General features: G+C 38.2%; 4 protein-coding genes across 7 annotated transcripts in view; 1 reads left to right on the forward strand and 3 right to left on the reverse strand.

The window, feature by feature from the left end:
• Window positions 1-365: 365 nt before the first annotated feature.
• On the forward strand, window positions 366-20,328 carry LOC145778228 (lysine-specific demethylase RAD23A-like). 4 transcript variants are annotated; one of them, XR_014290425.1, is made up of 11 exons: window positions 366-585; window positions 5,388-5,469; window positions 5,560-5,639; window positions 14,425-14,567; window positions 14,882-14,952; window positions 16,535-16,708; window positions 17,302-17,352; window positions 17,451-17,581; window positions 17,961-18,089; window positions 18,993-19,739; window positions 19,837-20,328. XR_014290425.1 is itself a non-coding variant. In XM_082589688.1 (10 exons), the coding sequence occupies exons 2-10, from the start codon at window positions 5,464-5,466 to the stop codon at window positions 19,095-19,097; spliced, it is 903 nt and encodes a 300-aa protein (XP_082445814.1). In that variant the 5' UTR covers window positions 366-585; window positions 5,329-5,463; the 3' UTR covers window positions 19,098-20,328. The 4 variants fall into 4 exon arrangements, 3 of the variants coding, with proteins under 3 accessions (XP_082445814.1, XP_082445812.1, XP_082445813.1); XM_082589688.1 differs by having other exon boundaries at window positions 5,329-5,469; window positions 5,560-5,652; window positions 18,993-20,328; XM_082589686.1 differs by having other exon boundaries at window positions 18,993-20,328.
• Window positions 20,329-31,215: 10,887 nt separating this feature from the next.
• Window positions 31,216-38,009, reverse strand: LOC145777975 (V-type proton ATPase 21 kDa proteolipid subunit c''-like). Its single transcript, XM_082589352.1, has 6 exons — window positions 34,850-38,009; window positions 34,177-34,309; window positions 33,744-33,816; window positions 32,609-32,738; window positions 32,314-32,438; window positions 31,216-31,960 (listed from the first exon to the last, which is right to left on the reverse strand). The coding sequence occupies exons 1-6, from the start codon at window positions 34,920-34,922 to the stop codon at window positions 31,871-31,873; spliced, it is 624 nt and encodes a 207-aa protein (XP_082445478.1). The 5' UTR covers window positions 34,923-38,009; the 3' UTR covers window positions 31,216-31,870.
• A 157-nt stretch (window positions 38,010-38,166) lies between these two features.
• LOC145778949 (solute carrier family 12 member 1-like) lies at window positions 38,167-42,731 on the reverse strand. Its single transcript, XM_082590537.1, has one exon. It carries the CDS (start codon window positions 42,729-42,731, stop codon window positions 39,105-39,107), a length of 3,627 nt encoding a protein of 1,208 aa, XP_082446663.1. The 3' UTR covers window positions 38,167-39,104.
• A 19,949-nt stretch (window positions 42,732-62,680) lies between these two features.
• The window catches only part of LOC145778743 (ceramide glucosyltransferase-like), a 16,015-nt gene continuing 6,606 nt past the window's right edge, over window positions 62,681-72,089 (reverse strand). Inside the window, exons 7-8 of the mRNA XM_082590306.1 lie at window positions 66,270-66,459; window positions 62,681-66,000 (exon numbers count right to left, since the gene is read on the reverse strand). Coding sequence (XP_082446432.1) covers window positions 65,830-66,000; window positions 66,270-66,459 — 361 coding nt within the window. The 3' untranslated portion in view covers window positions 62,681-65,829. The remainder of the gene's footprint in view (window positions 66,001-66,269; window positions 66,460-72,089) is intronic.

Below are 72,089 nucleotides of genomic sequence, written 5' to 3' on the forward strand. Positions count from 1 at the left end.
TACGGTAATTATTTTTTCTTTTACTGGCTTATGAATTATATATGTATAGGCGAAACTTTTCGCTTTATTTTATTTTGTGTTATAATGTTAAATGTTTTATTGTTGCTGAGCTATGTCTGTTTATAGTTGAAAAATATAGGATGCAACCTAATTCGTACCCTGAAAGAATCAGGATAAAAAATAAAAAGCCAAAATAGCACACGGATCGGAGTTTCCGCTTAACCCTAACGTTAAAATTTTTGCTAAAACTCCGATTAGCGACTTCAACTTTGTTGCGATCAGCGACTTCGGCATTGTGCTATTTTTTCTCTCGATCTTTTCAGGGTACGAAGTGAGAGTACGAATTGTTCAGGGTACGAATTAGGTTGCACCCAAAAATGTAACCTTTCAACCCAAGAAATATATCTGATAAAAAGTGTCAAAGCTAATATTAACACAATTGTTAATATTATATAATCAGAAAAAGAAAGTTGACGTAATAATTTTTTGTTTATTGTTTATTACCCAAAACCAGCCAAGATGCAGATCACAGTAAAAACTCTGCAGCAACAAATTTTTAAAGTGGAAGTTGATTCTGCTGACACAGTAAGTGCATAACTAAGTTTTCCATTCACCACTTATGTATTTATTGTATATACACTACAGTAGGCTACTGGACAATTTATTATGGATTTGATTTTTTTTGAACATCATCAACAGTATCATAGCCGATGCGGCGTTTGATGAACTAGATGCTCAGTTCGTAAATTTTTCCAGTGTTCCCTTTGTCGCGCAATGTCCCAAAGTGTTCTTGGTTGTCTGATTGATGTATTGAAATTGGATATAATGTTGTTCTTTGTCTGCCACGAGCACGTTTCCCGAGAAGGCGGCCGCTTAGACAGAGATTTTCGAAATCTTCTTTTCTGATAATGTGACCGAGAAATTTGAGTTGTCTTTGAGTTATGTAGTTCCGAGTTATGTTGTTTTTTGGACAATTTTACAGCAAATTTCAATTTTTTTTTTGATAACTAAGAGCACTACAATAAATGTAATGGTGGTTCAAAGCAAAGAAGCTGCAATTCACCAGTGGCGTAGCTAGGGAATGTGCAGCCCGGGGCGGATTCAGATTTTGCCGCCCCTTCAAGAAAAAGCATGTGAAAATGAAATGCGTTTTTTTATCAGATTATATAATCAAAATCAATAACCATAGTCTGAAAGTGCCGCCCCAGACATGCCCCCCTCCCCCTAGCTACACCACTGCAATTCACCAACATCGGTATTCAACATCATGTAATAATGCCGGATTGTGACGTTATAATGGCGCAAGTCTCTACTACAATGCCTGCAGTTCAGTTGAGCCTTTGTGACGTCCATTATGACGTCACATGTGGCACTGTTGAATGCCGATTGTGTAGAATTGCAGCATCTTTGCTTTGGGCCACCATTCCAATTATTTCCGAGCTCTCAGTTATCAAAAAAACAAAAAAAATTGAGATTTGCTGTAAAATTGTCCAAAAAAAATCCATAATAAATTGTCCAGTACGGTACTATATATATATACCTATATACTATATACTATATATATACTATATATTATATATATACTAGGGTGTGACAGCCGCCCCATGATTTTTAAAACTTGGTTTCACAGAGCCTACCTTTTTTTTGGTGGTGAGGTTTTACCTGTATAACATTCCTGTAAAGTTTCAAAAAAATTGGTCAAGGTTTAGAGGTGGCCCGTGGCCACTAAAATTTTTGGGGGGTGCGCGATACATTTTTAGGGGTGTTTTTGCTATATCTCAGCTCGTAGACATGATAGAAGGTCATGCTATAGCTCAATCGATGCAGAATAAGCAAGTTTATATCAGACTTGTGAACAAATGTTCAGTCTAAAATGTGTAGTTTTTGAGTTATTTGAGAAAAACCCGTTTTTTTGCATATTTGTGAGAAAAATGTTTAAGCACCTTTTCTTCTTGGGTTAAAACATATGGAAAATCAATGAAATGATGAATTCACATGTTTACTTAATGTTAAACGAAATTACAAAATACATTTGAGAGCGAGGAACAGCGATAATAAAAATCACAATGTAAGAAACCAACACCGAGATGGATGTAACTTTTGTTTACGCTGATTGGGCATAGAATTTCTGCTGTTCTCAAATACTTGAAGAATATTTTGAAATGAAACTTCTGTCTTAGTAGTGTCAATAAAGTCTTGGCACAGTTTGACACCCCTTTCTGCTGCATCATTAACAACACAAAGATTTGAAACCCGTTTCCTTGCTTCATAGTTGCTGCCGTTCTGGCACCAACACTTAAAAAGGTCGTATCAATCCTCAAGATTCTGAAGAAGCTCCAAGAATTTTCTCCAACAAAGGAACTCAAGTCATCTGTTGGTTTTGTAGGAACGGAAGGAAAGGAGGGTTTGCCAAAATCACTTCCTCTTTTCAAAGAATGTCCAGGATCTTCAAAGCTTGTCAGTTTTTGAACAATTTTTGCTTTGTCTTGTCAGACACGCTGCTATCGAAAAGGGGTATAGGTTTTTCACTAAGATACCACATGTGCCCCTTTAGAGCTTTAAGAGCTGCTTTGGCCATACTGCTTTCGATTTCTTCATACTCAAGAAGGTTGTTGATAAGTTCTAGGTTGTTGCAAGGAGCAGAAGTTGACACAGAAGCGGTTAGCCACCATGGCACATAGGAATATACAACAAGCTGAATGAGGAGACCACGATTCTTTTATCTTTGAAGCTATCGTAACCACTGACTGCAACTTGTACCTTTGAAGCAAGATAACAGATGTAGTGAATGAAGTCATTTATTAACAAACACTACAATTAAATGCATTGTTAACTTGCCTACCTGTGAGCTGTTCTGTAGCTGAGATTAACTTTGGAAACATCACCTCCTGTAGCGGTAATGTAAGTGCTGCTAAAGATGTAGGGCTGATGTGGTTACGTACAGCTGCTTCCACTACTGTGGAAGAATTGAGGATATCATGTGGCCAGAATGCTGATGTACCAGTCTTCACAGTCCTTTTGTGTGGCCTGTTGGAGCAGTGAGCTATCTCTTCAGAATCATCTTGATCCTCAATGTCTACATCATCCTCAACAATATGAAATGACTTTTCAGCTGCTTCTCGTCTTAAACATTCCTTTCTTCTCCGTTTTTTCTCCGACTCCTTCCTTCTATTGACCTTCCTTTCTGTGGTAGTGAGAACCAAATCAACACTGCCCATACTTGCAACCCTGTCTGTCATCATACTCAGTAAAAATGCTTTATCTTCTTCATTACTCATGTTCTTTAACACATTCCTTGGCCATAACTTTATTGTGGAGTTTAGTTTCTCTTTGTAATCCTCAATTCTATGTTGCTGTAAATCGTCCATCCTGTACCGGGTTTCTCTTTTTAGGAGAGCCTTCATTTCACTAAACAGCTTAAATCACTTCCTCTGCCATCTTTGAGATTGCAAGTGAGGTATTCTTGCATCATTTGCATGTTTGTAAAAGGGTAGTATGCTTTAACAGCTTCGTTAGCAGCATTTCTCAAGGTATTTGTTGTAGTGGAATGATGAGCAAGAAAGCACAGCAGGACCTGACGACAAGTAGGGAGTCGTGAACCAGTAATGACTTTATTTTCTTTACCAGGAATTGTGTCAAGCAAATAATACCTTGGATCTTTAAACTTTGACATAGCATGTAATTTAAATTAGCACTTACCACCATAAAAATTGCCTAAACAGTAAACACCATGTTAGTGTTCAGTTTCTATGCTTCTAACAAAGCAAAACATGAGGTAACTTAGGTTTAAACTTTGAAGAGGTACAGCTTCTGTACTTCTCCAGGTGTTCCTAAGAAGAAAAAAAGTGAAAATGGTAAAACATTCAATTCATATGTAACAATTTTTCACTATTTTTTACAAAAAACGCGTTTTTCTCAAATAACTTGCAAACTACACATTTTAGGCAAATAGTTTCTTCACAAGTCTAATACAAATTTGCTTATTCTGCATCGATTGAGCTATAGCACGACCTTCTATCATGTCTAGGAGCCGAGATATAGCAAAGGCACCCCTAAAAATGCATCGCGCACCCCCAAAAACTTTAGTGGCCGCGGGCTACCTTTAAACCTTGACCAATTTTTTTGAAACTTTACAGGAATGTTATACAGGTAAAACCTCACCACCAAAAAAAAGGTAGGCAAATTCTGAAAAGGTCGGGGCGGCTGTCACACCCTAATATATACTATATATATATATATATATATATATATACCGTACTATATATATATACTATATATAGTACGGTACTATATATATGGTAATGTTTAATTTTGACTGGATGCTGGGATGGACATTAATTAGTGTACCATCCATTCGCCAAAATTATTTTTAAAAAAGTCTTACGACATAGGACACCGTATACAATTTTTGTGAATGTTGTACAATGTACAGTATACCGGGACCCGGTCATTTGGTCGACAGGACGTTAGGTCGACAGAACGATTTATTTTAGGGTTAGGGTTAGTTAACTAACCATAACCCTAATCTAACCCTGACTCTAACCCTAACCCAAAAATGAATCGTTCTGTCGACCTAACGTCCTGTCGACCAAACGTCCTGTCGACCAAACGTCCTGTCGACCAAACGTCCTGTCGACCAAATGTCTGTCGACCAAACGACCGTGCACCCAGTATACCCACCGCTAACAAATTCAGTTGAGTGTTCAAACATCTCTATGCGTTTATATTGATTTAATTTTTTGTTGTTTTTTAGTGGCAACTGTAAATGCCATGGCCTTTATATATGTATATGCAACATTTGTTGAAACCAGGGATTGGTTGAAACATGCCAAAGAAGTTGCATCTTTTATTTCGTTAACAAAGATTTTGTTTGACAACAATAAAAGATTCTGTTTTACTCAATACCTTGGACCTGGGTTGGATCATCAGCAATTCTAAATTCCTACTATATTTAACATTCTTGTAATTCATAAATGTGGAAACACACGTACTTGTGTTTTTGATCACTGTCTTGGACTATCATGCCACAAAATTTCATTACTTTTGTTTGCAAACTGTCTTTGAAGTAATTTTTTAATGTGCTCACTGGAGTTGATTTCTTGTTTTAGATTGTTAGTACGGTAGTCTATATGTAAAGGTTATACACTACAGACCGTTCACCGTTCAATGTTCATTGCAAATCATCATTTTTCTTTGAATTTTTGAACAACTTCCGTTAGCTGTATTAAGCTCATAATTTAAGTGGATGTTCAAATCAAATTAACTAAAATTATGGTAGTTTTTTTAAATTTATATTGTTTTCGCTATTAAAATTGTTTGCAATGACAGGAGTGACCTTGATAAGCAGAATCTCTGCTGGACTTACTGTTTACCTATTACAACTTCAGATCAAAAAGTTAAAAGAGAAAATTGAGAGCAACAAAGGTAAAGACAGCTTTCCTGTTGGCAGCCAAAAGCTTGTTTATGCTGGTAGGTGCTGTTTTAATCAGTTCCAATCTTTGAAGTTTACTTTTGTGTTGTGTTTTTACATACCAGTACCAAACTCTTTTGTTGTTTTAGGCAAAATTCTGGAAGACAATAAAACTGTGGATGAATACAAAATCGAAGAATCTGAATTCATTGTTGCAATGGTCACAAAGGTCTGTTCACAAGGTCATTGACAACTAAACTTTTTTTTCTGGCATCAAAATTCTTTCGACTTCCATATTGAAATAATTTTATTGATACTTTTCTCCGGAATGGCCCGTTTCGGCTAGTCCGATTGGGCTAGTCCGATTCGGCTATTACCCTATTCAGCTACATCCCGATTCGGCTACAGCCCGATTCGGCTAGTCCGATTGGGCTAGTTCCCTATTTGGCTACAGTCTTTATCAGTTAGTTCCCTATTCTGCAATTTTTTGAAAATTCAACGATAATCCTTCTGTAATCCAACAAAATCCTTCTGTAAATCCAACGACGCCTTCTGTTTATTTAGAGAATTTTGTATTTTATTCCACAATAGGCTATCGTTTCTTTTGCATTCTTGCATTTTATCCAGTATTTACTTTTGAGTGGCTTCCCAAACGGCAAAATCCGTCATTTTTTTTGTCTGGGTTCGTTCAAAATATGTGTTTTACATCAAAACAACATTTTTTATGATTAACAATACAGGTTAATGAGATAAACAGAAGTGTTTTGTTAGTTGTTAGAGTGTGTTATTGTTCAAAATCATAGGCGCCTAACTATTTTTTTGGCCGTGGGGGCGAAAGCGTGTTTCATCAGCAACAACGTAAATTCAGCAAATGTCACGCAGATGGATGACGTAATTATGCCGTCACACTAGGATTGCTTTTATCGCTACGTTCGACCTACCGTTAATTATTATACACAAAACTCGACCACTTCGGTTAAGCAAACACATGACATGCGCCTGCGTTAGCTAGCGGTTGATGGACTGCGACTCTTTAAGCTAAGCACAACATAAAGTTTAGCAACGAACTAGATTTATTAGCATGAAACAAGAAACGAAAAGGTTTAGTAAAAGGTACACTGTAAATGGAATGAAAATGTTTTGAAAATGGAATGCAAATACTAACTTGATCATACGCTTGAAAATATACCTGTGGAAAGTAAAATCATTCATGTTAACATCAATTCAGCAGCACGTCACCTTGAATCAATTTAAAAGTTGCTGACATCCGTAAGCACTAAGCAGCCCTTGAAAAATGGTTACGGAGAGACGTTTGATTAAGTTTTCGACTTGACATTGCTCCCTTTTCACTACAATATCGCAACTTATGACTGACCGCTGTAAAACGCCCGTTTTCGCGTTGCAGATGAAACAAAAGATGCGCATATTCCGCCTTTGATCGGGTTTCTGTGGCAACGGTCGTGTGTGCGCCGTTCAGTTTGCGTGAGTGCGTTACTTCGTTGATTATGCGGCGTGTGCGCAATGCGGTTTGTACCAGCCCTTGTTGCGTTGGTTAGTGGTTACCTCGGGCTGAGACTTCAAGTTCATTTTCACAGCGAGCGATTCACTGGGCACCGCGCAATTCACTGCAGTGCAGAGGTTTCGACTTTCGAAAGCGACATCAAGTCTGTTTGCAAGCTCATAAAGCTAAACGCACGCTCCGTCTACGTAGCAAATTATGTTTTTCTTTTGGGTGCATTCAACATCTGATGACATTGAATCGACACAAAATGGTAGATTTTTGGTATGTCCCAGGCAGCAAAATCAATCATATTTACATTCGTCTGCAGACGTTAAATCAATGTAAAAATGACAGATTTTGTTGTCTGGTGTGGGATTGTAGCATCGCTACTCGTTCTAGTGATTATTTATTGCAAAGCTGTTGCGGTTTGCATTCAAAAAATGTTTTCCTGCTGCCGATCGCTAGTTCATCTATTGTTTTATGTATCAATACAGCATAAAAAGTTGCCCCCACGGCTTAGGCGCCTATGTTCAAAATACATGTAAAAACTTACATACGAGTTATTAATTACGGAGATAGCATAAATTTGATGCTCTAAAACAGCGTTTCTCAAAGTGGGCGAAATCGCCCCCCTGGGGGCAAAAAAAGCAAAAGGGGCGATCGGGGGGCGAAAACACTCAAAGGGAGCGAATTTCTCAAACCACCAGTAACAGTCCAACGCGCAAACCATTTACTGCAAATAGATGAATCCACCTTGACTGACAATGTATCGCTGCTGCTTGGATATGTGCGTTTTGTTCATACGGAATGGCCCGATTCGGTGAGTTCCCTATTCGGTGAGAGCCTTTTTCGGTGAGAGCCCTATTCGGTGAGTTTTTTTTTTAAATTATTGCGCGCCGTAACCTAATTATCATTGCCGTTGTAGGGTTAGGGGTTGGGGGTTTTTGGGGTTGGGGTTTGCGGTTTTGGGGGTGGGGGTTTTTGGGGGTTGGGGTTTGCGGTTTTGGGGGTTTTGAGGGTTTTTGGGGTTTGGGGGTTTTTAGGGTTTGGGTTTTTTTGGGGGGGTTGGGGTTTGCGGTTTTGGGGGATTTTGGGGTTTTGGGTTTTTTTGTTTTTAGGGGTTGGGGTTTTTGGGGGTTCGGGTTTTTAAGGGTTTTTGGGTTTTTTGGGAACTTTGGGGGTTTGGGTTTTTGGGGTTGGGGTTTTTGGGGGTGAGGGTTTTGGGGGTTTTTGGTTTTTTTTGGGAGTTTTGAGGTTTTTTGGGGGTTTGGGTTTTTGGGGGTTGGGGTTAGGGGGTTTGGGGTTTTGGGGTTAGAGGTTTTAACCCTTATCAGCACATGCGTTGACATTTTGTCAACATCGACTTTTTTGTGTGAGATTGCTCTCGCCCCTTGTGCACTAGCTCAACAAAATTCATTGACGAAGGAGAACTTCTGAGTAGCTTACTGCTGTAGCGATTTCAAAACGTTAAATTGTTTCCACAATGAGTTATTTGCGTTTTAACTTAATCGGCACATCTGTTGACAAAATGTCAACAGTCAGAAACTATAGGAGTTTGGAATTTAAAGCCACTGTGCAGTAGCTAGGTATTATCACAAAGTGACAACTGGCAACGTACAGGAAAGTTGCACGTGTATTTAGTGAATAGCTGTCTGAGTAGGTCCTACTCAGACTGGAGTTAGACTGCCAGTAGGAGTTAGACGGCCAGTTGATATAACTCAGAAGAAAAATACTGCCTAAGCAGTTGTGTTGGAAACGTTTGCCTTAGCTCTAACTAGCTCTTATAAGACTTTACATGTGCATTAGCTCTTACATGAGATGCTAACTATTTGAAATTCAAAGGTTGTTTCGGTTAATTACAGTAAGGTGCAAATTTACTGATAGACAGACAGAGAAGATTTTCATATCAAGAGGCCCTAAGACAATTGCAAATAACTTCTGATGATGTTGATGGCGACTCTAATGCTGAGGCTAAAAGTAGTGGTGAGTGTGAGTTCATACCAGATGTTGATGAACTGCCTTTGGAAGAAGAGGAACTGTCCGATATACTGTAGATGTCTTTGAGGAAGAAAGTGAAGATGACGAGACTGGTAGTGAAGCAGATCAAGAATCTAATGATGGTTCCTCAGAAGATGAAGATCAAGTAACAATAACAGCTGGCAATGCAACCTATTATGCAAATCCTTTTCCAGGCAAGGTCAGAAGAAGAAATATATTGACGCAACAGCCTCGGATTGATGCTGCTCCTGAACTTGAATTGGATGCCTTCAAATTACTGTATTTTATCGGCCTGAAATTATACTTCAGATAGAACGTGAGACGAACAAAAAAGCAAGGGCCGTGAGACACGAATGTAAGATGTTGCCTAATTCTAAACACAAGAACTTCACAAGAAGTTGAGGCAGGTCTTGCAATTATGATACTTGCTGGCTTGGACAGAGATAACTTCACCGATTTACGTCGATTGTGGGATCCTCTTGATAGTAGGCCATTTTGTGGAGTGGCTATGGCACTAAATTGATTGAAATTTCTGCTACAATGCATGCGCTTTGATAACTATCGCAATCGACCAAAAAGACAAAGGGACGACAGTTTAGCTGCCATTCGAGAGGTGTGGGAAGCATTCTACAGCAATTTGCGCAACGTCTACTTCCCTAAGGAAGCATTGACTGTGGATGAACAACTGGTCTGATATCGAGGTAAAAATCCTAGAAGAACATACATGCAATTGAAACCAAGGAAATATGGTGTAAAGTTCTTTTGGCTGTGTGAAGCCACATCAGGTTTTGCTCTAAGTGGCATTATTAATTCCGGAAGAGAACCTGACTCGGCTCCTCACAGAAATCTTGCAGATGATATAGTTAGGAACCTGTGTTCTGTTTACTTTGGTTCTGGTCGGATTTATATATACGCTGTCAGATGTTTTACATCTCATAGTTTGGTTTGCAATCATTTGCTTTAAAATCTTACACTGGTAGGAACAGTAATGGCTAGTCGCCGTGAAGTTCCACCGCAGCTCAAATCAGCAAGAGAAGAGAGGTAGAAAGTACTGAAGTGTTGTATGACCATTTGAACAAGATACTGCTATTGTCATATACATCAAAACGAAACAGGAATGTCCTTATGATGTCTTCTTCACACTCTTCTGTTTCCATCACTGACTCTTACGAGAAACCTACAGTTATCATGCATTATAACAAGCATAATGGTGGTGTTGACACTCTTGATGAAACCTGTGAAGAATTCAATTACTTGAGGAAAACAAATCGTTGGCCAATGATTATAAATTACAATTTGATAAATGTTGTCGGTAACAACGCATTTTTCATAATGAGGGGCAATAGGAAAAGCAGCAAAAAAACGGATTTTCTCAAACAACTTGGCTTTCAGCTTGCTCAACCGTATGTCAACAAAAAAAAATTGGCTGGAAAAACTAAACTACTTGCCGAAAAGTTGGGGTTCATCGATGCTGCTACTTCAAGCCCTTTCAATCGCACAGTTCAAAGTATCAAACGGGGAAGATGCTACAGATCTGCCAAGCATACTCGATCTGCATGTGTCACTTGTAGCCGCGGGTTTCCCCACGACACAAAAAACTTCAGACAAACCAATATTGCTTGGAATGCTGAACGATTTGTTGTAGTGCTCCACGTTTCTTCGTTTTTGTGTTTGAAATATAGGTGGCAAAAGTTCGCTTGTTAAAATTTCTTTGCATTTTATCTGAGAGCTAGTAAGCTAAAACTACGTCCTGGGTAGGAAGCAGGCCTCCCAATTAGGATTAATGATTGTTTTCTTAAGGTTTTATTAACATCAAATCATCTAAAATAATAACTTCACTTTGAAACCAGCGCATATGTATCGAAAAACACAAGGAAATGCCATGTTGACAATTTGTCAACATCTGTGCCGATTAAGCTAGCTAAAATCCCTGTGCTAATAAGGGTTAATTAGGCTAGGGTACCCGATAATTTTCAAAAAAAAATTCAAAAAAATCACCGAATAGGGCTCTCACCGAAAAAGCTCTCACCGAATCGGACTCACCGAATAGTAGCAGACCCTTGTTCATAATATGAGAACAAGAAGAAATGATTTTTGCGCTCAGTCTTCCTACACATATTCGGGCATCACAAGCATCTTTAATGCAGTGAAAAACTTCTACGAAGAGAATGGGATTCCACTGAAGAATATTCTACAATGCGCAAGCGCAACTGATGATGCTCCGGCAATGGTTGAATAGCATCGAGGGTTCATTGCACTGATGAAAAGATAAATTCCTGACATTGTGCAATTCACCGTCAGCATTTTGGTTGCCCGTAATCTCAGTCCTGAACTGAATGAATCACTGAATATTGTGATAAAATGCGTCAACAAGATAAAAGCGCATGCTCTCAACGACAGATTATTTTGTTCACTTTGTTGCCAAAATGAAGAACAATTTGAATGTCTTTTATTGCATACCGCGGTAAGATGGCTTCAAAAGATGCTTGTATGAGCCGGTTTTATGCCCTTTTTGTTTCAGTTGTCGAATTCCTATCAAGCACTGACGCGAGATTAGCTGAAGATGTGATACCCTTAAAGAATGACATCGCATATTTGGCAGACATTTGCAGTGCCATAAACGAAGTAAACAAAAGGCTTCAGGGAGAAATGCTAACTCTCATCAAGTGCAAACGCGTGATTCCCTCATTCATTGCAAAGCTATGTTTATTCAAACAAAGTTTGGGTCAAAATGTCTTAAATCAGTTTCCCAGTTTGAGCGAGTATGTTATTACAGAAGAACAAGTTCGGCAAAAATACTGCTCACATTTACGCATGCTTCATAAAGACATGAAACTTCGCTTTGCAGATCTCGTGGACCTCAATGTTTCAAACTGGATGGTACAACCATTTTTTACCGAACCCACAGGCATAGAAGTGGAACTTCGAGAGCAGTTCATTGATTTGCAAACAGATGATGAGTCAAGACAAGAGTGAAATTCAGAAATGATCGATATGATTTGTTTTGGTGCCAGGTTGCTGGCAAATGTTAGCTTCTCTGGAAAAAAGCTAGAATGTGGATTTTGTCGTTTCCTACTTCATATATGGTTGAAAGGGGGGTTTCGGCTGTGACATTGATGCTTTCAAAGCAAAGAAATCACTTGTTAGTTCATAAACGGGGTGATCTTCGACTCTATGTTACAAAGATGTCGCCAAACATTTCAAAACTTTGTAAAAGTCGCCAAGTTCATCCATCCCATTGAACATTATCATGTTACTGTCAATTTCGTTGATTAAATTCCCAAAACTAAATTTGCCTATCACACTATTATCAATGTTTATTTTACTTGATAGAATTAGGGGGGCAAAATTTTATTTCAATAACGAAAAGGGGGCGATGGACTAAAAAAGTTTGAGAAACACTACTCTAAAACAAAGTCATATATTATCATATGCTGTATAGTCAAAGTGGCAAATGCGCGGACGGACAGTTTTTACAATAATGCACGGCCATCAATTTAGAGAATTAAGCGGCGGTAAGTACCGGCGATTCAATTCGATAATATCAAACCTCCATCTTTACACTCTGACTACAAAAAAAAAATTGGGCCTATCACGTGAAAGTTACGAGTAATTAACCATTGATTTCAACGACCTAATTTTTTGGCAAAATCAACTTTACGACCGGTTTTGCGAACTTTGATCTTCCGCTTTGCAAGGCAACTTGATAGTGACTTTGAACTTTAGTCCAACGTAGAGTGCAGGGATGCCAGCGACAGATTTCCAATAAACTTAGATTGTGTGCTGAAAAAAACCCAGATGAGGTAAAAAAAACCCAGGTCCAGAAAATATGTAGTAAAGCGGTTAAAAAAGCCTGATGTGCTTTTAGCACCACTTGCGTTTCATTATTTCATATCTATTTTTTGCAATCGCACTATCAGGAAATGCTTTCCTATAAACATCAACAAGATGATTAATGTGAGTGAATGGTACATGATGCTCAGAAAAATAACCTGCAAGCAATGCTTCTGCTTTAGCAATTTGATCTGACTGGGTGTTAAAAAGGTACCGTATTGATTTTCACATGAGACTTAACAGCACTGTAGTTTTGTTTGTGTTTTTCAGTCTTGCTGTGAGCTAACAACATTGATTTATTAGCATTTTTCAGTATAGCTTTGCAATATTTACAATATATAACTGTTGTTTTTATTGGAAGCATCTTCTTTCATTTGCAACCAATCTTTGAATTCAGGAACTTTTAGCCAGTCCTTTTCGAATGATTGTCCATACCACAATTTTTGCTTCGTTTTGGGTTTTTTATTTTTATCACTCGTTTTTGTAAGAATACCGTTACTGTAGAAGAGTTCAGTTAAGTTTATAACATTAGATCTACACTAACAGTCGTATTTGAGTCTTATAGCTTAGGCAGCCTAATACCAATACCCCTGAGAAGCGTAATAAATGATGACAAATATATGTATCAATTAAAACCTGCTCACAACAACTCGCTAGACTACTGTATACCAGCTGTACCTCACTGACTACAGTAATTGATGCAAAAAACATTACCTTAAAATCATTTTTGTGTTGCAGTGTGGACCATTTACCGAGGATCCCAGTGCCTTAATACCGTGCAAGCTCTGTACAAAGTTAAAAACAAAAAAAACCTAGATTCACCTAAATTTGAAAAAAAAAAACTTAAAACCCAGATGTGGTCAAAAAAACCCAGATCTAGGTGGAAAAACCAAGCTCTGGCATCCTTGGTAGAGTGGTTTCACTTTAACCTGAATAAAAAAATGTCTACTTCTGGCTTTCTTTCCCAATTAAAATCATTAATCAGCGCATTCGAAAAGGTTTTCCAGAATTTTGTCATTGCTTTGTGACAAGCATTTTTATGGTAAACAACTTTACCTCGCTTCCCACTTTTTTCTCAGCTATTCTCTTTTAAATACCGGCGCGCGTAGTCTTGCTCCTCCGTCAAGGGGTGGTAATTACACGCAATTCATTATGACGCAACCGAAGGCTTTAATTTATCACATGGCTCACCCAGACAGTAAAATCCGCCATTTTTACATTGATTTAACGTCTGCAGACGTTGAATCAATGTAAAAATGACTGATTTTGCCGTCTGGAAAGCCACTCAAAAGTAAACACTGGATAAAGTGCAAGAATGCGAAAGAAACGATAGCCTATTGTGGAATAAAATACAAAATTCTCTAAATAAACAGAAGGCGTCGTTGGGTTTACAGAAGGATTTTGTCGGATTACTAACTGATAAAGACTGTAGCCAAATAGGAAACTAGCCCAATCGGACTAGCCAAATCGGACTAGCCGAATCGGGCTGTAGCCGAATAGGGCACCTTTCTCAACCTGTGAGAGAAAAAATTATAATCTTCTAAAATTTAAAAAAATGCTTTTATTATTTTTCTGTTTCAACTTTAGGCTATGGACATTGAACATATTTCTTTCAGCTCACTGTTTCATCCATGTATATTGGCTATCAATTAAATGAGACACCGTTTGTTTTTCTGTACAGCCCAAAAACACATCTGACGCAGAAGCTGGGCCTGACAAGGCAAATCAAGCGGAAACAACAGCTCCCACTGTGCAACCACACAGTCAGCCAATCCAAGAGCCCCAAACCACTAATCCTGTTTCCTCTTCGGGACAAACTGAACGGTACAGATTCGTATAGTTCCATGTTGACTGGGTTGATAATGCAAAACGTTAACATGTGATTGAGTTTAATGTATATGTTTCGTTTCTCCTTTCATATTGCTGTGAATGTGCATGCATTCTCTGTAGCAAGGAAGTGAAAAGGTGTTTTTGCCAAATTATTCAGTTACGAATAACTTGGATTATTATCATCATATCCATATTTCGTCAATACTTTTTGTTTGATAACAATGTCTGTTTGCAGCGGAAGTATCCACTGTATATACAACGTATCTTTTTGCTCTTAAAAGAATCGTCACAGGCCATCTTTTTTTCAGTCCACCTCATACTCGTGCTGAAGTTGCAACATCAACCGCTTCAGCGTTGACTGCATCGGGATCGGCACTTGGTAGGTTTTATGTATGAAATCATTGTTTTTTTGTCGTATCCCGGCTTAGGCCCGGTGGTTGAAGTTTTAGATTAAGTGTACCGGAAGGCAAGGAAGCCAATCTTCGTTTCCTTTTTAAAAATGTCTTTAAATGTTTTTCCAAAAACATAGCTACATGGTATTTAGTGGTGTCGAACCGGCGCCCTTTCAAGTTACTAGGGACTCTCACCACTCGGCTATGCTGTCCAAACCATTGCTCAGTCAGTGTATCAATCGCTGGTTTTCAAACTTCACATCTCCCTTTCGATGAGTCTGTAATTATTAAACAAAAACGTTTTAAGGTAGCCGTATCTTCCATTTTACATAAATATTTGTATCTCCTTTTTTCGTTTACTACAGTCCCAACTGCTGCTTGTATCATTTTTTTTTGATTTTCATGACTTTAATGTGTTCAACAAAGATAGCGGATATTAGCAAAATAGTTGCGATTAGATTTGACAGATCACATTAAAAACCTATGTTACGGTATTTAGTTGTAAAGCAATCCTGTGTTAAAAAAACAAAATTTGCACTTGATATCGTACTGAATCACAGCGTGGCTGGTAACCACATCGCGCCGGTGTTATTACAATCTTCTGCAGTACTTTATCAACGGCAGGCGACCTCGGTATTGACAGCTGGAACAATTTTGAAGAGGCACTTGGCGGTGTGTTATCTCGCGACAACCACGACATTCCAGAGTTCTCTTTACCACGTCTACCCGATTTTGATCTCCCTGACTTCCCATCAATGCAAGAGCTTCTACAAAGCGTGGAAACTGACCTTCCGTCCGACCTGCCAGCTATTCTGGAAAGCACAGAAGCTCCGAATAGTTCGAAAGAGTCGCCAGACGATATTAATCCTTTAGAAAACTTGAGCAGCGACCGACTCAACGCTTTGAAGTCTGATGTACAAGCAGCTGGAGGCTTAGACGAATACATTTCATCAGCACTCGCCAATCAGGATCGGCCGGTTGGTGATCTTGCTGCTGTGATGGCGCTGCGGGACACTGCGCAACACATGGGTATGAGTGCGGAAGACACTCTTGCCATGCTCACGCAAAACGTCTCTCCTCAAATATCTTCGTCTGACAACGCTGCAGCATCTCGTGGCAATTCAACGCATTCTCCAGATTACCCTAATGCAGCTGATCGAGGTTTCACGAATGCACAACACGTTTCGGCTTTAGGGGTGTGATGGTGAAAGTGCATGCAGCGGTGTGCCACATTTGTTTACTTGTAAAGAGATACGAATTGAGTGGTTTAGTATTTCCAATTTGACCTAGTGGGTAGACGGTGGCGTTGCAACACTGTTGTTAAAATAGTGTTTGGAGAATTCTACTGAAGCAGTGTTTTTCATTGAAAACAAACTTTTATTCGTGTATTGCCGGCAAGCTAGTTTGGTGTCTGTTGGTTGTTTTGTCTCGGCACACGAAAAAGCTATTAGTATTTAATCTATGCGATAAGTCTGCAACGTAGAATTAAATCAAGCTGCGTGTAATGCATTTAACTTCGCGTGTCTTCTCTGCAACTTTCCAAACCCACAACCTACTTTTGCTTTTCAGTGACCGGTGAAGAATACGAGCAGCTCGTTGACAACATAATCGCGTTAGGATTTCGGAGGGAACGCGTCACTGAAGCCCTAAGCGCAAGCTTCAACAACCCTGACCGCGCTGTAGGGTACTTGATGACAGGACTCCCTCCTTCTTCCCAGGAAGATGCTTCCGGTGATAGTGATGGTGAGAAGAACTTGTGTTTTAAAGATTTGATTGGTCGTATAAAAGTTGAAAATTGCGATTAGCATGTTACTTACGGTAGCTCGAAGCTGCAGGTTTTCGTTTAACTCTCTTCAGGAGCTATGATCATAATAAAATAAGCTTGAAAGTGGTGAAGTATTTATAGTAGAAGAAAAACGAAATATGAATTTGGCAAATCAGAATAATTCAAAATTAACGAAGAAGTTTTAAGGCATAAACGAATTCTTTTTGGCCGCATAAGATTGGATCGAGAGTTTTTATAAAGATTTCTTCCAGTCCTGCGAGGGGGAAGAAGAAACGGCCTTTATTTCGTTTTTTTCCTACTATAAATACTTCACCACTTTTAGACTATTTTATTCTGACGATAGCTCCTGAAGAGTCAGACGAAAACCTGCAGCTTCGAGCTACCATGAGCAACGTTTTACTTGCAACTTGTGTTTTGTTTTGCACTTAAAAGGAAAAGTGTTTCCGCATGATTTCCGTTCACATTCTAATTGATAAATTTGCTTGGAGTGCAGATCTTCATTTGAGTATGTTGCGATCGAAATTCAAAGTTTTACCATTCTTTTTATCAGATCTTGTTGAAGCCCAGTCCTCTCCTATGGCCACTGACCCAGCAACGGAACGTAAGTTTTTTTTACGTTACATATGCACGAAGTTTTTTGCTTGTGCAGTGTATTCCATTTATTCGGCATTTTGTTGATTTTTAATTGTGGACTTTTAGCAAGCAATCCGTTGGAATTTATTCGCGGCAATCCCGAGCTACAGACCATGGCTGAAACAGTACGAGACAACCCGGAAATGCTGGTGCCATACATCCAGCAGATCGGTCAGCAAAACCCACAGTTGTTGCAGGTTGGTTGTCATTGGCGACAAGTTAACTTGACGATTTTTCGTATATTTTTGATGACGCGATGTGTAAAGTTTTTATATTTTCAATATCAGAACATGATTTTCAGTCTCTAAAACATCGAACTTTTGTAGCCTGCATTAAAAAAGGAGAACGTGTGGTACTATTGATAAATTAAGTTTTATTACACTACGCATCCTTTTAAACCATTCATAAATTCAAAGGAAGATTTTTAATGAAAACTTCAGTAAGGAAGTTTTATTTTGGAATTTTGTACATTAATTGACGGTTAATGTGTGTAAATAATGTCGTTTTATCACGGTTAACCGTCATTAAGAATATATTCTAAAGGTTTCCACCTCATTATCTTGTTGTTTACTTCAGTACATAAATGAACACCAAGAAGAATTCATCAATTTTGTGAACACTCTTCCTGCTGAATCTTCTTCAGCGGACCCTCCGGATGCTACCTACCTCCGGGTGTCACCACAAGAGGAAGCCGATATAGAACAAGTGAGCAATTCAATTTTCTTTCGTTTTAGAAAAAAAATAACATTTTACTGGGCGATTTTTGTCATTTTACATTTCTTTTTTTGGTTGTACCCGATTAACAAAAGAAACGTAGAACCAAATTTCATGGTTGTAGAGTCAACATTTAACAATTTATCACAAGCCAGTTTTGTGCTTTCAAGTTACTTTTACTTTATTGGGTCCCTTTTTAGGGATTTGATTTTGAAAAGTTGTAAGCAGCAACAATGAGACAAGGTAGAGAGGGGATGTTTATAGCTATAAAAAACACTTCAGTTGAGAGAACTGAGAGCTTGGTAAAAATCAAAACGGAATACAATTGTTAACCTGGCTTAGTGTATTTTGCATTTTCGATTTTAGTAGGCCTACTAACAGAGCAGCCCATAACGATTTGGCAAATCTTGGTTTTAGTAACGACAGTTGTGGCATTGTAGCTATCTTACATCATAAAAGGGTTGAAAAAATGATTTCGTGGAGATTGTGGATATAAATCGCTAGAAATTTTCTCTCACGGCCTATGGCTTGTTCCAAGAATGCCAACAACGGCTTCGGTGAAATGTAACTTTTCTATACTGAGCAAGCTACCATCCAAACACAGAAACTTTCTCTCAGAGAACAGAAAACATTACAGTAGGCCTACATAGATGTGCGTTATAATTTGAGCACAAATTGAAACAAAGAATAACAAAAATTGTCTGATGGTGACTTGGCATCAGTTAAATTTAAACGAATCTAGATAGTTCATGCGTTGGATTGCTGCTATTTTTTCACTTGTTTGTTTTCGTTGATCAAAGTTACTTTTTGGATATACTTTTTTCTCAAAAATAAACTTATCTTTTTTTACAATAAATAACCCTAGTTATGACATTACTTTGTTGACCTTTGCAGCTAAAAGCGCTCGGTTTCTCTGAAGCTGCTTGTCTTCAAGCTTACATGGCTTGCGAAAAGAACGTGCAGATGGCGGCAGAGTTTCTCTTCTCTGAGGACATGTAACAAAATCGAATTTGTAGCAAAAAATTGTCCTTGCTCCAGACTGAAGTGCGTCGCGTGTTTCTATACAATAGAACAAGTCAAGAGGCCTAAAAATGGAACTTTTCTGGAAAGTTGGAAGAAAAGCGTGTTCTTGTTTATTGATTCGGATCAGTTTTTCGTTTTGGTTATCTAGTTTCTCTGTCTTAAATATTTCAGACAATATTTTTTCGTGAGTGGTTTAAGCAAAATGCTTGCCGACAGACCATTTTGTAATTTAATAAAGTTTAATGGGCTAAACTGTGCATAAGCAGTAAGCATACCGTGTGACATTGTGTATGTACGACATAGTACGTACTTAACAAACATGTCGATTTCACAACGTAGTGATTAACGATTAAAAGACGTTATTTATGACAGTACCAGTGTTTGTTGCTAGCCACTCGGTAAATCTCCATACCCAAGTCGTAGAAGTTGTTTGTTCGGATGTTTGCTGCTTTCTTGGATGCTCGCCGTTTTCTATCATATTGTAGTGTTGGTGCTGGTGCAAATCATTATTTGTTGGACTGTGTAGATTTTGGTCGCTAACCTCGTTTCAATCTTGCCCATTCTTCACCGAATTTTTGTATTGCTCAGCAGATCAGTTCCACTGTAACAAAGTCTTTGGTATGACTGTAATACCAGGCCTGATAGAAGCAGAACATTTCTCAATAGCGTCGATCGTGGCCATCTGTAGTTTTAACATCTGGCTGCACAAGCCGAGTGTGAGAGCACTGGTACGACGCTCAAAAAGGCATCGGTTGGGTGCAGATCAAGAGGGTATGTCTTTGGTAGGACACGTAATAAATGGCATGCTTGTAGGTGGACACGGCGATTGGCTTTCTTGCCTTTTCGCTCGCGATCTAGATCTTTCACCACCGGCCAAAGCCACAAAGCCCTTTAGGCTTCGTGATTAAAAAAATCAGCTTTTGTTTGCTCATATTTCGATATCAACTGTAGGTAGTTTGCAGCAGGTATGAAATTTTACAGTGCAAGTTTTTGTAGTCATTTTTACTGTTAAAAATCATTTTCCGCTCTGGACAATGTTGTGTTGTCGATCAGTGGGAATACTAAGCTATGTCGTTTTGAAAACTTCGATGTACTTGTGGTTATTTATGCTATCGTTTTTCTTCATTGGTGCTTGTTTTACCTGGTACTCTGTTAGCTTGTGTTGCATTGAACACTGTTAATAAATGTTTTCTGTCAATCTCTGCCCACTTACAGTACGCTGTCCTCTGTCAAAGATCTGTCCAAGATCAAGACAATCTCTATCCAAGACCACTACTCCACTGCGTGGTGAGAGCGTTGTTTGACTTTCAAAAGAGGTCCGAATCGTCATGTTGCATTGCATACGTCTTCAGAAAGTTTGCTTGGCTTGCAACGCACCAAACGATAGAAATTCCAGTAATATTTATTTGTGTTGCAGCTTTCATTTGTCTGGCGGTAAAGTGGATTAGGACTGTGCTATACTGTATGATCATCATCATCCATTTTCCTTCAATGAAGCCTTCATCCCCAGAGCCGCGTTAACCGCCCCTGCCGAGGGGAGAGGCACTGATTTTAGTATTTTTAATGTTTCTTGATTGTTTAAAAAGGTGTTACAGAAGTTAGATCAATAGCTTAAATCATGCAAGGCCGTATTTACTGCTTCTCAGTCCCCTGGCTGGGGGCCCCACGCATATTCAGTTCGCGAAGCGTTTTTCTGCTTGTAATTATAAACATTTAATGTGTGATTATATTTCCCATTTTGCACTTTCGCTTGATCACTTTTTATTCACCTAACTAGCAATTTTAGTTTCTAGTTGGTTTCAATAATTAGCATGCGTAGTTTCAGAAAATGAAGTAAGGGAGTAAAAAGTTTTTTTGTATCCCACAAAAACTACCGACATAACTATAGGCCTAATATTCTGAAGTAAACACTGCTCTGTCAAATATTCTAGTTAATTAACAATTAAGTTGATAAACTTCGGTGTTAATGGAGATAGGTTATAAAGTGAAATATATAAAGTTATAAAGTGAAATATTTGAATACAAGGGAATGCTGGAGTAGCAGACATTGTATAGGTTCCTGTATTTTTACTGATAATATCATATTAAATAATTCAAAAAGAAGAAAATATTGAAATATTTGAACTGCAACATGACTACTGAGGACAAGGCAAAGATGGATGAGATACTGAAAGGAATGGCAGAGATTATGGAAAGTCAAAAAAGGTATGAGAAAAAGTATAATAATGTCCAAACCACTGCTGCACCCCCTGCTGCTGCTGTGGTTCATCTTTTACCAGGGTTGTCGGTATTTTACCCGACCCAAAAAAACCCGGGTGGTTTTTTTTAAAAAAACCCACTTAAAAAAACCCATAAAAAAACCCAGAGCATCATATTTGTCCAGTTTTTAATAGAAAATTAAAAAAATGAACAAAACACTACAAGGCACTTAAAACAAACTTTAAATTAGGACTTAAGGATGTGATTGTGCAGTAAATTTCCAAGAATAAACTGAAAACGCAGTGGATATTGTACAGTGCACAAAAATCAAGTAATGCCACTTTGTGTATACTACGCTAAAACTTATTTATGCAAGAAGGCCTTATAGGTAAACTGGTGAAAGTACTACTCTATATTGTAGTCTGTATATATGATGTGAAATGCAATTTAGGAGGTTATTTACCAATTACAGATTCTGGATCCTAACGCATGGCTGTTTCAGAGCATTTGCCTAAATGGCCATTGGCCACGCAATTGCTCATTCTTTAGTCATTACTATATAAAATATATATATAAATGATAAAAAATATTTAAACATGATGGCATAAATGCTCCTTGCCTTCAAATCTAAAGCAAATGATGCAATAATGTGATTTCTATTTTCTACCACGGTAGCATCAACTTGGTATAGAAATCATTGGATGATGCAACATCCAACTTGATCTTGAAATTAATGGATGATGCAACATTCAAGCAACAACAGCCCTAGTGCATTATTTTATTGAGTTATGCAAGCATGTACTGTGAGTGAAAGGCACTTCATTCGTAAAAAGTAGTTTTGAGGTGAAATCAGCATGAATCTTCCTTTTTTTGCATCTTTTTTAAAAAAACCCAATAAAACCCAAAAAAACCCGGTGTTAGGTTTTTTTAAAAAAACCCGGGCGGGTTGGGCTTTTTTAAAAAAACCCGGGTTTTTCTCAACCCTGTCTTTTACAGATGGACTTCAGCAGGCCCAACGCTCGGAGTTGACGGAGCTAACTAAACAAGTTTATGCTCTGCAAGAACAAGTTTGGGAACTCCAGCACTCTGTATACAGGACAGAGCGCAAGCTGGATGACTTGGAGCAGTATGGGCGAAGCAATTGCCTCATACTTCATGGATGTACTGACAGCCCAAACAAGGGAAGTAATGTTGATTATTCTGAATATGTGGTAAACAAAATTAATCAAGTAGTTAAACCAACTAACTGCCTTACTTTGAGGGACATAGATGCATGCCACCCCCTGCCATCTAAAAAACTAAACAAACCAATAATTATTAAATTTGTTAGAAGGATGACAAGGGATGAAATTTTTTATTCAAAAAGCAAGTTAAAAACTGATGATGGTCCTAAACTATCGATTACAGAGTCCTTGACCAAACGACGTCTGTCATTACTTCGTCAAGCGAGAGATGCTTTTGGTTTCAAGGACGTCTGGACATCCAAAGGAATAGTGTGGTGCTTCTGGAATAACAAAAGGCAAGTGATAGATGATTTTTCAGATATTCCAAAAATTTTAAACCATAAGGCATAAAAATTTTAAACCTAACAGCTTAACTTATTTTGTTAGGCTGTAACATTATGCAGTTTTCATTTATCCTTTTGAAGCTAAACAAACCATATCACATGATATATTATTACCGACAACAAAAAAAAACAAACTCAGGAACCTTTTTACTTTATCCATTCTCTTAAACCTTAGCTTAGCTTTTAACCAACCCTATTTCATACATACCTTTTTGTTTTTCAATTCTACGTTTATATAATACATGTTATTAAAACCAAAATGTAACTATTGCATGAAAACAATCAGAAAAAATCAAAAATTTATTAAATGTTTAACTTGTCCCATTGAAGTTCATGTTAAATGTTGTAAAAAAAGTGCAAATTATCATGACACACAAAATTGGACATGTACCTTGTGCAGTGACTGGATTCCCCCTTTTGTCCATCTATCTAACACCGAATTAGCTACACTGGTTGGAAGCCACAGTGTATCAAATCTTACCTTCAAGCCTGACTATCTGAATGATATGTTTGCTAGCACATCTTACACAAGCAACAATGACATAGATGACCTTTTTATGCCTAATATATCTGAAACATATGTAGACTCAACAACTGTCAATAAACTAAAAATGGACTGCTCACTGGGGCCAGTGTTCACTTCATTATGTATCAATGCTCGGTCTATTGTTAATGTAAAAAATTTCACCAAACTTGAGGCCCTGTTGATGTCTATAAATATCAGTCCTGATTTAATTTCTGTAGTTGAAACATGGGTTCAGCCTAATTCAAAAGGTCCTTACTTAAACCTACCGGGCTATACATTCATATCAAATGCTCGAATTAACAGTCGCGGTGGAGGAGTAGGAATATACTTAAAAAGTGATATTATAGTGATATTATGTATACCAAGCGTGATGACCTAACCATTATGAAAGAAAAAGTATTTGAGTCTATTTTTATTGATATTTTTGTTGGTGGTAAACAAGTGACCTGTGGTAGCATCTATCGAGCACCTGCATTGGATGCTAAGTCAAATTTGGAATTTCTTGATCTGCTTAGTGAGTGCATGAATAACATAGGTACATCAAAACAATGCTACATAATGGGAGATTTTAATTATAATTTATTGGATCATGAAAACATCAATGTAGGCAATTTTACAGACTTGATGTTCTCAAATTCTTTTTACCCACTAATTAATAAACCTACTAGAATAACTGACACCAGTGCAACAGTCTTAGATCAAATATGGTCCAATGTGCAAACAGGTGATGAAAGTCGGTGTGGAATTCTAATTAATGCCATCTCGGACCACTTTCCAGTTATGCATTGTACAAATATTGGAAAACCCTCAGTTACATGTCATCAATATACCAGATCATTTAATCTCTCAAACATACAAAATTTCTCAAATGCTCTGGAAAATATGGACATCACTTGTTGCTTAAATCAAACTGATGCTGATGAAGCTTATGAGTCATTCATAGGAGAATATACTAGTCAATTTAATAAGCATTTTCCTTTACAAAAAACACCTTTAAAAAAGAATAATTCTTGGTTTGATAGAGAACTACTACATCTATTACGAAGAAAAGAGCGTTTGTTTAAAAAGTACATAGCAAATAAAACTATTCACTCCAAAAAGAACTACACCTCTGCAAGAAACTTATACTTCCATACAGTTCAACAAAAAAAGAAGGAATTTTATAAATCTAAATTTGAAAAGCAAAAGTTTAATTTGAAAGCTACTTGGCAAACAATCAACAATCTATTAGGTAAATCCCAGTCTAAGACTAACCATGGCATCAAAATAAATGATAGTACAGTCATTGACAGATTAACTATTGCAAATCACTTCAATGATCACTTTTCCTGTGCTGCCCATTCCCTTACAAAAAAAATTCCCAAATCAAATACAATATTTTCAACATATCTCGATTCTCCATGCTCTGAGACAATTTATATTTATCAAACTACTTTGAATGAAATTAAAAATATTATTCATGCTATGCCAGCAAAAACTAGCAGTGGCATCGATGAAATACCATCCATAGTTGTAAAGTCAACCCCAAACAATATACTGCATGCTTTAACTCATATATTTAACTTATCCTTAACGAGTGGAAAATTCATAAATACATTTAAGTTGGGGAAGGTGATACCTATTGTGCATTTGCAGTTTGTGTATTATTTTGTTGTTTTGTTTTGGATATGGACAGCTTTGTCTGATGCAAATAAATTATTATTAAAAAGGGTAGCTGCAAAGATTCAAACAACTACAGACCAGTCAGCCTACTACCTGTGTTTTCAAAGATATTAGAAAGAATCATGTACAACAGATTATACTCGTTTTTAATTAGACATAAATTTTTCTATAACAATCAATTCGGTTTCAGAAAAAATCATTCCACAAGCCATGCTGCTTCAATGCTAATAGAAAGTATCACCAGTATACTAAACGACAACCATCTTGCATTAGGAATCTTTCTTGATTTATCTAAAGCATTTGACACCATCGACCATAAAATATTGCTAGCTAAATTATATCATTTCGGAATAAGAGGCGTGGCCTATGATTGGTTCATGAGTTACCTGAGTAATAGAAAACAAAGAATTGTTTTTTAATTCGTGTTTTAATTCTGATTCTTGCTGCTTTACTTTACTCATTTTATCAGTATGTTTTTGTGTTGTGCCATCGTTGCTGAACAGGTTGTATTAACCTGTTTTAGCCACCTTGATAAAGTCAGTCGTGCTGACTGACGAAACGTCGGAAAAAAAAGCTAGTTATCATCTTTAACATCACGAGGTAACCTAGTAAATAGTCACCAGAAGAACGCAAATTAATTTTATTACCAAATGCCTGGTGAACAGTCTCTCTCTGTTTTTAGAAAACAAAGAGTTGTTTTCAATGGCACACTATCTTCTAACATTAACAACATATCTTTGGGTGTCCCACAAGGGTCTATCTTAGGCCCTCTTCTATTCCTGATTTATGTAAATGACTTTCCTAACTGCCTTCAACACGGAACTGCAATTATGTTTGCAGATGACACCACCATTATATATAAAAATAAAACCGTTTCTGCTGTATATGATATTGCAAATCAAGAGCTTGTATGCATAGATCAATGGCTATCAACAAATCGATTGTCTCTAAATGTCACCAAAACCAAACATATATTATTTTCAAGTCAAGGAAGCAAGACACTATCAAGCCACCCACCCTTAAATATTCGAAAAAACAACATAGAACAAGTTGCCTCAATAAAGTTTCTGGGAATAATTGTAAACGAGCATTTGTCATGGAAATCTCATATGAAAATCTTGCTTCAAAAAATAAGATCAACACTTTGCGTGACAAAAAAAATTAAGCCTTTCCTAAACAAACAAGCACTTCTCTCCATTTACCATTCTCTAGTTGAGAGTCAGATATTATATTGTATCTCAACATGGTGTCATGAAAACAAAACTACATTGCAAAAGCTACAACGTACATGCAATAACTTTCTTCGTACTGTATTTAACATTGACCGCAGAGAAAGCGTAAAAGGTGTAATGGAACTCAACAATTTAAAATCAATTAACCACATGAAAACTACAGAGATTGCAACTTTCATGTTTAAATATTCAAAAAGGCTACTTCCCACAACATTCAATGATATACTTATGTGTAAACAATCAAGTAGCCTAACAACAAGAAGTAATTCTCCTTATATTCCGATATATTGTAGAATTAACACTTGCAAACAATCAATACGGTACATGGGGCCAACAGTTTGGAACAAGCTTCCCCCTACTATAAGAAATGAATGCAAAACTGTAAAAGGCTTTAAATTAAAAATGAACAAGCTAAATCTTTCTTAAAATGATCCTATCTAAGTATTACATGCACCAAACATACTAATATTATTTTTTTTTTGCCCAGAAATGATAGGCCAATGTGTGTAGATTCATTAGCAAAATAGTAAGGTTGTAAGTACTTCTACTGGCCTTCTGGTTCTTGTGTTTTTTGTCCACAGAAGTTCTACAGAGTCTTCAGAAGTTTCTCCATCCTCTTCGACCAATCGCCATCTTTCGGTGAAGCGGTGGCCATGTGCTCCAACCAGTTGTTTTTTATATCAATATCTTGGACTGGATCGTCATGCTATTGTCTGATTATTTATCTATTTTTCTAACATGCCAAATTGGATTTCTTTATCACTTTTGTTATGGTTTAACGTGTAAAACATATACACGGTAACCCAAATTTATCATATTACTGTGACATGCCACTACTACTTCCCAGCTAGCGATGCCTGTCGTTTTTGCATTAATTCAACGTTTGCTAACGTTGGATCAGTGTGGAAGTGACGAGTTTAGCTGACTGGGGTTTAAAATTATCGCTTTATCAACGCAACTTTTATCAAAGCACGCTTGATATATTCAAGACATAACTTCCCTGGGTATAATTGAATTTCCGAAAGATGATGATGTTGTTTTTGCTAGTTTGTTTTATTTGTTTTCGTCATTGTTTTCAGTGTCGTCAAGTTATAGCCTATCTATTTTGTGAGTCGTGCAAGGCCTATGGTGCGTTGCGCTTGAAATGGCTTTGCCCGTGGTAGGATTTCTTTGTGGGGTTTTCTTTGCCTGCCTTGCTCTTCTTGCTATGAGCTAAACGCATCAAGACGTGTTCCCCTTAAGACCATCAGCACTCTTGATAACGCACCATGGCCGATCTTCATAGCAACTGTCCATACAAATCTTAAATATATCAGCTAAAGCTATGTGGGCTAATACAGCTATAGCCTAAATTTATTTGTTTTTTTTTTTGTTTATTAACATTTTCTTTTTTTTATTTTCTTATATCTTAAATTTTTCTGAAGGTGTTGCGACCGTGCCAAATTTTTTTTTCAACTCAATAACTTACTTCGGTCACAAGCACGTTTTTAACGTTCGCATTTTGTCGCTTCTACCTTTTTCTCGACCTTTGCTATGTTGACGTGTATTGTTTTGATATGATGGTCAGAAATAAAAACAACTGAACTGAACTGAAATGTAGGCCTAGTCTATCGTGAAAATGCATACCGGTACAGTAGATGAAGCAAAGTGAGGACACCTCACATTGATTTTCGAACTGCTAGCCTGCTGAAAGGCGCCTGGGCTATAAGGATTTTCGAGAATTATTGAGATCCTTTTGTGGTCGGCAAATGCAAATGAATTTTTTTTTTGAAATGGAAAGCTAATTAAATTTTTAACTAAACTTTTACCATAGTTCAATTTTGTTGCACACAAAGCGACTTACAGTTACACACAAAATGTGCAGTTTAATAAAAAACATCATTGCGCCAAAAATGTGGCCATAAACAATAAACATGATTGTATTTGTAACATTTTCTGAGAGGCAAGCCCCCCACACCCATGTAGTTCTTTGCTTTTTCGGACATTACGTTTTGCATTGTCCATAATATGTCGTATAAACTTTGCTTTGTTAAAACTCCAACTTTTTTCCAGATCCTGCATTGTAGGCGTTTTTACTATTTTTTTTCTACGAAATATAAGAGTACCGTAGCCTAAAGTTGTTTACGGTTTTCTGAATTTATAAATGTGACTTTTTCCTTACATTAAGTTTGCGGTCATAACCTAACGTCTTCTTGCCCTATTTTTAAGTTTTTTGATTGAATTATCACGTCTTGTGTTTCTCGCATTTACTTTGTTTTGTGCCACTATCTCTTGTGCTTCTGTCTTTCTTGCGTAATTTGCCTGAGTCCTTGTCTGAACAATCAATTAATTTTACCTCTGAAATACTTGACCCGTTGTGCTGTGTAATTTTCAGTTATCATTTTGTGTGAGCGAGGCAGTTTCTCAAATGTTTAGCTTTGACCATATTTTTGCTGTGATACTATATGATTCTTTAGCATTTCTTTTAATAATGTATTTTCTTATAGGCTTGAAAAGGGCTATATGACTAGCCGAAAACGTTCGCTTTTTGTTTTTATAATGTTAAATGTAGTGTTGTTGCTGAGTTATGTCTGTTTATTTTTAAGCCATCACTAAACATAGGGGCCCACTAGTGGATTTTTTTTGGGGGGAGAGTAGGTGCTCTCACGGCCCTGTTCATCCCGAAACATCAGGGTCGACCAGTTGCCTGCAACGACTCCTCCATCTATCTCCATAGGCTAGTTGGCATCTAATTTTCAGGTTTCTTTTTGTGATGTCATCCCACGCTTTCTTTGGTCTTTCATCATTCTTCCTGTCACTACCTTATTCCAAACTCGCTTTGTCAAATTGTTCTCTATTCGTTCAAGATGCCCACCCCGTCTCAGACGATGATCACGCAAGTAGCCTACTCTTCAATATTCTCAACATCAGTCCGCTCTTTCACGACAACATGTACGGTATGTTAAATCGTATGTGATTTTCAAATCACAATCAATTGCTAGTTTCGTAAGTTCGAAGGCACATGTCACAAGATGATAATTAATAGCTCAGCTTATTATTACAGCAACTCGATTTAAATGGCAAGTGTTTATGCAACGCCCTTGGAAAGTTGAAACAACGCACAGTTTGAGACCCTCTGGCGTAGCTACATACCGTATGTGAGTAGGCTACACATGTTTTTGTCAGTTTAAAAAAAGTGTTATAGCCTACTTGGCTCAGACTTAACTCTTTAGAGTCTATTCTAATATCATATCACGTTCGGGGGAGTCAGAATCGAACGTTGAGTTACACAGTTTCGCAAAAAAGTCACACATGGCGTCAACGCGTCATGTACATAGCCTAAGAGTTTGAAAAAAACAAAGATATCTAATCAGGGATATCTATCCCTGTATCTAATTTTGAACAGACCCCAAGCATACTGCGTTTTGCATACCGTATACAAATTATAGAGATAGGAAGTTAGAACATGTAATCCACAAACGTTAAAATGCCGTACCGTAGTACGTTTTTCTGGACACGGCTCTTGGTGAAAAAAGGAACATTTCTGACCTAAACAGAAAACTACTGGTAGTCGGTTTTTGCATTGATTTAGCGTCTGCAGACCGTTGATTTATTGTCTGGGGAGTAGGCAGAAAGACATGAAGTCAAGAGATTTGTTTCGCCTGAAGCGTTTCTTCAAAATGTATTCGTCAGCGAGTGGAATGTTGCTAACAAGGCACAATTTATGTTTGGCAGCGTTAAAGCAATGTAAAAGCCAACTTTTGTTGCCTGCATTAAGGATTGCTGCGATTGTGTGCATCCCACAGCAAAATGCTTCATCTTCCACCGAACAGTTCAATTGTTCGCTTGTCTTTTTTTGTTGTTTCGATTTCTTTGGAAACCAGATCAAAAAACTGTATTGACATCAACGGATATGATGTATAATACTGAAAATAGCCGACTTTCGGTATAACAACATCTACCTTTCAAAACGCAGTAAAATTGTTTCACTTGTAAGCGTAATTCCTAACATTAAGACGACCCCGAACCAAACAAGGTTACTTAAAGCCAGATTGTCCAGCCAACATGAAGGTCTTTTTAAAATTTAAGAATTAGAATCCACCAGTCGAGTATTACATTGGATAGATCTACATCTACAACGTCTCAGTATATAAAGGTCCAGACGTGCTTAGCATATGTTGTATTACACAACGGTTTGCCCAGTATTTAAGCAAAAAAAAAACTGTTGTCAAAAAAACTAAAATCATTTCTCATCATCATCAACCGACTAAACATTTGAATCAAACTTGAAGCGATAGAAACGCTTCGTGACAATGCAAAACCATTCTTCTCTCACTGCAAGTATTCGTTATCGATTGATATTATGCATAAGGTTTGATCACTTTAGAGTTTAGAATAACAGCGGGATATTTTTTTCAACCAGACATAGATTATCAATTCTTCAACATATCAATGATACCTTTACCTACCATCAATGATAAACAGTAAACACAGTAATTAGGCCGGATGTCCGTTATGAGAAAGGCGAAGGCCACGGCATTAAGTGCGCAAGACGTTTAATGTTAATCGATTAGACTTCTTGGCCCTATGCTGACAATTGGCCTGTGCCGCTAATGTACAACGGTTCTTGTGGCCATTAACATAATTTGTAATTTGGTTTCAGAGCTAATTGTGTTTACTCTTAAGCGAATGTGACGAAATGCCGAAATGCTAAATTGAGTTCTGTCTTTATGGTTTCTCTGTTGTTCGTTCAAAGGTTAGACACTTTCTCGGCATCATGGTGTGTGAGGAGATATACAGCAACTCACAAACATTGATTGAAAGCTCAATGCAATACTAAAGGTTCACCTCAATCAATCTCGTTTCAATTGAACAGATATGATACGTGTCACTTATGCAAGAACATCTACTACGTCATCATGCGTGAGAAAAAGTTGCCGGCACAGTATTTATTGCACAAACAGTTTGTACAAATGGAGAAACTTTCGAAGTAGACCTCTTCGTATTTAACAATAAAATGTGATTATTTTTGAAGATTTAAATAAAATGAAAATTTTCACCAGAAAAACAAATGTTCTCATCCGCCCGTGACGGGCAGCAAGGTGTAGAAATGGCGGAAAAATTAAATATTGAAACCCAATCATATGGTGTCAGGTGCAGAATCAAACTTGTCATGTGTACTAACTTAGATAAAAACCTGCTATCCAGAAGCATCAAAAAACACGAAGAAAAAAGCGATTACGATTAACACAGGGCTTTCGAAACAGAAGCTACCTACCTATTAAACCAGCGGCAAACGATTTATGGATGAGGTCAACAACAAAATGACCAGGTTACCACAAACTACCAAAGACAATCTAGTTATCGCTTCTCGCTGTCATTCCACGAAACGGTCTTGTTGCTTTCGGGAAAGCAACACGCAGCTTGGATACTGACAGCCGAGTGCAGTAATTTCATACAACCGCAACAACAAAGGATATATCGCCATCTCCGGCACAAACAACTTGATAGGAAATAAGTATATTATACGTGAACACGGTAAGTTGCAAAAACACAAATAAAACACGGTGATTGGAAAATGTCACTAAAGCATTCGGGCGTCGGACGACAGGATAAGCGCGACGATGATGCCGAACAGACCGATCGCGCTGCCAAAAATTTCAACAATCAAAACCTGAAAACATAAGAATTTCATCTTGATTTGGGTGACACAATTGATTAGCTGTGGTGTTTGTAGCGGTTTGTGCGAAAGTGAAACAACATGTTTGCTGCTTCGATTGAGGTGAGCTGATATTGACGAATTTCTTTCCTTTAGCTTTCTTTGACGTCGTTTGGTGGCAAAGTTAAACTACTGAAAGCTTGATTTTGTCTTTGAGAAAAATTGCTGTTTAACCACCGTATTTTATGAGGAAACTAATTAATTAATACGAGGAAACTTATTAAAAATGCCAAACGCGGCTGAGTTGCGCTGCAGATAGAAGCAATGATTGACTTACGATTGAAACTCATGAGAAACTCACAACTTACTTTGACAAACAAATTTTGATTGGCTGCGTCTGCAAGAGCAGCTCCACTTCCCACAATCCCGACACACACACCACAAGCGAGGTTTGTGAAGCCGGTAGTGATGCCAGCACCGAAGATAGCAAAACCTGATGATGATAACAATAAAGTGATGTACAGATTGTATAACAAGTGCAATGTAGTTCCTTTTACCAGCCGCCAAAAGTTACTATGTAAAAAAGGAAACTTTTGCTGGCTGGGACGGAAGAATGACTGATTCCATTACTGGCAAACACGAAAGCTTTTTGTATTGATATACCTGAACGATAATTCTTTGCAATCTTTGCTTCGTCCAAAAGAGCGGGATTCGTAGATGCTACGTAACTGCTCATCACTATAGCGATTATAATTCCATAAATCGCCACAGCTTCACAAAAGATGATGCTGACCTTATGACAAAGACATCATAATTACTATTGGCCCTTGCTAAGAAAATATGATTGATACCAATCGTGAAATGTATTAGGTCGTAAATTATAGGCTATACAACATATGACGTTTGCAAACTGTCACTGGTTGTCTCCGACCAACTCCAACAAACTGTTTGCCTGTCCTTGCAGACATTGAGCCAGCTACACTACGGCGCCAGCGTATCGTTCCTTCCTTAAGCCGTAAACCGGGGCCACCTGTTACACGCAACCACTAGAAAACTTCCAAAACAGCCGTCAAAATTAAGAAAGCCATTTGCACGCGCGCACACGACCTTCTGGCAGCCTCTGGTCGACAGGACACCCTAGTAAACAGTGGAGCCATGAGGCGTGGTGTGAACAATGGTCATTGGTCAAGCAGCATATCTCCACTACTCTGTCAAGTAATCGGATCTCCGTCTGGAAACCATTTGGGTAATGGTTTCTCTCGACTTGCTTCATCAAAGCGTAACCGTTTACTCACTGGTGTGAGACGGTATGGTGAAAACATGTTGCGTTAAGGCTTGGCAGAGAGTGCTACCTGTGAATGCGGTGAAATGCAGACGGCAGCCCACATAACCAAGGATTGCCCGCTGTACAGTGTACAGACCAACGTCATGATATGGAAGGCCTAGTATTTCTTGACGATGACACCAGGCAGTGGCTAACAGACGGGTGCCCTGATATATCAATGCAATGCATATAAACATAAAAATAATGGTAAAATATCTTGCAGTCTTCTGGTGAGTGCAGACGAGGCTACCACAAAATGTCGAGAATGATAACCAACTTAATTTCCGACATTTCGTCAGTCAGCATCACTGACTTTATCAAAGGGCTGAAACAGGTAAAAACTACCTTATCAACAGAAGAACGGAAGATATTATTTTATAACTAAATGCCTGGTGAACAGTCTTATTCTGTATAAAGATATAATGGCAAAAGCTAGAACAATACTATGTTATAACTACTAAAAAAAAAACTTACTAAGTTTTTCGAGTAGATTCTAGGTGTGACGATACCGGCGCCCATTATAGTGGAGCCCGTAGTGAAAATTCCCCTGTAAAGTTGGGATACACGGTCACATGAGTTTGTTCACAGGGTTTCTTTTACATAATTTCGTACACAAGCACGATTTCAAAATAACTCAATTCTGAACCAACGCCATTTACAAGTCAATGTGAAGAAAATTGATCGCCGAAGCAACAATAAGTAGCGAGCTACCTTGGAAATCAACATTGGTGATTGACAAATACACTGCAAGGATTTACTGTGTGGGTTTCCTTGATTGCTTTGGAAATGATGTGAAAAAAGCGCACTTGTTTAAAATTCAGGAACTAGCATTTTTTTTTGTTGGAGATCAATCGTTTCTACCACAAATGGAAACTTGCAACCAGAGATGTTCAATAACAAAACATACCATGCTGCACCAACCACAGAAAAGCCTATGGCCAACCCAATCCCAACACACGCAAACATATATGGTGACATCGATAGAAGAAGCCATCCGACGTCAAATCTAAAGCCTTGGCCGGTGAAGAGAAGATAGAGTCCTGCAAAACCAACAAACCTGATAAGAATATGATCACCACAAGTGTAGTTAGTTATGAAATCAGCCTATTTCATTCTTATTCCATCGATCATTTCAAATCAGTCCAACATCTGCAGACGTTGAATCAATGTAAAAAGAACTGATTGGGTAGATGGGATGATTGCACAAATCCTTTGCAAGATATACACTAGTATATAGGAAGCATTTACTACAATTGAAATACCACAATTAAGCTCAAGTACAATAGCTGTAGGGAGTCAATACATACCTGAAACTAACCAGGAATACTTTTAAATTATCTACGTAATCCAAATGCTCGTATTCACGTAAAGTTTTTATGGTCGCACAACAAACTCATAAGCATGTAGCAAGGGCTTCCTAATTGTTTGAAAGTCTTGATGAATGGCAGCTGTAGCTATTTGTGTATGTGAGGCTACAGGCTAAGATAAGTGATTGACAATAAAATAACATTGCAATCTTACAAAAAATACTGATGCAAAGAACATTATTTAAAAGAAAAACTACACCAAACGATGCTCACCCAAGGAGACAGCGATCAACAGAAATGTGGATGCCACCGCCGCGTACACGGCTGACTTGGTGCTCGAATACATTCTGTCACACTTTTTTTATAAAACACCTACTGGCTTAAGATCAATGAAAGTTAGCAACAGCAACGGTAAATGAAGTAGACCTACAAAACAAGAGTAAATCATTGCTTGCACCACACAAAAATCAATTAGTTAATAAAGCAGTACGGTAATACTAGAATTGATTTTTGAGTGGATGATAATATTAGCCATATATATTAAGGAAAATTGCAATTGTTTACAAATTACATTGTTTAGCCAAGCATTTTATTGCGATAATGAAAGCATGCTCTATGTAAAAAGCTTGCACAAAGCGTAATTGTGTCTAATTTTGCCTGTACGATGTATTGCGTGTGTACGCAACAAAAGAAACCAAATCGCAAAAGCAAAATCTCTTGTTTCGAATATAAGTTTTTGCTCATTTTGTTGTGAAAATTTACAAACTGTGTATTTTAATAAAAAAGATAGTGCAGTCTGTGTTTCAAACGCTGCAAGCTATCTTTTATTTCCACAAAAAGAAATGGATCCCAAAATACGGAAATTGATTCCATGGTTCAGCAAACCGCATGAAAACTAAACAGGTTCTATGTTCTGTCTGTAGTGCTAAGTTTCAGGCAAATTTGGTTCATGTTGACCAAAGCGTTATGCCGTTACAGCCAGCTTTCTCCGACCTCCGTGCATGAATTTTCTAATAATAAGAACAACAAGAGAACGAACAAATATAAAGACACTAAGAAGATATAATTTTGTTCATCAAACACTATAAAATGCAAGTATGTAATCGGATATTAAGTCAGTTTGGAATCTACACTGGTAGAACAACCAAAGCACAAAAAATATCGATGCACAATACAATGATAACTAAGACATATTCTTATTTTTACATTCTTTCTCTTCACTTTAGTTCGCAGTAGAAAAATAAATATCCAACATTCAGTAGGCTATGTGATTATCGCAGATGTCCAAGTCCATAGTCGTAGCACTTTTACTAAAGTAACGTTCATAAACCAATCCGACAATTACCACAAATACAGAGAGGTGAAACAACAAGATAATCAATTACTTGTTCGTTGATTGCAGCGATTTAAAAAAAGCTACTATACTACTGCAATTACACTTAGAAATAAGCACATTCTTCTACCAGCAATTTTCAACAACAACGGTAGTACAACATATCAATGTGTTTAGTGCCAGTGGGATTGTTTTGCAAAGGCAATCAGCAAATTAAGCACGTATATATCTATTTAAATTTAACTACCAGCTACGATTTCTATTTTTCCAATGCAATCCAGTAGTAACAATCAATGTATTTCAACAGTCTGGAAATACTAACAGTAATGGACACATGCATGTTTTCGATTGATTGCGATTGGCATGCACATTGCACAGCGCCCAGGAGCATAGGTTGCACTGTGGACGTGGCGCTATACAAATGCTACGGTACTACTATTCCTACCGTACTTGATAAAGTGTAATGAATTATACAACTTAAAGCAATGTTTGGAAAAGGGTGAATTGCATTTTTAATGTTACATAAATTAATATAATTACGCTTTAAAAATTAAATCTAGAGGATTTGTAAAAAAATTCATTCACAACGTTTTTCTTTCGCTTTGGCTTGAATTGTACGGTAGTCCTTATAACTAGTAGTCGAAAGAGTAACGAAGTGCTTTGATAATTGCGCCAAAGAGGATTTCACGAAGAATGACTACGTTAAAAGTCATTGTTCATGAAGTCACCAGGCAAAGGAAATGAGTAGTCGTAGTCATACCACGACACTAGTTAGTTGGCAGCCAAATGCAAAACAACGTTAATCAACAAGTTTAAAACACCAAACTTATTCATCAAGGTGCTAAAGCAGTGTTTCCCAAGCAAACAATTCGCTGCCCAAGACCATGAAAAATTCCATACTTTCAGAGAGGGAATTGCACATAAATTTGTGCAAACTGTAGTATTAAATGTATTCCATATCAACATTGTATTGCTAATACTTGTTATAGACAAATCAGGCTTTGTTCAGCATCGCTGTTTTTTAAAACAAAAACTAGTGAAAAACTTATTTTCGGACCCTACGTATGGCATTCTTCCAATATTAGACATCGCATGGCATTCTTCCAATATTAGACTTCGCACTACCGTATACAACTTTTGTTTTTTAAACCTCACACTCGACAATATATATAGAATCTAGAGATGCAAGAAAACGGAGGATATTTCTCTCAAACGTAAACATCTTTTTGCTTTGTGGTTTTGCTTTGAGTTAATGGATGATGATAAGCAATAAAGCCCAAGCAATGCCATTCTTTCCAGATGATTGATTCAATGGTGAGTCTGTCACACGGTCAACACAAAATTAAAATTATAAACTGATTACGGTCGAAAATATTATTTGAACAGAAAACACAAACTTCAACAAAGAAATATTCGTTTCTCGGCAGTCGAGTGTAGCAGAAACTCAGCAATAGACACGTGTTTCGCCCATGAGGCTGGGTTAGCGAAACACAATGCTCGCTGTTCTATAGTGAGTAGTCAGGTAGTGCTGACGCCAGGAAGATTGCTCCTTCTCAACAAAGAAATATTCATTGCAATGTGAATGAAATAATTACACCAAGTGAAACCGACAGTAGATGGTGTCATCGACTCATCGTCAAAAATGCAACGAATGTGTGTATTTTAACTCGGCAAGTAACAGTTGAACAGTAAGCTCAGAGATTCATAATATAGGGATCGCCAACTCCGCTGGAAATCCGACAATCGGAGTGTAAAAGTGTTGCCAGATATTTTCTATATTTTTAGAAAAAATGTTATTTTGGCATTTTTAAACAGTAGTGGTTGCCCAAAGCTTGTCCGTTTAAAACTAACCTGAAGTTTAAAGTTGCACAAGATTGAGTTAAAGTAGTTTGTAGTTGTGTTACTTTGCAATAAAATTGTGCTGAATTTATGTGCAAAACTTAAATAAAACTTGCAGGTTTAAAAAAAGTTATACTAACCAGTTAAAAACAAAAAGAATTGAGAAACTTAAAAATACACCTCAGGAATAAAGAGCTTCATGTTTTAAGTGTTGAAGCCGGTAATTATTTTTCAAGTAATATGTTTTATGTACAAGAAAGGTTAAATTTGCCAAAAATATGATAGTTTGATAAGTGAACAATAAAATTGCTTTAGAGTAGTTTTAAAATATTTATTTACGGGCAAGTTTTGGGCAACTGCTACTTTAAAAATGTCAAAATAATATTTTTTTCTAAAAATATAAAAAATATCTGGCAACACTTTTACACTCCGATTGTCGGATTTCCAACCGAGTTGGCGATCCCTATAGTATAAATCCCTGAGTAAGCTACAGAAATTTTTCAGAAAAAAGATGCTAAAAATATTTTGATGAATAGTTGTTAATAAAATGAATAAGTTTAATACAATAAACATATTAGTGTTATGATTGTTCCGAAATAATACAGTACATAATATCATTACGATACAGTACATAATATCAGACGACACAGTACATAATATTATTAAACCAGCTTTTTGTATTGACTACGTGCAGCATTACAAACATACAACATTTGCTTTGTCAATTAACCGCTTTTTATGTTTTTACTACTAAAACAAAATTGACATAGAGATGTAGAAAATAAAACACACACAAAAGTTCGTCAAAAACTGGAAAAAATCATTCTAGCATAAGTTGAAAACATTTCACTAAATGTCTTAACAAATCGGTGCGGAATTTTAATCTTCCTGTAGGTGACAGTTTCTCGTAATTATAATTAAGTAGAAACTGTTAGTGCTCTATCAAGGATCTTATTATTCAAATATATATGTCACAAATGTTAAATGTAGCTGAAAGGCTGCACTAAAATTAACATGCTATGATTATGAACAACACACCTTTCAATAATTTTCCACTCAGTAAGGTATGACAAACAGTAAAAAAGTTTCAAAACCTGTCAAGCGAAAGTAAATTAAAAAATGTACCATTTGATAACACACTTACAAGCCTAAAGATTGGCTGTGGGTGAAAGTATTTCATGTTATTGTAGATACTACCAACACAACCACGCCAATAAAAGAAAGCAGAAAAGTATCAACATTTTTAACATTACATAACACTGCGCAATTAACACTTTCAAACAATCTTTTGGTGTTGTTTCGAATGGATATATTTCAAATTTTAACATATGCGGTAGTTGCGGTACTATCCACAGTTCATGAATAAAATGTCAAAACATTGGTTTGATTTCCTCTCACTAAAACAATTGGAGGAAGGTCTCGACTGAGTTCTTCAAGCCATGCCATGTACAGAGATGGGCTACAAACACCCTTTCTAGCAATTGGCAAAGTCATCATTATCAATGCTGCCTCACTGGAGTGCTTTTGAAGTAGCTCTTGTAATCGAATTTGTCTGTTTGTTTTTTCTTTGTGAGTGGCAAGCTCATTGTCAGTTATTTTCCAAGGCTCAGTGGGTTGCTGACTAGACGTTTCCGAAGGTTTCGTTTCATCAAACAGACAAAATGGTTCTATCATTTTTTGAAAATTAGCAATTGATTCTTTTTGTGGCTTGGCATTGACATCACCAATCACAGTTACATTTTCAAACTTAATACGAAATTTGCTCAAAAGCTGAGCCATGGTGCGTTTATCTTGATCAATGCGTTCTTTCTTACCTCCGGTGAAGATACGCAGTCGACATCCAGACCATTGTTGCCTTGTAGATAAAAGATAAGGAAGCAATAGAGTTAACCCACCATCGTCAAACATCCACCACACATCAATTGTTTTTCCCTTTTTCTGCACAGTTTGAAATTGTGTTGCTGCTTTGATTGTGGCAGCATCAACTGCACTGTTATTTTCTTTGTTTACATCAGCAGCAAGATGCACTAACTTTCCACTGCTACCATGCTCATTTACTTGATGTTTCAAATCCGTCGTTTCAGAAACAACGTCACCAGTACCCGAAGCAAAAGAACTTTCTTTCTTAATTAAGCTTGAGTTTGATTTGCTAGAAGGTATTTTAATTTCATCCGGTGATTCTGACAGATAGCAAGACACATCTAAGCCTTCTTTCATTCGTAATATAGAAACACCATAATTCATATCGAACGCATGGTGAATGATATTTATGTAGTCTGTAAGTTCTTTTCCTGGAACATCTCTCCAGTCACTTTTGAATCCCATGAGAAGTGTGTTTGGACGCATTTTTCCAAGACCAGAAAGTTGCATCATAGTAAGAATACCATCAGTAATGGAAGAAGAGGCACAAGAGGAATAAAAACTCTTGATATGTTGTGTATGAAACCAGGTCTTGTGTTCTTTGCGTTCATCTGCAAGAGATCGTAAATGCCGCTTATCACTTGTCGTTTTTACATTGGTACAAACCATCATGGAAACATTTTTAGTGATTTGAGAAGCAAAATGTGCAAGGGCAGGACGGTGATTTGGTGGACCTGTTAACGCTAAAATTTGGGGACGAAAGTTTTTCACATGATCATCAACAGATTGTAGCTTTAAGTTCACGTTTAATGCTTGGGTATATATATAAGCTTGTGTGGAAGAACCCCAATTGACATCTGGCTTTTTATAATCAACATATTTATACAATGCCAAAACTATGATAATAGTAATTAAAGCTGCCCACCACTGGATGACAAACATTATAGCCAAACATACCACAGCTCCAAACAAGGACAACCACATATTATAGTACTTGAAAGATGGCCGCCAACCAGGGGATTTCGATAAAGAAGCAGAAAAGCAAGAGTAGTTGATCAAGGTATAAGAAGCCAAAAAAAAGTTAGAAATTATTGGTGCAATCGCATTCAATTGCCCAATTAAAATAAATCCAAGGGCTATAACAAAAGCTAGAATATAACCATAGCGTGGTTCATCAGTTTTTTTTGAACCTATGCCAAAAAATCCAATAATAGGAAATAGTTTATCACGACATACTGCCTGAAAAACCTTGGGTGCACTAACTAAACTTGCCAAAGCTGAAGAAAGTGTTGCTGCAAATATACCAGCTAAAATGATTGGTGAAAACCAACTTATTTTTTGCATTGCTTGGTAATCATTAAGAAGACCACTGGAATAGCAGCGTTCGTAAACGTCAACATCAGCAGAATCTGTACAATTTTCTGTGCGACTCATATAGTTCCAGCCAAACTGACATGCTGCAGTGGTGCAGTTTAATAAAGAGGCATTGATGACTCCAATACTATCATTTACATTGCCAGAAGCTACTCTTACTTCTGTAAAGCCAAGAATGACTGCAATGATGCTATAGACAACAGAGGTGATAGCAATAGCAAGCAATGTGCCTTTAGGTATTGCAGTTTGAGCATCCTTCAAATCACCTGAGATGTTACAACCAGCTAGAATCCCAGTAGCAGCAGGAAAAAAAATGGAAAAGAGCGAGAAAAATCCATGGTTATTTCGAAAATCAGGACCAAAATTCTCAGCTGCCACACTTGTTTGATAACTAAAATAACCATGAGACATTTGGGATTCAGATGCTGGAATAAAAGTACCAATCAAAAAATTTAAGATTGCAATCAGCAATATGAACAAAAGAACTATTTGCATTTTTGCTTCCCAAGCCATTCCAAGTTGAGTGATAGCTAACAAGAGAAGTACAGTAATAGCGCCAATGACACGTACATCATTCATCTCATCACCTGTAATTGACACTTGGTATGAAGTCATTAATTCTACAACAGTTTCTGAAAATCCTACAACATAGAGTGACACCCCAATTGCATTGGCCGCAGAAAAAATGAGGCCAATTGCTCCACCAAATTCAGGTCCCAGACTACGAGAGATAAGGTAGTATGCTCCACCACCTCTCACTTGCCCGTTTGTACATATAGCAGACATTGATAAGGTTGTAATTGATGTTACACAGCTTGACAAAAGAATAATCAACAAAGTTATCCCAATACCAGCTTGACCAACTATCCACGAAAGACGTAAAAATAACATAACTCCCCAAATGTTTAAAACACAGCGAATTAAAACTCCTTTGATCCATCCAAATTTTATTGGAGGACTAGATGAATGAGCCTCCACATCACTTGGTTCAACAACAGCATCGAGTCCATTTCTTGGAGGTGAATTACCATCAACTGGAGCTTCATGCAACTGATCTAAAGTTGGTCTTTTGGATTTTTCCGCAGCACCAGCAGTATTCCGATAGTAAGCAACCATTGGAATAGCATCGGTAGTATTGTGACCAAATGTTCTGAGATAGTAGGTTTTGGTGTGTGAGTCATGGGTATCATGTTGTGAATCAGGCGATGTAGGTGGTGATAAACTTTTGACAGGATTTACGAATTCTACATGAAATCGACTTTTCTTTGTGTCATCTGAAACAATGGCTTCCTTGACATGAGCAACTACATTATTATCACCGGAACATTCCAATTGATCAACATCTTCTGTGTCACCCTCTTTTGGAACTTTATTCATTATAATAAACTCATCTTTCTTTAAGTCTTCACTTGAAGAAGTTTTACTTGCACATTCAGGCTTTTGTGTTATATTTAAAGTTTTGTCATTCTTAAAATTTTCATTTGAAGAAGTTCTACTGCCACATTCAGACTTTTGCATTATATTTCCAGTTTCATCCTTAAAATCCCCATTTGGTGAAGATGTGTGGACACAATCAGACTTTGTAGCTTCATCTTTTTTCAAATTTTCAATTGGAGGACTTGCACTTTCAGACTTTTGCAACAAATTTGAGGTCTCATCTTCATTTGACAAAACATTTTTGTTTAATTCCTTATTTGCGATATTTTCATCACCTGCTACACGTTCCACTTCAAATCGAGAAGAAGACATAGCAATTTAATCAACCTTGTACTTGTGTTCTTGTCTCAATGCTACTGCTTGCCAATAAAACACATCATGCTAAATCAGATTTTATTAAGTGCACAATATGCCAACAATCTAACTTTACTTCTTACTTTCGCGCTAAACACAAAAATATATGTTTATAAGTAGGTAATACTAAATTTTAACTCATGTAAATTACAAAATTTATACATAAATAACTCATCATTCAATTACACAATACGCTCTTCTGGTGTAAAATAAGACTAAAATTATCACCAGGTGTTTCAGGTGATAATCTGCATTTGTTGTAATGTTTTGTCAATCAGACATGATTGACTTTTTTAGATTGGCTCGATCAGGTTTTAGATTTACATGCAAAGTTTAATGTCAAAATTCAATTTCATTTTGCATATATATTATAGTTGTTTCATAGCAACATGTGCAGCTTTTTTATGACGTTTAACAAAATTGAAACAGTTTATTGAAGTTTATCTTACAGCTACTTATTCTGCTCAAAACATAAGAGATCTTGCAGACTAGGCCAAACGTCATAGTTGCAAATTCCATAAACTTTTGTTTGAATTCAGAAAATATTTGTAAGAATTTAATATAGGTCTATTCAATACTCATTGATCTCAATTTGGTGCTTAGTTTGCAAAATAAGAAGTTTAAAAAACAAACTTAACTGACAACTATTTTGTTGCACTTTTAAATTTGACATTTGAAATGCTAACATTGGAGCAAGCGTAACATGACGCTTATTCAATGAATTAGCTCAGTGGTTCCCATTCCCAACCAAGGAGCCATTTATAATACTGTTTGGTGTCGCAAGCTATTCTCATATTCGTTTTTCTTTTTTCAGTCTTCAAATGACTACCCATAAGATTATCATTGCTGATAACAAATTTCATGCACAACTGGTTAGCTGTTACAACATTAAGGGCAATTTTTGTAGTAGGCTCCCTTATCTGAAAGTTTGTGGTCACAAACTCTTAGTGTGGTAGTAGTAGTAGTAGTAGTCCAGTTTTTATCCGGTGATGTCCCCGTTACCGAGGGTGGCCGGATTCACCTCCAAGTGCCGCAATCGTCTTCACACCCTGCCTCCACATCGATCTGTCTAACGCGTCCTCTTTTGTCAAGCCCACCTCGCTGCTTTCTTCCTCAACTTGCTTTTTCCATGTTTTCTTTGGTCTTCCTTGTTTTCTCCGACCCTCCACTCGCAACTCCAGCGCTCTTCTCAAAACATCATCTTCATCCCTTCTCAAAACATGCCCATACCACCTCACTCCATTCGCTTTTGCCAACTTATCAACACTCTCATTCAACCCAAGCAAGCTCATAAGTTCTTCGGTATTCCTTTTGTCCATCAGCTTTACACCACACATTGCTCTCACCATCGCTCTCTCAGTTCTTCTTAAAATCGCCAATTCGTTTTCCCGTAAGCACCATGTCTCACTTCCGTACAGCATTGCAGATACTTGGTACTTTTGGTACTTTTAGTCTTATATTGTTGTGGCTTAGTGGTGCCAGTATTTGCACAAGTTGTGCTGATTGTCGATTGTAGCTCAGTAGGAAAATGCTGTGCAATGTGCAATTGTGCATAGAAAGGTTTTTGCCCATTTTGTTTGCTAAGGGAAGAGCAGTATCTAGTTTAATTCACACTGATTTCGAAACAGGTAAAATTTACTATGTTTTTTTATCAAAATGTCATTTTAAATCACTCACTTACATGTGGCCTTCAATAACACATTTAGAATTATTCACAACTTGCCCAAACAATGTACGGTATTGTAGTGTGAACATCAAGTCTTGTGTAGGCTAATGCATTAGTACAAAATAAAAATATGTTTGTTTTTTTTGGAAGATGCGAATCATCGTCAAACTCTAATATTGTTGTCTCCCTGATGAGGTCTGACTGCTATCGCCTATTGTAAATCGAACTACTGTTTTCATTACAATAAGACTATGCATGCTGCTGTTACTTAGCCTTGATGGCTTCCATGGCACAAAGGTATCAACAGTCATCTTACTGGTTTGTTGTGCGAACAAAATGAGCTCATAAATAAAATATATATATAAAAGGTTTCTCTCTCTCATAATTTCATTTCAAATACTTTTGCGCCACAGTTGTTTGTATAGCGGCCTACTACTGTAGCCTCTGCCTCTTATCTTTGCATTTTACCTTTTTTGCATGATTTAAATATGGACACTTTTTTCTGATGCAAATAAATAGCCTATTAATAATAAAATGATACCGGTAGCCTATTCAATTTCCAAGTAGTAAGTTAAATTGTGTTGATTTCTGAAATTGTTATTATTTGCCTTTTCCAAGCACTCAAAACAAACGAACTTGCCTCTGCAAGTCAAGTAGAGAAGCTATCAATAAAATGAACCTACCATTTTTCAAAGTCTTAGGTATGAAACATTGAGGTTTGTTCCACTCACCTGCTGCATTCGTGGTGAAAGATTTGTTTATCTGCCATGGAGTGCCACAAAATATTTTTCTCTTCTGAAGAGTGCCGTAAGCATAAAAAGGTTGGGAAGTTATGGGATTGGGAACCACTGAATTAGCTTCTATAGCCAAGCTGACTTGTCTTTAAAATAATATATACGGTAAGTACAGTATCGCTTTTAAATGAGATTCAGTAATAATTCTAATTAGATTCAATTGTTCAAAGCATATTTGCGCGTTTCTTTATGTTTGTGAATTTATGCTGTTGACTGTGATGTAAACTTATCGTGCAGAATTATTGAATCTGGTTTGCAAATAAAGTCATTAATCTTCTTTTTCGATGAAGAAAACATCGTCGAGTTTTTATGAAATTAAAAGTCGGAAACACCTGAAAAAAGCGTTGGAATCGTTGTGAAAAAGAATCTGATCACATGATAACATACGTCACAAAGTGGCGCTATACGTTAGCGTTTACTCTCCACAATGTGACTGGTAAAATCAACCTTCAATGGATTGTGTGGTTCACAGCTTCACACCAAGTCTACGAAATCGCATAAAGCGTACCGATAGCTCAGTTGGTTAGCGCGTGACTTCTGGAACGAAGAAACTTCAAGATCAAGCGGCGCTGGTTCGACTCTTGAGGTGTGCGCTTGAGCAACGCACCTTAAGGATTGCTCTCCATTCAGCGGCATCTAATGGATGGAATAATTCCCCGGCAACAAGACTTCAACAATCGGAAACTTCATTCTGTCAATCTCGGTGACCGGGCCTGCGTCAGTGATTCAAAGCTACAAGTAGGCTATTCAAAGCTAAGAGCTATTCAATTCAAAGCTATTCAATTCAAAGATTCAAAGCTACAAGATTCTATCTACAAGTAGGCTATGCGAAACTGCTAGGATTAAGCTATCCAAGAAGTGTTCCCACTTTCCAGTCCGAGGATAAAGATTCAATCAATCAATCAATCAAAACCGTCAGCTCAGTTCCGTTTCCCTCGCTCAGTGGTAAAGCGTCCGATTTTGCTCACAAAGAAACTTAAAGATAAAGTGGTGCTGGTTCGGCTCTGGAGTGTGCGCTTGTGCAACGCATTTGGTAGGTGGTCACAGCGGTAAACCATAATCTCTTCGGCCCATAAACCATAAACCATAGGGCCAACAAAACGTTAGTACACAAGGTGGAAGTGATTCAGAACAAATTTATTAGAGCGTGTTTGTTTGGTGACAGGAAAACTTCGACGACCTACATGTACAGCAAATTTCAGGTATTAAAAGTGAGTGATCTTGCAAAGCTGGCATATGCACAGTTCATGTTCAAGTACGAAAATAATTTTTTGCCAGCATGTTTCTCTGGCTACTTTGTTAAATTAGACGACATACATCAACATGATACAAGACATAAGGCTAAAACCAGATTTTTTCTTCCCAGGTTTGAAACAAACTTTGGCAAAAAAACACTCCATTTCTTGTGTGTGCAAGTGTGGAGTGAAATTTCACACGATGTAAAAGATTTACCGTTCCATTGCTTTAAAAAACATCTCAAAAACCAACTGTTACATGAATATACATGCGTACCTTAAGTGCTCAATACAAAGGATAACTTACCTTTACAGTAGGCCTATATCATCATATCGTAAGTTACTTATTAATATTTGTTCTCTACAGTTACTAGTATCAAATTGCCCTGTTTTTGTATGCTTCACATAAAAATTGTTGCAATTCGGTGGTGGTATCCACGTTTTTCCTCGTTATTTCAGGAAAACTTTCGCAAGTGCTGTAGCCTATTATAGCACACAATCACTAATTATTGGTGGTTGGTCAATTCTTGGTCGTTGCTCGTTGGTTTGAATCTTCATCCTCGGCTTACTCAGTCTGAGAATGCAGATTCAAACCAACAGTAGTTGTTTTTCAATCTCAGTGGCGAACTCTTTTTATTCAATGAAGTAGTGTGCCTGCCTCTGCACACTAGTGTGTATGAATGTGTAGTTAGATTTACTGTGATAGGGTGGTGGCTGACTAGATGACTGCTTATGGTCTTTCGCTACCATCCTGATTGCGCCATAATCTAACCAACAGTTGTACAATGCATTGTTTTGACAATTACATTTCACTCTGATTATTTGTTAATATATGGCGCTGTCAAAACAAAATAAATTGACTTGACTTGACTTCGTGGGAAAATTGTAACGTAAGATTCCCAAATCCGTTCGTCTGCATGCAATGACTCAAAAATAAACACACTTTCGAAACGTCTATTCAAACAGTGTATTCCAGTAAAATTAGCCCGAGGCTATCGAAAATAGGTGTAACGCCTACACCTCTAAAAAAACTGTCACTACAATACAGATTAATTGGATAAAAGACGGAACCTTTGTCCAGCTAGCAAGCACTAAGCCAACAGTTAAATGTGCGGCCAACTTTCAAACAATCATTTTACGAATGACCAGAATAGATATCAATATCTCAAATTCACGTATGCAGTACTGTGACGCAATAAATGAAAGACAATTATGAAGTCATTCCAACAGGTGTTTAAAGCTGATGTAATATTCCTGTTTAAACAGGCCCAAACAAGTCCAAACAAGTTTGACACAAGTCTATGAACGATGGTGCAATTTTGGCACATTTTCTAGCAACTTCCATGACGTAATATTCAGTAGACTTGAACGGTTTTATATGACGTTTGATTTGTACAGAGATTGGCCGTAACATAGCGGCCCCTAGTTATGACAGTCTAACATGGCATAACTAAAAAAGAATTGAAGGACAATCGTGAGCCAATGAATAAAACACACGATACACAAATTTTTTGAATCACTCACGTTTAAGTTTGCAGGGGTTCTAGGTTTTTTTTATATTAAATGTTTATAACCCCTGTTAACAGCAGAACCGCTGCTGGCGTAACAAAGCTTCGATGGCACAAAGGTAGCACGATGAGTCTCAAGTTCTTTTATTCGTGAGTTCGAGTTCTCTGTTAATTTTCAGTAATATTAAGAGTCTCTGTTAAAATTGAATCTTATGAGTAAATCTTATATTATATTATGAGTCAAAATTGTTTTGTGCAGAGGTATATAAAGCACTTTCGGAAAAAGGAAAAAGAAACAGTTTCGTAATTTAAAATTGGCGAATTCCAACAATGTTTACAAACTAGGTTGAACTCCTGCTAGTGAGATTCCATTGCAGAGGTGAATCGCGGATATACTGAATAAGCAATAAATGGCCATTTTAACAGACTCACTTGAGAAAGCTGCGGGTGGTAGGTTATTTGAGTAAAAAATGATCCATCAAAATTATCCCAGTGCACAACAAGTGAGTTTTCTTAAGAAACGCAACTAGCCTATTTATTCTCACTGTTGGGTTCAGTGAGTTTTTTAGAAACGTAAATGTTATGTGAGAATTACGTTTTGTAGAGAGCTAAAAACAATGGAAATTCATTCGGGTCCCTACAATCACTCCCTGCAAATTTTAAGACCGTGGGATCGAAGATCACACGTCTTAAAATTAACAAAAAGGTGAAAGTAAAATTAAAAAAATAAACACGATAATTGATGCAATAATGTGGTTATGCAGGTCATAAAAATCGGATTAAAAAATCCTTTTAAAAAGCATGAAGAAATGGCGTTAAATGATAAGCAAACAAAGGCACAAAATTATAGAAGCGTGTTAAAAATAATCGCAAGTTTCATGGGATGAAAGTCTGGCGCAAGCAAGCCTTGACCTGCTATGTTTTTTTATGTATATATTTTTTGTTTTAAAGAGAAATCATGCGAGCATGGCGTGTGTTCGTCTTTAAGTCTCTGGCTTGATTCGGATAATGTCTTTATACTTCAGAGTTCGATATGATTAGGCTTCTCGTTTCTCGCTTCATCAGAGTGTTTTGTTGCGTTTCGAGCTTTCCGAATCGAACCAGGCTTTGTGCGTCACTGCCAGTAAATATGCTCTGTTGATTTCTCCTGAAAGTAATACAAATACAGGGTGCAGAAATAATGTGTTGTAGCTAAAACAGTATATAAAAACGACATCAAAACAATGCAAAGCGAATTAATTCACGCAAGAGCAATTAACAATAACAGCAGCCACTCACTCCTGGACTTCTTATTCCGAAAAAAAGCAAACAGTCTAATCATTGGTGGCGAATTAGAGATAATTTAGAAATACCGTCTGGGATGTAGAAAAAGGTAAAGAAACATAGAAAAGGTCGCAAGATAACGTTGAAAGAATGTAGAGGTAGAGTATTGAAACGAAGAGAGAAAAAAACCACACGCATTTGACTAACGCGATCGATTGACGAGAATCAAAATATCTGACCACAACTGACGGATGGCACTTGTGCAGAAGTTGAACTTCGTTTATGAAGTTGCAAAAAGCTTCGGCAAAAAATACAGCCAGCGATTTAGCTTGAGCTGCAAAAAAAACCTGCTATAGTTGCAGTGTATCGCGATGCGATTGTAAAATGTATTTGAGGACCTAAACAATGTTGTTTTACAAATGAGAATAGACTGTGCTATTTCTCAGGCTATGTCAAAACATGCCCTTCAACATGCCAGGTTGACCTCGATAAAAGTAAAAAATAGCTATGTGGGGACCACATTTAGGTACCATTAGCCACATGCTTTGAAAGGGTACGTGGGGGCCAAGTTTGGGCTCCATTAGCCACGTTGCTCAGACAAGATTGCGTGGGGGCTTGATTGCTCCATTAGCCACGCTGCTCAGACAAGATTGCGTGGGGGCTTGATTGCTCCATTAGCCACGCTGCTCAGACAAAATTGCGTGGGGGCTTGATTGCTCCATTAGCCACGCTGCTCAGACAAATAAACAAAAATGTTCAAGCATACAATAGCTTGTAAAAATCAGTGCTATCAAAAAAGCGTTATTACGTCAGAAATTTTGTCCCACGTCAACAAAATGCGCCAGCGCAAATTTGTATATATTTAGAAAAAATAGAGATTTATTTATAGGAAGAACTATGCCGAAATTATGTAGAACAGAGAATAAAGATAAATGAGAGAAAATACGACAGAGTTTAACGCGTACCAATTCATTATACTTTCCAAAAGGCTGTCAACAAAAATACTACGTGTTCATTCATTCATTCATTCCAAAAAGCCATTTTGCTAGCGCATTGTGATTCGAAAGCTAAAGTCGTCAACAAAAATTATGCGTTCCTTTTGAATTACAGGCATTTGTCTCTATCGACGATCGACGCGGAATTACGTTGTTTTTGCGAAATAGGCAAAGGCGCTTTTTGCTTTAACGTTAAAATGCAATATGAAGGACAGTGTGCGAGACAAGCATACAAGTTAATTATCAACATACTTTCTACAACGTCTAATAGCGTTGTAACTGAGAAAATATTTAGCAATACGAGATAAAACATTATCGCTTCCATTTGAAAATTGGGCGGTTGATAAAAGGCAATAGATAGATTAAAAAACAAAATGAAAACAAGCACTCGCCGTTAGTTGATTTCTTCAGTTCGGTAGCAGAAAGTCTTTGATTTTCGATCTTTTTCGGCTTGAAGTTGACTATAAACTAATATTCCCTTTTGGTTGAATTTTCTTGTTCTCTTCTTACTTCTTTCTTGCCAAGGAAACACTCGGAAGGCACCAATGCAGGGGTTCTAGGTTTTTTTTATATTAAATGTTTATAACCCCTGTTAACAGCAGAACCGCTGCTGGCGTAACAAAGCTTCGATGGCACAAAGGTAGCACGATGAGTCTCAAGTTAATTTCCAGTGAGTTCGAGTTCTCTGTTAATTTTCAGTAATATTAAGAGTCTCTGTTAAAATTGAATCTTATGAGTAAATCTTATATTATATTATGAGTCAAAATTGTTTTGTGCAGAGGTATATAAAGCACTTTCGGAAAAAGGAAAAAGAAACAGTTTCGTAATTTAAAATTGGCGAATTCCAACAATGTTTACAAACTAGGTTGAACTCCTGCTAGTGAGATTCCATTGCAGAGGTGAATCGCGGATATACTGAATAAGCAATAAATGGCCATTTTAACAGACTCACTTGAGAAAGCTGCGGGTGGTAGGTTATTTGAGTAAAAAATGATCCATCAAAATTATCCCAGTGCACAACAAGTGAGTTTTCTTAAGAAACGCAACTAGCCTATTTATTCTCACTGTTGGGTTCAGTGAGTTTTTTAGAAACGTAAATGTTATGTGAGAATTACGTTTTGTAGAGAGCTAAAAACAATGGAAATTCATTCGGGTCCCTACAAGTTAATACGCAAATACAAAGGGCATGCAAAGAATGAACAGCAATAAGAATAAACACGACGATACATGAAATTGGTACCATAGGTACACGCTAAAATGACGCTATATACAATAGTTGCGATAATAACCGACTGTTCTGGGCTCAGACAAGGGTCGGCCACCGCAGACAAAACCAGGCTCAAACCCTAACACTTAGGTGTTCTTTACGGGGGCGAGGCACGAAATATCCCTCAAAACGTAGTCTACTTTCACTTTCCCCGTACTCTCATCATAGTTGCAGATGGCAACTTTGGCTCCACGAACCACAGGCTTCCCTTTCCTAATTTGTGGAACTACCTCATGCACCCTCCCAAGTTGATACTTCCCACGTTTACCAATGTCTTGGAGAGAACCTACCACTACAAGTTGACCAGGCTCCAAATTCTCGGCCATTTTTAGCCATTTTTTCCGGCCCTGAAGACCTGGCAAGTAAAAATCGATCCATTTACTCCAAAACTGCTGAGAAAGTGACAAATTGAACCGATAATCCCTTCTTAATTGGTCACGATCATGTGGTTGCCCAACAGCACAGTATGGGTCTAAGTATGGGGTCAAAAGTGAGGCAGGGGTGATGACAGTAAAATCCCTAGGGTCGTCACTCAAAGGTACCAAAGGGCGTTCGTTCACGATCCGAACGGCACTACTGGTGTACGTAAGCAGTTCAATAAAACTGGGCTTACGTACTGAAGAGTCCAAAATGTGAAAGAAGTATTTGGTCATATCGGCCACGAAACCAAATCTTTCAAGCCGAAATCTAGCCAAGACATCTGCCAGAGGGTTTAGCAAGTCAGACAAGTCAAGACAAGAAGACATTAAATCATTAACACAAGTTCCTCGAAATTCAGACTTGCCATAGTAAACAATGCGCTTTTTTAATTGTGACGTCACAAAGTATGGTAAATACCATTCAAATCCCTTGACATTTCCTGCTTCACCAGCACGCTCAATATAGCCATTAGATTTAAGATCTTTCATGGTGTCAGTAAGGAAATCACGAAGTTCAGGTTGTTTTAAAGCTTTCTTTCTTAAAGCAGCAGCTCTATCTGACGCCAACACAAAATTGTTAGGTAGATCAATATCTTCCTTCAACGGAACAGGTATCTCAAATCGACCATCTTTCAACTCAATATTCGGTTCGACAAGTTCTCTAGCCAAAATATCATTGCGAGACAATTCACAGGTTTCATTTTGCAAAGTCAAATCCTGAATGACTTTATTCAGGTCTGCTATTTCCATATGACGAGACTCAATTTTACGCTGAAAGCCAGAGATGACATCCGACTCTGAAGACGTCTGCACTCTGCACACTTTAGCAACGCTTTCAACTAAGGGTGACTTACCACCACAAGCCAACCAACCGAGAGGAGTGAGTAAAGCATGCGGTTCACTGCGATTTTCACCAACACGTTCTTCTTTTGCCCACATCAAATAAGCGTTGTCGTTGCCAATCAGTACATCTACAGTACTACAATCATTCAAATGAAACATATTCACGTCATGAAAATGACGGAAACCACTTAAATCTTGTTTATGGGGTAAAGTTTTAACATCGTCAGCCCAAGCTGGGTTAACCACCGAGGTTATATCACAAAACAGTTCATTCGTCTCTAACGACTGGATGTTGAGTTTAACAAGGTCAGCACAAGTAGGTTTCTGACCAGCCAGAGTATCCATTTTAAACGACGCTTTATCATACGGTTTAAGGCCAAGTTCGCACACCAAGTCACTCGAAACAAAGGTCAACTGCGAACCAGGATCATGCTGACAATACACCAACTTCGATTTGCCAGTCATTGGATTCAAAACACGAGCAGCAGTAACGCGGTTAAAGGCTGCTTTAACATTTCCAATCTTAACATTACGCACAGGAACTCTGGCACCAGCATCATCTTTCCCAACCGAATCCAGAGAATCACGTGACGTCACATAAAAATCATGCAGAAGAAAATAGTGTTTCCTATCGTTGTTAGGCCCACACTGACGACAGTTGTTTGCATGATTACAGTCCTTAACCATATGCTGGCGCAAACAGTTCAAGCATTTTCCAGCTTTCACAATGACATCTCTCCGACCTTTAGGTGTCAAGCGCAAAAATTCTTTACAATTAGACAAAAAATGATATTCAACTTGACCACGTGACGAACAACAAAAACATGCCGGTATGTCACTACGTCTGGCCACACCGCCGCGCGGTGCGCCAACAGCAGTCGAGTACTGCGAACTCCCTGAAATCACATTATCATGGGGTTTTACCGACGTCTGCCTAACCGGACATGAAGGCAATTTTCCTTTGCCAAACTTTTTAAAATGCTGCGACTCACCAGAATCGCCCATTAGCATAATGCTAAAATCAGTCGACTTGCGCGTTTCCTCCCGTACTACAAAATCAAACAAACTCTGAAAGGTAGGTTCCTCAGTGCTACCATACTGATCACCTAAAAAGTCAAGATAACGCTGCTTAGCGTCAAACGGGAGTCGCTTAGCCAAATCCAAAACAAAACGTCCTTCTAATTTATCACGCTGACCATAAGCTTTCGCATAAAGCAAACACTGCGACAATTCATCTTTAAACTCTTTCAAATCACTGGAAGAGATAGAAGTCAATTTGCTACCATAGCGATACTTTCTAATTTCTGGTTCTGCGAAAAGACCTCCACGAACTCCAAAACGTTGGGACAAGCGAGATAACGACATTTCTATCCTGTCTTCCTCTGACAAGCCAGGAGTGTCGGAAACCAAATTAGCAATCGTTTGTGCAGCTGTTCTAACACAAGCTGCTTGCAACAAAGTCAAACGAGTTCCCTTAAAGGGCGAAGCTGCCATCAAGGCCATAACACGATTTTTAAAGAAGACAAATGGCATATTATTACCATCGTAACCAATCAAGGCCGCCTTATCGAAGAACGTCCTACTATTTTGGTATTCAAAAAAGCAATCCTGCTGTTGAGAACTCGATTTAGCGGGAGAAGACAAGCTATATCCCTTAAGGGGCTGAGTGGGCTCAGTCACATGCACAGCCTGATCACGATCCTCAAACACGTTAAAATCAGGAGACACGATACGCCTCTCACAACCACCTAAATTACGTGTAGCTGGGCGATCAAAAACTAGCGGCGCAGAAAACTTTGAAGGGGGCAAAGCATTACTGCTAATGGCGGCCCCGTGACCTGTACGCTCTGGGGGAGGAGTTCGGTTGTAATTTGCAGACCTTGGCTCTACAGCCTTCGGAAGACCCTTAGCCGCGGCCCCGAGACCTCCTGAAACAGCTGGAAAACATGTGGATTGTACAGGTCCACTTACAGATTGAACAGGCGTCTGGAAAAGGTTAGGTAAATTAAACTGTGATTGATGTTCACTTCTGGAATGCCTAGAAGATCCCTTCTTAGAGCTACGCCGGGAGCCCACCTCTGATCGATATTCAGCTAATGCCACTTCCTTACGTTGTTCAGCCCTCAACTGAGCGTCTTTGAGTGCGAACTCAGCAGCTCTCGCTTCGGCTTTCGCGGCAGCCTCAGTTCGTACGGCCTCAGCTCTCGCGGCGGCCTCAGCAGCTCTCGCTTCGGCCTCAGCTCTCGCGGCAGCCTCAGCTCGTATGGCCTCAGCTCTCGCGGCAGCTTCAGTTCGTATGGCCTCAGCTCTCATGGCAGCCTCAGCAGCTCTCGCTTCGGCTTCGGCTTGTATCTGGAGCTCCTCTCGTCTTAGCTGTAAGTTAATTTGTGCCACTATCCGTGACGAGCTCTCAGACATCCTAGTGCTTACATTTGAGGCGCTATCTTCAGGATGTATGTCAGCATCCAACCTATCTGAGAACTCACTTTCTTTTTGTTGGAAGTTATTTTTTAACGAGTTAAATTCGGGATCTACCCTATCACGAAGTTCTGCTAAGATTGCAGAGTTAAAAATTTTACTCAAGAGAGCATGGAAATGCCGTAATTCCTCTTCTAAAGTAGATAAGTTAGATCGAAAAATTAACAGTTCCTGCTTATCACTCAAAGAACCTAGGGCCACAGAAAGTTTCCCAATTTGAGTCAAAATATCCCGTCTAAGATGCCGGGCCTCTCGAACTGACTTAGCCTCATCGTTATTGGGTCCCTCCCCAGAATGGCCTGCCCGACCGCAAAGAACATCATCAGGCTTAAACTCAGTCGAGTCTACGGCGGTCGAGTCCTTGTCACCACCGAGTGTAGACATATTAAATGTTAGGGCTAAATTTAACAATTAAAAAATTAAGTTACACATACACACAAAATTACAGTAGTTATAAAAAACTTAACTGCAAAGACCGTAAAAAATACAAAAAAGAATTTAAATGCACGATACCGTAGCTGTACGAGTATGTGAAGTCCAAACGTCCACAAAACTTGCTTGGATTCTTCCACTTGAATCTTCAAGCACAGATGGATTGCCTTTAATCTTCTTTCTTGCCAATGAATGTCAAAGTTATTTTTCTTCTGTACCAAACTGAGAAGAAATGTCTTTACTTTTTTGCTTAAAGTTCTTCAGTTGCCTACCGAGAAGAAATGTCTTTAATTTTCTTTGCTTCTTTAGACTACCAACCAATAAGATCTTCTTTTATTATTTCTTTGCTTCTAAGTGCTTCTTGGCCTACCAACTAACTAACTTCGTCTTTTATTTTTTATGGTCACAGCGGTAAACCATAATCTCTTCGTGGGAAAATTGTAACGTAAGATTCCCAAATCCGTTCGTCTGCATGCAATGACCCAAAAATAAACACACTTTCGAAACGTCTATTCAAACAGTGTATTCCAGTAAAATTAGCCCGAGGCTATCGAAAATAGGTGTAACGCCTACACCTCTAAAAAAACTGTCACTACAATACAGATTAATTGGATAAAAGACGGAACCTTTGTCCAGCTAGCAAGCACTAAGCCAACAGTTAAATGTGCGGCCAACTTTCAAACAATCATTTTACGAATGACCAGAATAGATATCAATATCTCAAATTCACGTATGCAGTACTGTGACGCAATAAATGAAAGACAATTATGAAGTCATTCCAACAGGTGTTTAAAGCTGATGTAATATTCCTGTTTAAACAGGCCCAAACAAGTCCAAACAAGTTTGACACAAGTCTATGAACGATGGTGCAATTTTGGCACATTTTCTAGCAACTTCCATGACGTAATATTCAGTAGACTTGAACGGTTTTATATGACGTTTGATTTGTACAGAGATTGGCCGTAACAGTAGGCACTTAACATAAAACAATTTTGTAAGACCAACGAATCATTGAACCAATCAGAAGTTACAAAAACAGTGTTTTAACCAATCAGAAGTTTCAAGGAAAATAGATAAAACAAGTTTGATATAAACTAACTTAAATTTTGATATAGGACGCCCCAGAGTTTGATATAGGACGCCCCAGGTGCCTCTGACCAGGAAGTCGCGTAGCCTATAGGCTACATAATTGCCTATTCACATGTGGTAGAAAACCTCTCATTATTAGGCTATATATAGATAAGGGATGCAGAAGTTTTAAACCAGGTAGGCCTACATTAAGATAAGGAACTATTGAACAACATAACTCAAAGGCAACTCAAATTTCTCGGTCACATCATCAGAAAAGAAGAATTCGAAAATCTTTGTCTAAGGCTCTAAGCGGTCGCCTTTTTGGAAGACGTGCTCGTGGCAGGCAACGAACAACATTTATATCTAATTTTCAACAAAATACATCAATCAGCCAACCAAGAACACTTTGGGACACTGCACGACAAAGAGAACATTGGAAGAATTTACGAACTGAGCATCTACAGTAGTTCATCAAAGGCCGCATCGGCTATGATACGGTACTGTAGTAGGCTATAGCCTAGGTAGGCTAAGGGATGGCGACAATGCCAACAAAAAGTTAGGAATGATATAAGTTCTCCTTTGGGACTTTAAATTTTTTACCAATGATAAAAAAAATTTAAAAATGAAAAAACTTTTGCATTTCTTTGACATTTTTTTTCACAGAAACGTTTTTCCCATATTTAAGTGCCATATTTTGATTGCAATTTTTATACTCTTTCCCTTGCTTTATTTGTTCGTTTTACGTATTTTTCAATTTTTTTTTTTTTAAGTTACATGTGCTAGCTGAAGATGTTATTATAATCTGGGGTTCGACTCTCGGGGTGTTGGTTTGAGCAACGCATTCTAAGGACTGCTCTTCATCCAGCGGCACCTCATGGATAGAGTAATTTCCCGGCAACAACACTTCAACAATTGGAAACTTCACTCTGTCAATCTCGGTAACCGGCCTTGCGTCAAAAGCCTCTACAAGTAAAATTTCCAGGAATAACCTGTCAAGGTTTGTCAGTCCGAACTGTCCGAGGGTAAAGATTCAAAACCAATCAACCATTGAGGGGACAACTGAACTCAACAACTAGGCTATCACAAAAATAAATTAAAATTTAACGAGACAAACTTATAGTACAAGAAATATTACAAAATTGTCGTAGGCTACCCGTATTGCTTCAACAGTAATTATTGTTACAGAATGTTTTTTTTATCTGCAAAGACGATCCAGCATCACCTCTGCTTTCGTTGATAACAATAGGCGTACCACAACTTTTCAAGCTGTCATTCGTAAAAAAATTATTAAGTTAGTTTGTAAGCTAACGCGTTATCACTTATCTTCCAACCTATGGATTTAGGCTACATTTCAGACACAAATCTTGTACGCATTCACATCTTAATATACAGTAGAATTCGCCTATAACGGCTTCGTTTATAACAGGGGTGGGGAACCTGCGGCCCGCGGGCCGAATGCGGCCCGCGTGACTTTTCCATGTGGCCCGCGTCAAAATTTCTTTACCCAAAATATAATGGAACAACAGCTCAAAAGAGACTTAATAATCATTCGCTATCTCCGCTTGCAGCAGATTCGGCATCAACATGGGTTACTTGACAGGGTTCCATGTGATTTTATGAGCCGTACTGCTTCCATGCTGGCTCAAGGCAGATTGGAAGAGGGTGATATGTCACCAAAGTCAACAAAAGAGACTTAAAGCAAGATTTTTGGACATAAAGAGTAAAGAAATGGAGTTAGATATTTTTTCCTCTCCTTTCAATGTGGTTGCAACTGATGGTTCCTAGTAACTTCCAACATGAAATAGTAGAGCCCCAGAGTGACGGTACGTTGAAAGCGATGTACCAAAACATTCCACTGCTCAACTTTTATCAACGCTACATAAATGCTGCTGATTTTTCAGTTATGCGGAAACATGCTAAAACCTCAATTGCTAAGGTAGCAGGGATCAGTAGTTAGTAGATGTAACAGAAAATATATTTCGCACTTGCTAGTGCATCGTCAGTTCTGATATGCGGAAACATGCTTTGAAATATATGTCTCTGTTTGGAAGCATCTACCGTTGCAAGCAATTTTTTTTTCCAAATTGAATCTAACAAAAAGTCGGCTTCGCTCCAGACTGACTGATAAAAATGTGGAGATGCAGTTAAGAGTTGCAACATCTTCCGTGTCAGCAGACATCACACGACTCACCAAAAATAAAAACTTTCAGCCATCCCACTAGCTGTGAAAGTGAAATAAATCATTGTCTACTTCGCTGCATTTTTTATTTGTAAATAAACTTTCGAAATTTTTAGTGGCCCGCCTGTGTTATTTCTCATTTTATGTGGCCCACAATACTAAAAAGGTTCCCCACCCCTGAGTTTATAACATCAATTCGCCTATTACGTCACATTTTGCTCGGTCCCGGCAGAATTCCTATCTTTTACGTACATTGTAGTTCGGCTACAACAGCATCGCCTGTAACGTCAATTTGCATGTAACACAGGCCCGTAATTATACATTTTAGCTTGGGGGGGCTCAAAAGCTGTTGCGAAGTAAAAGGCTATGCACATGACATTTGTAGTTGCAATGAGTCTAATTTGCGGTTTTTCTGGCAAAGGCACGGCATATGTTATAAAGTCACAAGGTGCTAGATAGCAGTAATTTCGAATGATTGGGATAATTCCAGCCAAAACATGGGTAATTTCAGCCACAATGATTGCACAATAGAATAGATGCAATATTTTTAACACACAACTTTGTCAGGAATGACCCTCGTGACTTTGTCTTGTACAGGTCTCCACCAAACCAATTTATCCCTTTTGGGGTGTAATATTCGGCAGTAAACGTCAAAAAACACTAACAGCTATCCTATAAAGGCTGATCTATGCCCGCGTCGACCCAATCATCGACCCGCTCCTTCCAAAAGAGCAAGCTGGGTTTCGGCGCGGAAAATCCACCGTAGATCAGGTCACACTGTTGACCCAAGACATCGAGGACTGCTTTGAGGCAAAAAAGAAGGCCGGCGCTGTCTTTCTAGATCTCACAGCTGCCTACGATACTGTATGGCATCGCGGCCTTACTTACAAGCTGCTTCGCCTGCTTCCTGACCGACATATGGTCCATATGATTATGCAACTTGTCAGGAATCGAAGCTTCACCCTCACCACCGGCAATCCAAGGCGAAGCAGACTGAGACGCCTGAAAAACGGCGTCCCACAGGGGTCGGTCCTGGCTCCACTTCTTTTCAACATCTACACCCACGACCTGCCAACCACGGTCTCCACAAAATACGCTTATGCGGACGATCTGGCAATTCTCCACTCCACAAAGTCGTGGGAAAATCTAGAAGACACCTTGAGCCAGGACATGCAAACCATCTCAGCTTATCTCCAGAACTGGCGACTGAAACTCAGCGAAACTAAAAGTGTGGCAGCAGCTTTCCACCTACACAATCGGGAAGCTGATCGTGAGATACATGTCCACAACAACGGAAAACCTCTGTCCTTCTGCCCGAGCCAAGGTATCTTGGGGTGACACTAGACAGATCGCTCACATACCGCCACCATTTGGTGTCACTGCGCAAGAAACTGACATCCCACGCTGCACTACTGAAGCGCTTGGCAGGCTCTAGCTGGGGGCGAGGGCTGACAATTTGCGAATAGCAGCCTTAGCCCTTGTCTACTCTTCTGCAGAGTACTGTGCACCTGTCTGGTGCCGCAGTGCTCACTGCCACAACATCGACACTGCCATAAACAGCGCCCTGTGCACAGTGACCGGATGCCTGCGTCCCACACCATTGGACAATCTCCCCATTCTCGCTGGCATCCAACCTGCTGAGCTTCGTCGCGAAGAAGCCACTCTGTCCCTCGGTCGACGGGCACTGGAGCCTAACTATCTTCTCCACCACAACATCTCTGCCTTCCCAAACGGGCACCCCCGCCGACTGAAATCAAGACACCCATTCGTGCCAGCCGCTCGGCTTCTGATCAACGAAGCTGATGAACAAGACATCTCTGCGGCTACTTGGGCGGACCATAAATGGATTTATGAATAGAGGTCAAGCACCACCAGACTCCATTCATTCATCACCGACGCCGACACACGCCCCATCGGCCTGACACTACAGAGACAGGCATGGGTGCGCCTCAACCGTCTCCGTACGGGCATCGGCCTTTTCCGCTCAACAATGCACCAATGGGGAATGGCTTCTTCCTCCTCCTGTGAATGTGGTGCCCAGGAACAGACCACATCATCAATGACTGTACCATCTTCAAGCCACCTAACGGAGTAGAAGGTCTGCGCGTCATGGATGATGATACTAAAGACTGGCTGCTCTCAAGCAGCCTTCCAGTGTAGTCCGGGAACATCGTGAATCTGGGGTGGTAAAAGGATAGACCCTCGGCCCCAGAAGCTCAGACGACGACGACGAACAGCTATCCAAGCTGATACCAATACCAATGTTGATGGATTTGTTTTTAAGAGATATTCATGAACAATATTTCCAAAACCAGCATCTTACTCCATTGTAATTGCTTTTACCTGAGATGCCTTGCCAAAAAAACTCATCCAAATTTAAAAATCATTATCGTGCAATCTGTCTGGAATAACCATATAACTATTACCCTACCAGTACATAACAGCTACAAAATTACAAGCAATATAATTGTACAAAGTGACATATGAGAATCAAAACAAATTAAATATAGAAAGTCTTGGGTCTGGGATTACTCATTTGGAAAACCAAATGTAGCTTGCCTGGCAGAGTTTGCATTGATGAAGTCCCTTGATATATCGTTTACTCTTAGCTACTCATCCTAATGTGTAGTCACTAAGCATACTCGTCATGACAACCTACTCCTAGGGACAAGGGAAGAATTGAAGTAAACGTTTTAGCTCAGTCTACAATATGTATCTCTTACTTTGAGCTTGGGGGGGCATTGCCCCCCCAAGCCCCCCCGGCAATTACGGGCCTGATGTAACAGCACCCTTTATTGGTCCTCAGACGTCTTTTGTTCGTTTATAACGTCACTTTAAGCCATCACCCTCACCAGGAACGGTCAGTCTTTTAATCCAGTTAGCGCTGCTGCTTGTAAAATGTCTTCCCTTTATTTTGCTACGTCGTTCGCAGCAGGGACTTTAATTAACTGAATTAACTTTTTTCTCGCGTGAAAAACTATCACCTGCAAAAAGCAGCTCTACAGCTGACCTTTAAACAACTCAATGCAACAGTTGCACGTGCAGTACTGTATAAACTAATTAACTTTTTTTCCCGCGTGAAAAAATCCAAAGTCACGACGATAGCGAGCAAATCCTACATTATTCAGCAAAAGCTGAACGCTATGTAGTAGAGAAATCCGTGTCAAAACCGAAACAGCTGAAGATCAATGCCTTTTTTGCTAATAAACAATGAACTTCTCTACTATACTGTATTGCGCAAATTTCCTGTACCTTTCGCTGTAGGTTATTTTTTTTAAAACAATTTCTTTGTTTACTGTATTTTCTGCGTGACTTTTGTCAGTTTGGTGGTACGCAGTAAACCTGACTGGATTATGCACCTCTTTCTTTAATCAAAAGACAGTTTTGGAATAGTTTGCGGTAGTTCGTCTATAACGTCAATTCGGCTATAACGTCAGTTTTTGCAAATCCCCTAGAGGTGCCGTTATAGGCGAATTCTACTGTATGATAATTTTGCCACCATTTTATTTTGTCTTGTGTTCTTTTTTCACAACATCGTCACCTTTGCATTGCGACAAAAAAAGTAAACTTGAATTGACAAATCTTTATCTTCTGACAAATACAAACCGTGAATTAACATATTATCAGAGACATTTCATTAAATAAAGTCATGCTGGGGATTTAGTGAGCTTTTTTACTTACTATGTCTTCGGGTCTTGCTTAAATAGCTTACTGTTTTGGATAGGGAATCCTCTCAATTATCACCGTCAAGTTTTCAATGATAATAATTTATTTTGCGAAATTATAAAACACACATTAACAAAATTTGAAGAAATAGGGTGCAAATTTAAATCATATTTATGGTTAGGGAATGTACCTTTATTCCAGAGCATACCGGCACAGCACGCTCTTGGCCAAAGGTCCAGAAGGATATCCGACAAACATCTTTCCAATAAAACAGAATACTTTATAATACACGTCACAAAATATAGGTTTAGGCAACAAAATTTTTGAAATCGTGTCAAACATACAAAAGGGCAAAATCGGTGATTAGCATACCACCTTTGCATTTTTGACGGTCAGAATCGATTAGCATGTTGTCAAACCAAATTGCTGTGGATTTAGTACAGTGGGAATATGAAAAGAAATTCTTACACATAGCGATAAAATTAACACACAATACGTTGCGTTGTTTTCTTGAAACGGGATACTTTTAAGATGTTTGGGAATCGGGAACATAAAACAAAACTTAATTTCCACATTATGACTCATAATTGTTGGATAAACGCAGGCTTTTCATGTAGAAACATTCTTTTTGTAGTAAACACACAAAAGTCCTACAAAACGAACACAATATGTCCTTATGCAACAACGCCAGGATTTGTCGTTGTTGACACGTCATAAGTGCGGATGATTACATTTGGACATAAAATGTTAGTCCAACCAACAAATCGACACGACTTGCCAGCTGGAAGATTCTAGAAACAAAGTTGGCCTGGTCTTAATCGGCTGCTACATGAACATAAATACTTTTTAGTAATAGAAAAAAAAAGTTAAGAAAAACAGGCACTTTGTACCACGACAATAGTTTGTGCAGTGGAACGAATGGCGTTTATACCGGAAATAGATTCAGATAGAATAAATGTTAAAAGAGTTGAGCAGCGTACTGTGGATTCGGACAAGAAGCGAATAGAATTTGGTGTTTCCAGAGTAGGACTTTAAAGAATGCCTAAGCAGGTCTTTTCATCACGACTTCACATCTTTAGTGCTTCTAGAACAATGTTAGTCATGGATGATTTATTATCATTCTACAAGGCGCTTCAGTAGCTGCAATTGATTAGTTTTGCATCACTATTGTAGCAATGCCTACGATGTGTGCTTACCAATACCAAGGCTCAGTGCAAAGGAGAAAACAAGCGGCTCATTTTTGAACTCTTTAACATAACAGAACAAGGAAGAATTACAGAGATCGGAATTACTCGGTCTCTGAGCTGAAAAAAGCATAAAACGATCATATTCCCTTCAAGCGAAACATTTTTGTCACAATCTTTAGGGCTGTGGAGTCAGAATGGGAAAGGTTTTTGACGCGATCGGATCGAACCGCGACGAAGTAGGGTATTTTAGGTTCGACTCCACAGTCCTGCTTTCCCTTACGACATGTATGGCTTTAGCCGTTAGTTGATTCCAGGCACAAGATCACTTGCGCGGGTTTCAAAACATTTCACACACAAAAAAACAAATTAATCAACTTCATAACCACTGTAAATTAAATCTCTACAAAACAATTTACACTCGCATTGTGCACAAATAAATAATTTAAAAAGCATTAGGAATGCACGTCAGGCGGAAAAGTCATCCCAGCTAGCCAAAGTTGCCCATTTTCATTGCTGTGACGTCATAAAACTTGCAACTTTTGCTCGCTTGGATAGCGATCTTTCCGCAAACGTTGATAAAGCATCACAATAACAACAATCGAAAGCCGTCAGGTCATTGCACTGACCATCAAAAGCAACAAAAACTTAATGAATTTAACTATACGACATTCCGTCAGTCCAGTGTGTTACCGCGATACAATGATGTAGTTAAGTGCACCAGAAAAAAAATCCCTTTTTACAGTGTAGTCACAATAATTCGAAGTTGACAGAGTGCAACAATATGACCATGAAATGACCGCGCCCCAACCGTCTCCGCTTCGCTGGCGGGCGCATTCAATTTGCATTCAACTGCACCCAACCAGAAACGTAAATATTCAATGGTGATGAAAACGAAATTTTCCACTACAAACATATTCATTTACTGAAATATTGTTGTGGTACCTAAAAGGAATTTCTAGCTCTAACGGTAACAGTTTCATACCTAAAATTTCAAAACAAAATGTTCTGTATTTTTCAATAATTGCGTTGAGACAAGAGGGGTAACACATGGATAGAACAAAAAATATATTTTGGTGGTTCAGGATCTGGACCATCATTGTCGCAATACGAAGCAAGGGAGTTTTGCAACCACACAAGTCACTTGGAAGATCATATCCTTATAAAATTATAAGAAACTAAAGCGAACTACTTACTTTTATTCATTTACGATGGCGATGATCAATGGTATATAATAATTGCATTTAAAAAAGATGTGAGCTGTGAGTTCGACAATGGTGAAATGTGAAGTACTTAAAAAAAAACGCAGCCTGTTCGATTTTTCAACGTCACAGTCCTAGAAACGACTATGAAATAACAATGTTTGTAGACTGGAATCCCAGACAACAAATTCCGATATTTTTACATTTTTACGTCTGCAGACGTTGAATCAATGTAAAAATGACGGATTTTCTTGTCTGGGATATGGCTTTTCAAAACACAAAAAATACTTATTCCGCACAGTTATTCACTTTCAACATAAGTGACATCACTTTTGCAGATCCTATTTCACCGTAACGTGTCATTGTACTGTGCAAGTGTACAACTGCCCATCGAACGAGCGTGCACTAAAAAACAAAGGTGTTACTCGAAATCGAATTTCGTGCAATTCTGTGAAGATAGCTACATAAATTACTCCCCTTTTCATAACAGCAGGTAGTGGTTCCTAGAGGGTACAGCCTCGCTTCGGAAATTTCTGAAACAGCAGTTATTTTTGATCAACTGTCGTTCGGTGAACTGTCACACCACGGTGATGCTAGAGATGCACAAGAAAGTAACGATCTTTAAAAGGATATTGAGAATACTTTAAGTTTCTATAGACTATGAGGTACAAAATGAGTTCAGTAAAAATAATGCAGCACCGCAGACTTTACGTTATCTTGGTTATTATAATGTTAATTCTACGCTTAAAAAACGATGAATAAATGCATGAGAAGCACAATCACAGATGTTTGAAGCATAACAATAAGTAGAATGGAGGGATCGTTTGGATTGTGGAGAAACTTGCCGCTTTTTGTCATACGTTGGAGACTTCCTCGGCTGTTCCGCCACACTTTAAGCGAAACTTGCCAGTCCGCCAACTTATCGTTGGGTCATACAGAGCGCACAGGATGACGTAGGGAGTGAGAATTTCCCTCACAAACCAGGCGACGAGGAAGTCACACTTCGACATTAAAAGATGACCATTCTATAAACAAGACAAAGCTGCTGAAAGATCATGAAGAGATCCACCACACAGGCAGCAAAATCCGTCATTTTTACATTGATTCAACGTGTACAAAAATGACGGATTTCGCTGTCTGGGTGGCGAACCAAGGTGCCTAATTTGCAACATCTTGGAAACTGAAATTGTGTACTACTACTGTATGCCAAAATGTAATGCATAAACAACTGACCAAACATGTACGGATGTACGCCAAAAACAAGCTTTAGTCTACACAAATAGTGTTTACTTACCTCGAGTTGACGGAAAAGGATGTAATCAAACACAAACCAAACAAAAACATGATACAGGAAGACGGCCAACATATTCCATGAAAAATAGTGTAAACAAGACCAAGAAAAGATGAGCCCGGACAGGAAGCATTCAGAGAAGGGCTCAAGAATAACAGCAAGAGGGACCATCGCGACACGAAGCTTTGTCCACCTGCAAACAGACGGCTTCATTTACAACTACAAGGGATGCATGTGCAATTGTGCATGTCCATTCCTCCACCAAAGAGGATAAATATGAAGGTGATAGGCTACTTTTGATACAGAAAAAGTCAGCAAAAGTTAACTTGCTTTTTTTTGCTTTATTTTAATTTCATAATCGATTTTAGCTACCGAAAGCAAGGTCCACTGGAGAATTTGATTTAACAACTAAAGCTAATTTCATATCAACCATCTGCTTTTTGGTAAAAACTACAAAAATAAAAATGGTTAAAAAAGGTAATTTTACGTAAGATAAATGTAAAATGGAAAATCAAGTATTATGGCAATCAGGCGGGTGATAAATGCAACACCAACAAATAGTCATTGCCTGTGCAATATTTTGCAAGACTCCGCGTTGTGCTAAGTCACTGCATGTAGTCACTGCATGTAATGACAGCACAGCAGCCTACGCAAAGCGACAAACCACACAGTGGGCCTCATTGTGTACATTGAGTGAGACAGAAGGATCTGCGACCGATCAATCATTAACTCTCTCCACCACCACAAATTAGGTTGGGTTCTGACTGATTAGCTTAGCAGATAAAAAATCAATAGAGTACTAAGCTAAGCGTACCAAACCGATTGTTTTTGTCGGGAAATGATTCCGACTGACGTTTCAATCGATTTGCATTAATCATTGAATACTTGGAGCGCTCAGGGATCAAAGAGTCTACATCAAGATCTCAACCTCTGTTGATGATTGAAGTTGCAATGCTGGCATAAACCAGCGGCTTCACTAAAAATTGCGTCACTGATGCATATTGATCGGCGACAACACGTTTACTCGACAATTTTTCTATCACTCGAAAGTCTAAAAGACAAACATGGTAGCAATGCATGGGAGGACATACGATCTACTGTATGTGTATATGTTTAACATTTTTTTACGGCTTGTGACCACAGAGTTACGTTGATTTTTGCTGTTTGGTGCTGGCACAGATTCTCGAATTCAGTTCTAAGTTGGCTACTAACTTATTTATTTAGTCAAGTAAAGTATCAATAAAATAAGTGTCCAAAGAAAGGGAAAACAGATTTGTATTCTACATTATTTGGGGGAAAGGTATGCCTCAAGAATATAGGGAATATAATACAAGTGCCAATAGCAATATCAAGTCGCAGTGCCTGGTGTGCTTGCAAGTCATATTCGTTCCGAAGGAGTTTAAGTTCAAAAATCTGCAGTGAAGATGTTCTTTGTGTTCGATAGCACGTAACCAACAGTTGTGAAAGCACTTTCTCAATTAATTATAAAGTATTTGAAAAACGACACACTAAACAAAATGGCTGATGAAACACAGATGGCTGTGTACATCGGTCGACCATCGAACTTTAAGCAGCGATCGACAATAACCAAAAGCAAGAAACCATAAATTGTTTAGCTATTTTGTTGGTGTTATGTATTGCATCTTCTATACCAGCTGAAAATCACCGTTGCAATAAGCTGAAAATCATTTTTATGTGGCCCGTAAAGTTTTCCTCAAACCTTAATGTGGCCCTTCATGCTCGCAGTCTCAGACCACCCTGATTTAGACAATAAATATTTAAATGTGGGCAAGCGAAAACTTCACCCTCTCAGTGACTAAAGTTGTGTTGGCGGTTCTAAGCTTTTACAAAAATTACTAAGATTTACTTTTAGAAAAGACTTTCTCAATCCGGTCATCACGCCTAAAAAGGTTGGCATCAAGTTACATGGTTAAAACACCAAAATTGATCAAACAACATTACTGTTTCAACCATAGACTCAACGCACTTAACACATCGCAAACCGTGTTAAAAGCCAATATCCGTAAAATGTAGGCTATTTAAAAAAATAAATGTAAATGCATTCCATCGAAATCGGTAAAAATATAAGACACATTCTTGTTCTTTTTTCAATTGTGATATCTTGTGCATTAAAGCATGTACATTTGTGTTCAACTGTTCATTTTATGGTTGTTCATAGGAATACCAATTCAAGTCACTTCTAACAAAATGGCAAGTTGATCATCTCCAACTCTTCCCAAACTCTCGCACTAAACTTTTACGCGAGACAAACCTTTAAAACTATTCGCAGCTGCAGTAGTTACTAACAAAACATTATAAGCTGACCACACCATTGTTCATATCGATTATACAATTCTGAACATTTCGTGATAGTTGATTTCCCATTGGAGGTCTAAACTAGCAACTGGCTTTCAGGAAAAGTTGCACAATAGCAGCACATCCGGGTCACAACAAGCGAGTGTGGGAAGCGCTTGGCCCTCAGTTGTGGTTCTTCACGCGTTCTCCATTGAGTGCATTAATCTTTATAGTGGATTCGTTGGCAGTTTGCCCACACTTTGAAAATATTCACACAATTCATATGCACATCAAGGTTATTGTTTAGTTTTGAATAAAGTAAATGTATCTTCGTGATCTTAATTACACAGTTGTTGAATCAAATCGCCTTGTTTGTGTTTAATAAATATTGCTACATACAAAGCATTTGAAAGAAAAGTCAATTTGAAAATTTGATTGGTGGTACAGAACTTGAAAATTGCAAGGGAAAGTTTTTCCTAAAAAAACTTTTTACAATTTTAAACTTCATTTGGAAGTAACATGCTGTTTTTTAATAAAAGTAATTTGCGTTCTTCTGGTGACTATTTACTAGGTTACCTCCTGATGTTAAAGATGATAACTAGCTTTTGTATTTCCGACGTTTCGTCAGTCAGCACGACTGACTTTATCAAGGTGGCTAAAACAGGTTAACACAACCTGTTCAGCAACGATGGCACAACACAAAAACATACTGATAAAATGAATAAAGTAAGCAGGTTGTGTTAACCTGTTTTAGCCACCTTGATAAAGTCAGTCGTGCTGACTGACGAAACGTCGGAAATACAAAAGCTAGTTATCATCTTTAACATCAGGAGGTAACCTAGTAAATAGTCACCAGAAGAACGCAAATTACTTTTATTATAAAATGCCTGGTGAACAGTCTCTCTCTGTTTTTAATGCTGTTTTTTGTTGTTTTTTTTTTCTAACGGGAGTTGCACATGCAGTCGTACACCCTTGTGCAATGTTGGGTATCCAACTTTTTGTGTATCAGGTAAACAGAGACCACAAACCAAATCTAAGTCATTGCATAAAATATTTAGATTTTTTGAGTGCAACGTTCGCACTTCAATATCTTTAAACAAAGCAACAACTCCCACATCTCTTTCCTCTCAGTCGAATAGGTTGTTCTTACAACCCTTTCATTCCGACTTTCATACACTTTCTCTCTTTGATACTTTGGTGTTGTGATGTTTCTTCAAAAAAAAGAAGAGAAATCTTGATTTCAGCATATAACCTTTCAAAGAGTTGCAAGCAACACGCTTTAGATGAGACTTGCTCCTCGAATGTCAGTTTACGAAGAATGTAGCACACACAAAGCCAGAAGGGAAAAAGATCGGGAAACACAGCATCTGGTGCTTTCAATCAAGGAGACATTCGTTCTTCATTTAAAATTGAAGACAAACATTGGAAACATCAGTTGTAACTGCGAGCGTTGTCAGTTTACGCATGAAACAAAACCAACGGAAAGTGGAAGTCGATCCTCTGCAACGTATTTAATATGCACCAGCGGTAAAAAAATGACTTACTAAAAGTGCAGTCCAACACTCGAACAGGTAGCTTTAAAATTTGTTTGAATTCACTAAAGTACAAAATCCTGGTGCCTGATCAGTTTGGTGCAGGTGTGTTATTCGAAACCTGTTATTCTGCGAGTTAGAGATCATAAGACTATGAAAGTGGGTCAGGCAAAAAGACCCGGGTTAATGTCAGAAGTCACGAGTGAATGATCTTAAACTACATCCGTTGCACTCCATCAAGCACGACCCTTTTGTTGCTGGCAACCGTTGAAAACAACGCAGCCTTGATGAACGTAATTGTTTGGTTATATGTTTGGGTTGCTTAGCAACTGTCTTGCAATTGAAAGAACACGTTTTGCGCCGTCACATGCTTCTTGGGCGGATGTGTTGCAGTAGAAACTACGCGGCAATTTTACTCGTAACAAACAACACAAACTTGACTTGGCATTGAAGAACGGAAAAAGAAATTCGCAAAACTTTCAACAATGGAGATCACACTTTATGCCTTAAAATTTCAAACTAAGCGTTTAAGTGTTGATGCAGTGAATCGTAGATGTGTGTGCGGACTCGTACGTTGTTGAAATTCAATCTGATCAATTGTAAAAATAAAGCTACAATAAGTCAGCAAAATTATCAGATAATTTCTGTGCATATATAAGTGATTTTTTGATCAGGATTTTTACTACGTTCAGTTAAATCTGATAACATGAATTCTTGGAATATTATGTCACTCTTCAAGCAAGTTTGAGTGGAGACATTCCTACAAATACAAGCGTGACACACATGGCGTTGAAATGAGCTGAAGAAAGCAAAGGTTTAATTAAAAATTAACAATTGACACTTCTACTGACAAAGAATACTTCCCATTGTTTAAGAAACTTACAATCTTCATGAACTAACTAATTGCGTACTTATGTGAATGTACACAAAAGAAACGTAGCGCACATTGTTCAACCTCTCACCCACAGAACCCAAGACAGCAAATCAACCATTTTTACATTGGTTGATTTGCTGTATGGAACGTTGCTATTTGAAAATGACTGCGAAGCGATAAAACCTAATGGTCAATGGCTCTTGGTTGGTTGTTAGACCTTGTCACATGGCACTCTACATAGCAAGTGAATCATGAATGCCGTGCATGTGACAATACGTAATGGGTGACGTAATGTGACTTAGAAACACAACGTTGCGGTAATGTTTGCCGAAGATGTATTCACATTCCTATGCTATATTTGACAAAATCTCGTGGTTGTTGTGTTTGACTTACAAAAACGCCTTTTAATAAAATAATAAATCTTCAATATTTAGAAATCAATACTTGATGCGACAACCATTAAATTGGCGTATTATTTAATCAGGTCTATCTATTAAATAAATATAACCTTTTGTGCTATTTTAGTGTTTTATTGTGTATGCCTGCAAAAATACACAACATTTATTAATCATTGAAAAGACAAAATTAGTGTTCATAGTAGATTAGGTTACAAGCATGTTATATATTATATGTAACTTCGAAGCTCTTGGTATTTTACGGCGGTACCTGTTCATAAATGCTGAATGAGTTGACAGAAAAAAAAGTGGCGTTGTAGACTACCGAAACAGCTAAGATCCGCGTTCAGTACGAGATTCTTCCTTTGACACAGCAATAGCATAAAGAGGTAAACAGCAGCAAAAATATGCAACAGCACAAGTTTGATGGTTGTTCGACTCTTCGCAGTTTCCATGATAACGACGACTACCTTGTGATGACTACAGAAGCTGCAAGCAACGTAAGATTTTCTCTAGATGGGCCTGCTGAAAATATTCACCATTATAATAAGATCCGCAACCCTTCGTAACCATTATTTTGGACTCCATGGCACATTGGCACACTGCACCAAAGTAAACGTTGACACAATGACGAGCCCAGCAACAAATGAGTCGATCGGAAAGAAATGACTCGCTATAAAACGATAAGATGCTCCCATAGTCGCATGGTTACTAAATGGTGGATTTG

This window comes from Aplidium turbinatum, chromosome 10 (assembly GCF_918807975.1).
Source record: "Aplidium turbinatum chromosome 10, kaAplTurb1.1, whole genome shotgun sequence".
In the NCBI taxonomy this organism is placed as follows: domain Eukaryota; kingdom Metazoa; phylum Chordata; class Ascidiacea; order Aplousobranchia; family Polyclinidae; genus Aplidium; species Aplidium turbinatum.

Bases quoted from the DNA above. Each gene is read 5' to 3' on its own strand.
- LOC145778228 (XM_082589686.1), top strand. From the start codon at position 520: ATGCAGATCACAGTAAAAACTCTGCAGCAACAAATTTTTAAAGTGGAA. The intron at 14,953-16,534 runs GTAGGTTTTATG...TTTGCTTTTCAG, and splicing joins TGCATCGGGATCGGCACTTG to TGACCGGTGAAGAATACGAG. The intron at 16,709-17,301 runs GTGAGAAGAACT...TCTTTTTATCAG, and splicing joins TGCTTCCGGTGATAGTGATG to ATCTTGTTGAAGCCCAGTCC.
- LOC145777975 (XM_082589352.1), bottom strand. From the start codon at position 34,922: ATGTATTCGAGCACCAAGTCAGCCGTGTACGCGGCGGTGGCATCCACA. The intron at 33,817-34,176 runs GTATGTTTTGTT...CCAACTTTACAG, and splicing joins TCTGTGGTTGGTGCAGCATG to GGGAATTTTCACTACGGGCT. The intron at 32,439-32,608 runs GTATATCAATAC...TATCATCATCAG, and splicing joins TGCAAAGAATTATCGTTCAG to GTTTTGCTATCTTCGGTGCT.
- LOC145778949 (XM_082590537.1), bottom strand. From the start codon at position 42,731: ATGTCTTCTTCTCGATTTGAAGTGGAACGTGTAGCAGGTGATGAAAAT.